General features: G+C 38.1%; 2 protein-coding genes and 1 long non-coding RNA gene across 3 annotated transcripts; 1 reads left to right on the top strand and 2 right to left on the bottom strand.

Annotated features, from left to right (window-relative positions):
- Nucleotides 1-84: 84 nt before the first annotated feature.
- Nucleotides 85-2,694, bottom strand: LOC139033373 (uncharacterized). The gene is made up of 2 exons (XR_011485954.1): nucleotides 897-2,694; nucleotides 85-320 (listed from the first exon to the last, which is right to left on the bottom strand). It is a non-coding gene; the product is annotated as an uncharacterized lncRNA (long non-coding RNA).
- A 3-nt stretch (nucleotides 2,695-2,697) lies between these two features.
- EIF2S3 (eukaryotic translation initiation factor 2 subunit gamma) lies at nucleotides 2,698-17,904 on the bottom strand. Its single transcript, XM_070462391.1, has 12 exons — nucleotides 17,799-17,904; nucleotides 17,195-17,258; nucleotides 16,107-16,234; nucleotides 15,896-16,017; nucleotides 13,467-13,561; nucleotides 12,122-12,280; nucleotides 10,727-10,861; nucleotides 9,342-9,436; nucleotides 8,783-8,927; nucleotides 7,171-7,340; nucleotides 6,646-6,818; nucleotides 2,698-3,281 (listed from the first exon to the last, which is right to left on the bottom strand). The coding sequence occupies exons 1-12, from the start codon at nucleotides 17,865-17,867 to the stop codon at nucleotides 3,218-3,220; spliced, it is 1,419 nt and encodes a 472-aa protein (XP_070318492.1). The 5' UTR covers nucleotides 17,868-17,904; the 3' UTR covers nucleotides 2,698-3,217.
- A 19,217-nt stretch (nucleotides 17,905-37,121) lies between these two features.
- Nucleotides 37,122-70,524, top strand: KLHL15 (kelch like family member 15). The gene is made up of 4 exons (XM_020903062.2): nucleotides 37,122-37,154; nucleotides 37,718-37,917; nucleotides 50,189-50,900; nucleotides 65,177-70,524. Exons 3-4 carry the CDS (start codon nucleotides 50,196-50,198, stop codon nucleotides 66,284-66,286), a joined length of 1,815 nt encoding a protein of 604 aa, XP_020758721.1. The 5' UTR covers nucleotides 37,122-37,154; nucleotides 37,718-37,917; nucleotides 50,189-50,195; the 3' UTR covers nucleotides 66,287-70,524.
- The last annotated feature ends 1,565 nt before the right edge of the window (nucleotides 70,525-72,089 follow it).

Raw genomic sequence — 72,089 nt, 5'->3', positions numbered from 1 at the left:
TTAAATTTATACCCGGCAAGTTTATACCCACTGCATTTTTTGATTTGTGTATGTGTACATGTGTGGTACAAATGAATTAGTAAATTATTGAGTAAATTAACAATTTTTTCATGTTTATTTTGAACTGTTACCTCACTGAACTCTTGTAGCAGTGCAAGTTTTTCAGTTTCTGGTTTATATTTTCTAGGTAGATAATCTTATACCTTGTAAGTAACGTTCTGTTGCTTCCATTCTCAATATTTCTATCTCATTTGCTAAGCCCCAGAAAACAATACTGAAGAATTCAAGTGGCAGCTGATATTTCTGACTTGTTCCAGACTCTGAGGATATAGAAAAATGAAACAATAATATGAATTCCAGTATATGCAATTGATGACTACTTCCCAACCCTCTGAATTTGCCCGTTATTTGGTCAAGCTCACAACCCCACATTTTACCCAAATGAAACCTTACCCCACCCAGCATTATGGGAGGATGTTACTGTGTTCCAATGTTTCATCATTAACACTGATTCTGATAGTTCTCTAAGTACCTTATAGCAAGTTAACAATTTCCTTCTCTATATTACCTACATTAAAAAAATTTTGAATTGTATCAAATGTATCTTCAAGGTATGCTTTTTTCTTTCCACCAATAAAAGATCCATGCACATACAAGAATGCATTACTCTTTCAATATAATGTTGGACTTAATTTACCAATGTTTTAGAATGGATTTTGTAACTGTGAGAATGGCCTCGGGTGGTTTGCTTTTGCTGTGTCTCAGGCCAGAGAATGACCCCTCTCCAGGTTTGGGCACCAAGGATGTAAAAATTTTGAACAATGAATCAGAACGTCTCCTTTTTTGCCTCCTTTTTGTGTCCTACATTCTGAAACTATTTAAATAACAGGAATTACCTATTCCTTGAAATCTGGCAGAATGTATATTATGAGTCTGTGGAAACTTCTGCAGAGGTAAGTTTTTAATAACCTTGCTTCTTGATTATTAGTATTTTAAGGGTATCTGCTTTGTGTCAGGTAATTTGAAAAACTTTTATATATTTCCAGAAAAGCATCCATTTTCCTCCGCCATGTTAAATTTTCCTAGAAACACAATTTCAGAAGTTTATGAGTGCAGCTATTTGCACTCCAAATCAGAAACACACAAACACACACACTATCTTTGGAGGTTACAAAGAGTGAAATAGCAGAGCAAGCTTTCTAGGTCAGCCTGGAAATTATTTGGATGACGTCAAAGCTAGTGTCCTCGTGTCCCCCATTTTCATGAGATGAACTTTACAGTTTATGAGTTTTACTGGGTTGGCCAAAAACTTCGTTTGGGTTTTCTGTACAATGTTATGGGAAAACCCGAACGAATATTTTGGCTAACCCAATACATAGCATTCTCTTAACTCTGGCTGTATTACCCCACAGACTGCAGTGGGACAAGTGTGGAAGGCAGGAGTTGTTACAGGGCTATTCTAGGTGAGAGCCACTGGTGGTTGGAGTAGGACAACAGCAGTGAAGATGGTGAGAACTGGTCAGATTGTGAAAATATTTTAACAGGAGAGACAAGAGGATTCACATACACAGTTACTTTCATCAGTAACATCGCGCTATAGGCAGATTCTCAACCAGGAGAATCACTGTATGGACTTCAGGTTCTATGAAAATATGGCCTGTTGTTTTCATATTTGTGTATTCCCATTTACAGTAATTACAGTGCTTTGCAAATTTGTTGAAAGTCATGTGCATGTCTGAAATAGTTCTGACATGAGATTAATTACAATAAACAAGTCAACTTGGGTCTTATGTTACTCCAGAACTTCAGGTAGAAGGTGCTTAGGTTAGACATAAAATCAAAGTTTGGATTAAAATTTTGCTTCATTAAACTGTGTTTCTCATGCTATAATGCAACCTTTCAAAGTCAAGCAACTATGTAATATTAATATGCTTCCTCAAAACTTATGTTAACAACCAGAGTCAGAGCTTTTAAACTTCTACATGTCAGCATGTTCAATGCCCAAAAGAGCACAAGGCTACAACTGCGGCATCAAGTCCTACATGAAATGCAAATTTAAGAAAAATAAAGAGTATTATCAGACTACCCATAGTAAGAATCTGTGTTATTTGACAAACCTACTTCTCGACTCTCTAAATTTGTTTTTCAACACAGGGGAGCTTTAAAAAAAAATAACGCCTGGGCTCCATCCAAAGCCGATTAAAACCAGAATCTCCATGGAGCACTTTTTAAAAAAAATAAAAAACTTCTCCAACAATGCTAGTATCAGCCCGTTAAGAACCACTGCTTCAACAGAATTTTATGAAAGATAAAATAAGCAAAATTAAAATGCACAGCACAGGAAAAGTATAGGAAAAGGGAGAGTAAGTTAAAACCCAAAGGGCTCACCCTTTGCTACCTCCTCGAACTACCAAAGATTACTAATATTAGGATATATATCATAATCTTATCAATTAGGCTGCTAAGATAAAACATAAAATAAAGCCTGGAAAGATCTTTGCTACTTAACTAAAATCAACTGGTGTTTACAATACTTTCCAATGGGAGAAGGCTGCAGGGTTTCAGGCGTAAAGCAATGCAGAGACAATCGCAGGGCACCAGGTGGAGTAGCTGAAAACTTCGGGCTCTAGTTTCCTGTGCTCTAGTCCAGAAAGGGAAAGGGGAGAGAAAGGTCATGTCCATGGAAACAAGCCCTCATGCCTGAAAGGATAATTTTATTTGAATCTATTTTCACTCAAAATTAAAAAAAAAATACAGCAACATAAAATATGGGGAAAGGGAAGTTGGTCTTTAAAAATTTGTCAAGTTTTTACTGCTACAACAATCCTTCAAACCTGGAGCTACTCAAAGATGAATCATGAAAAATAAGAACAAAGACTTTATTTCAAACAGGTTCAGTGGTATGTCTACTACAGCAAAGTCTGGTTGTAGCAGTTTCCTTTCAAATCTGCACTGACGTATAAATTAGACATTATTTGGGAATGATTAATTTCTGGTAAAATGTAGATTCAATCCAACATGATGCTAATTTCTACATTTATTGTAGGCTCTATTTCAGTACTAGAGGTTAAATTTTCATCACCAAAAAATGAGAATAACCTTACAGCTACTACTAAGGTAATGAGCTGTGAAATTACTTTCCCAGTATTGTTCTGAAAATATACCCCTAGGTTGTTAAGAGAAATTCCAACTTCATCCAAATCTGTTATTTAATTCTTCAGTCATCATCTACTGTTGGCTTGATTGTCACTCCTCTTCTTATTTGACCCCAACCAATTAAACTGCAAAATGAAAATAAAAGAAATCATGAATTTTATATCCGCTTCATTATCATTGCCACATAATCACATGACACAACTAGTTTTACTTGCCTATCTGCTCAAATTGAATGTTTCCAAAACCTGCTCCTCCAGAGAGAAAGCTCACACTATCTTCATAGACCCAGAGATGGGCTCTGGCCAGAAGGATTGACAGGAAAAGCAAACAAAAAGTTGCTACTATAAACATGCTCAACTTCGCAAATACACCTGCCCCTTCAGAACCACTAATGAAGAACATTCCAGTCCGCCCAAGGAACCATGCTAACATACAAACCACTTCAGTCTGATTTTTTAAAATTCTTTTTTCCTCTTTGGAAAAAAAAAAAAAATTTTTTTTTTAATGGTTCGCAGCACTTCAACAGGTCACATGGCTTTCTCATGACTTTAATTGGTAAAGGAAATTAAGAGATGACCTAGAGTAGATAATCTATAATCAGATTACTCTCAATAGCAGAGGGAGTTCTGCTCCATCTCTGTTTCAGTGTCTGCTTTAGTCAATGGCCAGGACAGATTGTTACCTAAATTGTAGGTTCTAGAACAGAACTTACCTAAGCATGGGTTAAAAACAATAAATCTAAAGAACATTTCTTTTAACAATTTTAACATACTTGCTTATTTTTAAGCAACATCTAAAATTTCATTTGGACAGAATCCTCTTATAATATTAGTAGACACACAAAGATCATTCCTTTCTTTAAAAATACACTGGGAAAAAGGAAAAAAAAAAAAAGACAAAAAATACACTGGAAATCAGTCTGTCTATAACAGCAAATAGTATAATCACATGAGAGTCAGATCAAGCAGGCATGAATCATCACAAAGCAGGATAATTTATTTAAAGGTTTAACTCTGTCTCAATTAGAAATAATTCAGATCTTCTGAACAGTACATGATTAAATCATCCTGAGGCACTGTGCCAGGGAAGCCTTAATAAGGGAGGTAGATAGTGAGGAAGAAACAAAATTAAACCAAAGGTGATTTAAGTAATTATGTGGACAATCAGGACACAAAACAGTCTAATGTAGAAGGTTTATATGAGACTAAGCAGGAGGAATTTAAAATGCATTCAAGTAGACTTCCAGAAAGGTCCGGAATCAGAAAGTAGTAGGAAGTTACTAGAAATTACTGAGTACTGCATGAAAAAATGTTCTAGGAAGATTAATTTTGACTGAATGCTTAAATAACAGTAGAAGAGGCATATTAGCAATCTTTTGCAATAACTTTTAAGTGTGAAATGATGATGGTATGGGCTACAAAGAGGTCACACAGAATAGAAAGGAAATGTAGATTTAGTAACTAACCAGGAAAAGAGAAAAGAGAAGTCAACAATATGTTTATGTTTCCAAGCTCTATCCACTCAAAGGGCCCTGAAGAAACAGCACCTTTGGAGAAGTGAGCACACCTCAGTTCAGTTCAGTCGCTCAATCGTGTCTGACTCTTTGAGACCCCATGAATCACAGCATGCCAGGCTTCCCTGTCCATCACCAACTCCCGGAGTCTACCCAAACCCATGTCCATCGAGTCGGTGATGCCATCCAGCCATCTCATCCTCTGTCGTCCCCTTCTCCTCCTGCCTCCAATCCTTCCCAGCATCAGGGTCTTTTCCAATGAGTCAACTCTTTGCATGAGGTGGCCAAAGTATTGGAGTTTCAGCTTCAACATCAGTCCTTCCAATGAACACCCAGGACTGATCTCCTCTGGATGGACTGGTTGGATCTTCTTGCAGTCCTAGCACACCTAGCACCCAAATCTTCATTTCTAACACCATTTCCCACTAAGAGGAACCAGAGCTCCCTGGAGAAATGGCCAATTCTAAACTGGAGCAGGGGAGACACACAAGGTGACTTCAGAGCAACTTGAGCCAGAAAGTAAGGAACTATTAAAAAACAAACGCAACAGAGACATACTGAAGCTTGCGCAGCTCCCAAACTGTCCGTGGGGTTGTGATCTGCTTCAGAAAGCAAAGCAGAGGGTTTGTCTTCTGGGAAGACAAAAGTCATTTTCTCTGAAAAGTCCTCTTATATAGTTAGCTTTTGCACTCTCCAGAAATAGGAGGGCAAGGATTTGATGCCACCTGAGTCTAGGTTTCAGATGAAGTAGAGAGAATACAGTGGCTATTCCCCAAAAGTCCATAGTGGGGTGTAGTTATCTCCAGAATACGTCACTGTTAATTTAGCATGGGTTTCGTGACAGTCATAGAGATGGACCCCTTAATAAAATAATAGGTTAAAAAACATGGGGAAATACCAACAGGACATAGGAGCCAATTTGTCTCCTGGACAAATTCTAGACATCAAAATAAGTAAGGACAGTAATGAATCTGTAAGGGCCTGCTGAATAAAATAGGACTCCATGAATGCATATTTTAACTAGGTAAGTAAATAATGGGGAAGAAAGAATGTCAAATGACAAATGATGAGTGACAGAGTTAGAGTTTTGGGAGATGGGAAATCACCATTTTGTAATCACTATGATCAAGCTCAATTCAGACAAAAATCATCAGTGGATGCTAAGCTAAATCCCTACCCCTGGGGGGAGGGTGGGGTGTGATAAGGAACAGACTATTTGCATAGGGTCTCCCCCAAAGAATACTAATTCACAAGTGTAAAGAGTAACTATAGGGTGGAGAAACTGGCTAATGCCTTGCCTGTATGATCAAAATTAACCTCAACAAGAAGCAATCTGATAACATGCATCTCTAGTTATAACTCCCTGAGGAGACATCACCACCTACCTGAAAATATCCTAACCAAGAATACATAACCTGAACCTAATCTTAGGAAACATCAAATAAACCCAAATTGAGGAACAATCTATAAAGCAACTAGCTTGTATTCTTCAAAATTGCCACTGACAAGTAAGACAAGAAAAGGCTGAGGAAATTCCAAATTAGAGATCAAAGAGCCATGAAAACTAAATGCAGTGCATGACCCTAGACAGGAAGGAGACAGACATTATCAAAATAAGTGATAAAACTGACTGTAGACTTTAGTATTTTAACAGTGTTAAGCTTCTTAAAGTGGTTATATAAGATAATCTTGTTTTTAAGAAATATATACCAAAGTATTAAGAGATAAAGGGGCAACCTATTTCTCAAACAGTTCAGAAAAAGGGAGGTATTAAACCTAAATTCACTGGTTTTTGCATAGCTTGTGTCTATCACAAATCAGGCCTAGAAATATAGATTTCAAAATCATCCGAATAAACAGTTGAGAATTAAAGCCATGGTACATTAACTGTTGCGTTCAAGGTAAAGTGTGTTTGTGAGTGTGTTAAGTAAACTATGTCTTTTTTATTAGACACTGACAAAGGCTAATAAACTTACCGCCAGTGTTTCTCAACTCTTCGGCTAAGTGCAATTTTTTCTCCTACTTCTGTGCACACAGGATTAGTCAAGACGATTTTGCCCAAATCAGCCTTGACTGCACTAACTCTTCCTCCTGTTGACAGGGATCCTATATTCACCATAAGCACTTCATTCTTAGACAGCTTTTGTACCTAAGGAAATCAAGTGGTGAAAAATAAACCCCCAAATCAAGAAGATGCTTTCCAAATAACTGCTTATTTTCCTATCACCTTACCAACAAAAGACATCAGCAATTTTTCATCTCTGCCAACCTGATTTCAATTAAGACTTTTAAGAAAAACATACAGATAACAGGAATTATCATGTCACTGTTATATAGGACATACTGTTTCCTGTTTTGTTTTACTTTAGACTGCCATATGCAAGTTCTCGATTTTCAGGAAGTCAAATTTATTTACCTTCTCTCTTTTCTTAATCCTGTGTTAACTAAAAAGTATGAACCTCAAGACTGGTCTTAACATCACTGGCACTTGAAGCACTTACTTTCGCTGCTTTCTTGTCTCCTTCAGTGCGAACACCTAGAAGCCGTCTAAGCAGGAAATAGGAAATTTCCAATTCTGTGAAGATCTCAGGTAAAGCTCCAACTGCACCAAGTACTTGCCCCACCATTCTGTCAGCCCGGCACAAAGTGGGGTCAATTTTTGTTCCAACTCCTGATCCAAAATAAGATATATGTGGTCCAACATTTTATTTCCGTTTACCCAAAAACCTCATTCAAACTGGTACAGCACATACCTACCTACACGTTTTAATACACGACTTATATTTTCATACTCGTTTACTGGCCACATAGATGTGACAATAGTTATCTGAAGGAAGAGAACTGTGAACTCACAAGTTAGTTGGGTATTTGAGGATGATTCTCTTGATTTAAACTGTAAGCAAAGGACAAACAGAGATAACAGCCTCAATAAAAAATGAATCTGAATATCCTTAATGAAGGCTGAAACAATACAAAATTCATGAGTAGTTTGCAGGATATTTACCTGCCATTTCTCCCCTGAAAGAATGATCAAAAAGATAGCTTAAAGATTTTAAGTAATTCCTGGGATTGATTTCAAAATATTTTAGCTGCATGTCTTTCATGGAGGAGAGAAGACATAAAGATGAGGCAAGAATGGTAAAGTACTGGGAATTCCCTGGTGGTTCAGTGGTTAGGAATTGGCACTCTCACTGCTGTAGACCTAAGTTCGATCCCTGGTTGGAGAACTAAGATTCTGCAAGCCATGTAGCATGTCCCCCCTAAAAAACAACTGCAAAGCATTGATAATCTTTGAAGTTGCGTGGTGGTAAATGACCACACATTACACTACTCTCTGTACTTTTATGTTTGAAAAGTTCCATAAGTTAAACTTTAAAAGTCCCAAGAGTTTCCTTATTTACAAAACAAACAAAAAGGATAAAATTATACACAGCAAACTCCTAATTACAAAATACAATAGAAAAATGAATTAAAGAGCCAAACATCAGAGAACAAAAAGATGAACTCCTTCACGCCATTTTCTTTAATCCAAAAGTTATTAACACCTCTGACTAATTCTCACTGTATCTTGCCTTTTTCTGGGTATCTGGTAATACACTACTGTATGAGACCAGGAAACCCATATATTATTTCAGTAACAGCAAGATAATGGAAGTTATAATCTTTAATTCCCACCTCAGTGTTTAACTATGATCTATCATGATTTAATTGACATTTGTGGGTAACTCTCCATGTGAAAATCATACGAAAACAACAAAAAAACCACACTACCCTAAAACCATGTTTAAAAAAAACTATGGTTAGGTATTTTTACATTTTAGGCCATAAAATTTACTTTGGTACTGCTAAAAAGGAGCTACTTTAAAAATTAAACCAAAATTCTTATGTTTAAAAATAATTTTCACAAGCATATGAAATCATCATATGACCTAAAATCAACAGCTTAACCACATAAACATTCCCCTACCCTGCTCGATCATTAAACATCAAATGCTGATTCATGTTGACGTTTGACAGAAAACAGCAAAATTCTGTAAAGTAATTACCCTTCAAAAAAATAAATAAATAAAGTGGCAAACAAAAACCCCGTAGGGATGAGAGGAAAAGCCTTACCAATAAGACCTCCTGGGGCAGCATATTGAAGATCATTATGCTCTGCGAAAAGCGATACAATTTTGGAAAAGATAGGTTTACACATGAGTTTTCCTTCACTGTCTTTGGAAACAATACCAGGTCTGACTTCTATCTCCTGGCCCACCTGTAAAAATATAAATTAATAATTAGAATTTGTGGGACAACACCATTTTCCTTACATAGGAAAAGTCCTAACAGGAAGACCACAAAACTGAAAGGTCAGCTTTATTTCAAAGATCACTATTTAAAAAAAAAAAAGATGTGGAAGATATCTTCAAATTCAGAACCATCCAAATGTTTTGAACAACCTATCATATAAGCCTATTGCCAATTTAAAATGTGCTTCATATTCATAGAAGCCTATAAAGTTTGAGGTCAAACACACTCAAAAGATACACTAGTAAACAAAGAAATCTACATCAAGTACTAGACACCATGAAGAAAAAAATTATTTTTCAATTTGAGTGTCTGTACTATTCTCCTACTTAGGACAAGAGAAAAAATAAAGCAAAAACACAACACTCAAAATCCAGTTTACCTTTAACACTCCTTTTAGAATACTACCACCAGCTACACCCCCCTTAAGGTCATCAACTTCACAGCCAGGTTTGTTGACATCAAAGGATCTAATAACTGAAAGAAAACAAAACAAATTAAAGTCTATTCACTTTAACTTCAGAAAAATTTATTTTTTTGTAAGTTAACTTTTCTTAAATAGTAGACACATAAAATTTACACAAGGAGACTTTGTCACAAAGTTTAAAATTATTATTCCAGCTAGGTATACTGCAATTTTAATTATGCTAGAAAAAGTAGAAATAACTTAAAAGTACATTGATAGGAGGCATATTATGGTACACCCACAGTATGGAGTATCATGCAGCTATTAAAAAAGGACTGTTAGAGGGGAGAATAGTTTGAGGGAGAATGGATACATGTGTATGTATGGCTGAGTCCCTCTGCTGTCCACCTGAAACTATTACAACATTGTTAATTGGCTATACCCCAATATAAAATTAAAAATTGGAAAAAAAAAAAAAAGAATGTTAAAAAGAGTATATGTAATGATGTAGAAGGAAAACCTTCATCTGTTGTTCAGGGAAAAAGAAAAGACTAGTTATGCATAGTATGATCCCACTTTCACATAGAAAAACTGAAACAAGAAACGTATTATGTTTATACATGATGATATGAACAAAGAGAAAGGTGCACAAACAGTACACACCAATTGTTAACTGTAACTTCAGGGCTAAGGGGTGAGGGAAGAATTGTGGACCTTTCTGGTCATGTACCTTTATATGACTTCTGCAACAAAAAGATTTAGTTTCAAAACAACCCTAGGACTATGTGACCTGCACTTCAGTCCTGAGAACAGGAACCATTAACAAGGTGTACTCATTAGAATAATCCAAGAGAACCCTGCCCACAACACACAGAAAGGGCTGGGGGGCTCCTAGGTGAAGCTTCAGAGGGTTCAAATGTCTGTTGTGAAAAGGTTTCACCATCTATGTACAAATCATGAGTTTAAATGATCAAATTATACCAATATTGATACCACAAACTTAAACAAATGAGAGAGGTGAATAACTTCATTAATGGTACAATGAAATCATTTGTCTGTAAGTCCTAATATCCTGTTTCTAACTAAAACATAATTCCATAAGGCATACTTTATTGCTCCATCTTGATCATGTAACATAACACATACCAAGCACAAAAAGGCTAAAAGTTGTGTCTGTATTCAGGATTCCCATCCAGTAATGCAATCTAACTCTGCTAATACAATCTCAGAATTAACTGACTTTAAAAAAAAGTTTTTCACGGAGACTGTAATTTATTATCACCTCTGCAGAAATCATTGGCGATTCCCTTAAAGAGGAATCAGCAATGTGGTAAAGATCAGATAAAAATTCTATTACTTACCAATAAGTCTGGGTTCTGAAGTAAAGTCTCTTGGGGGTACTGGAATTTTCTTTACTATGTACTCACAGACAACTTCAATATTGTATTTTAGCTGAGCAGAAATTGGGATAATAGGAGCGCCTTCTGCTACTGTACCTGTAAGACAAAATTTTCAAAAGATCAAAATTCTTCAGTTTTATAGAGCCTGTTCTTTATATATTATAGGAAACAGTTAAGATTATTAAAATAGATGCCTAAATATACCCACATATATATACCCACAGCAACAGGCAAAAATGGTCATTCTTTTCAGAAAAGTGTCAGTATTCTATATTTCTTTCTACTCCTGAAAATTAACACTATTGCATTCAAGGGGAAAAAACTCAAATTTTACTAATAGATATATTTAATATACCAAAATAATAAAACTGTTTAAAGGATTAAAATACTTAACACTCCTGGGAAAGACCATTTTACTAGTTGAAAGGTTTCTTCAGTTCAGTGCAGTCGCTCAGTTGTGTCCGACTCTTTGCAACCCCATGAACCACAGCACACCAGGCCTCCCTGTCCATCACCAACTCCTGGAGTCCACCCAAACCCATGTCCATTGAGTCGGTGATGCCATCCAACCATCTCATCCTCTGTTGTCCCCTTCTCCTCCTGCCCCCAATCCCTCCCAGCATCAGGGTCTTTTCAAATGAGTCAGCTCTTCGCATCAGGTGGCCAAAGTATTGGAGTTTCAGCTTCAACATCAGTCCTTCCAATGAACACCCAGGACTGATCTCCTTTAGGATGGACTGGTTGGATCTCCTTGCTAATAACATGCAACTGATCTCCCAATAAAAGTCAAAACGAAATTATAGTCTCTTGCTAATCAAAGACTAATGGCATACATAATATCTGCTCCTTATTAATTAAATGTCTAACAGTTCATGAAAGAAATGTACCAAACACAATGAGGCTTTAATCAAAATGAGACATTCTTTTTTGTTATGAGAGAACTGGATGCAGAGGAAGTCAACCTTTCTCACAAGAAAAACAAGGATAAGAGAGAATCTAACGTCAACAATAAGATGTCTTCCCTGAAATGAAAAACACCACGCCATTAAAGGAAAGGAACACTAAAGATAAATCACTATCAAGTTCCAATTCTAAAAGTAGCTACTCAGTAAAGATAGTCTAAGACTGAAATTTTTTTATGGATCTTAAAAAATATTTATTCTTGTGCCCATGCCACAAAGCTTGTGAGATCTGTTTCCCAACTGAGGGACTGAATCAGTGCCCTCGGAGTAAAAGCAGAGTCTTAACCAGTGGACTGCCAGGGAATTCCCAAGACCAAAGTTTTTTTTTTTTTAAAGCTTTTGCTTATTTTACCATCACTGAGGAAGATTTTTATTAGGTATTATAGCTTCTTACCTTGAACAAATGCAAGGATCTGTTCATACTGTTCTTTAGCCTGGCTTTCTTTTACCAAATCAATTTTATTTTGTAGAATCAAAATATGCTTCAGTTTCATGATTTCTATAGCAGCCAAGTGTTCAGATGTCTGAGGCTGAGGACAAGACTCGTTACCAGCTAGATGATAAAGAATAAAAAAGATGCATGAGAATTAGCTAGAACTATCTGTCAGAATAGGAAAATCCATAAGAGGCAGATTAGTGGTTGCCAGGGAGTGAAGGAAAGGGGGATTAGAGTGACTTCTTAATGGGCACAGGGTTTCCTTCTAGGGAGACAAAAATGTTCTGGAACTCAATAGCGCTGATGCTTGTAAACACTGTAAATGTACTTAATATCACCAAATTGTATACTTTAAATAGCTATAGTGCTAACTTTAATGCTACGTATATTATACTATTAAAAAAACCAAAACAAAACACCTACCTGACATCTAAAAAAAGGAAATGCTTGAATGCCCGGATTATTGCCAAGCATTCAACTTTTGCCCCTGCTCCACCCCTTGTGCCTGCATTCACTGGAGTCTCCTGATTATTAGATTCTCTTTCCTGGTCTTAAGCCAGAAACTTAAAAATCTACAAGTTTGGCATTTCAGGGTCTGCCCTTGGCTTTTGCTCAAGCATAAGGTATATCCCCCTGGCTCTATCCAGTTTTAGAGATGCTCTGACCTGGTCAAGCTCCTGAGAGGTGGGGAGTAATTAAGGGAAGACACTTAACACAGTCCATGAATTTCAACTACTATCAGAGGCTACTCCCTAACAAATAGAGGAAAGAAAAAATAACCATTGGTATTATCAAGAAGTAGGTATGTTTTGCTGGATACTCCAACGACCATCCTCCCTAAGTGGTGATGTTTAGGTGTGTCTTATACTCTATCCACTCAGCCTACTTTTAAAAATTATTTCTCACAGCAACAAAATCTCTTGCCAGCTCACACAAGGTGGCACAACTCCAGACTTGAAAATCACAGTTCATCTACTAGACTTCAGCACTTATTATAAATGAAATTTGCATCTAATAAAACCATTATACACCAATGTTGCAGTAAACACTTCAAAGATGCACACATACAAAAACAATCTAAAACTAAAGTAATAAATCATTTCATGGAATCTAAGGGGACAAAATGCACTACAGACTTTAGATCACTGGAAGACAAGGATGTCATACTGGGTGACATGTTAGTTCCCATTCCTGTCACCTTTAGACACAGGATGTGGTCCTTAAAGGCCTTAGTTTTCCTTTAAGTATTCCATCTTGGATTTGCTCCACAGTGATTTGTTGGAACCAATTCTGATGTATTTACCTATCAACAGAAGAGCGGCATCCATCACTGCGGCACCGTTCAGCATAGTAGCCATCAGAATATCGTGGCCAGGACAGTCAACAAAGGAAACATGCCTAACAAATTAAAAAATAACCATCAGTCCTAAGATCAATCAATACGTCAACATTCGAGTTACAGATTCCCTAAAATTAAACCCCGTTAAGTATAGAATGTCAATACGGCGTAAGAATATGCAAATAATTCTTATTTTTGTAAAGTCAAGCAGTTACAGGACTTGGTGTTTCTAGACTTTAGAAATAAGACCACCTACTGACTCAATTATACTTCAGAAACAAACAAAAATTTCATAGAAACAGAGATCAGATTTGTAATTAACAGATCTATGGTTACCAACAGTGGGGTTGGGGGAAAAAGGAATCAGATGAAAGCAGTCACCAACTTTTTTAAGATAAAGAATTACTAGGAGTATAACATACAATACAATAGATATAGTTAACACCACTATATGTCATACATGAAAGTTGTTAACAGAATAAATCCTGAGTCTTCATCACAAGGAAAGATATTTTTTCTATTTATTTAAGCTTATATCTATATGAGATAATGGATGGTCACTAAACTTACTGTGAAAATCATTTCATGATGTATGTAAGTCAAATTATTATGCTGTATACCTTAAACTTATACAGTGCTGTATGCCAATTATATCTCAATAAAACTGGAAGAAAAAAATAAAATATGAAAAGAACAAAAATTAACCATTGGCTAAGAGTAAAATCACTGCAGATCATTACAAAGCAAATGAAATTAGTCATGTATAGAAATAACTGAAGAAACACAAACTCCCAAATCCAATCAAAGAAAATATGGTATAAAGTAAATACTGGGAATGTCATTGATTTGGAAGCTAAAACTGTTAACAGAATGGGCAGTGCTATCTGAAAAAATTTGCCAAAAACTTCTCCAGCATCTTGAAAAGCTGGAAATGCCAATGAGAAGTAGAGACGGGAGCACTATCTTAACAAAACTATGCTACTCATTTGGAACCATTATTTCTAATAGTTGTATGCTCACACTCATAATCTAAAATAGGGGCAGCAAACCGCCCCACTGTCATAACCACTCATGTACATCACAACTGCTTTCTTAACACAAGAGCAGAAATAAGTAATTCAAAAGAGAATCTGTGACCTGCAAAGCTGAAAATACTTATTATTGGGCCCTCTCCAGGACAAGTTTGCTGGTAAGGGCCACAAGTAGGGTGAGGCAAGTGAGGCACTTGACACACATGCAAAATTTAAGGGAAGACCCGAAAAGCCAGTAATCAAAACAAATAATATTTAAGTACTTAAAAAAACCAAAATTCATACAAGAAAATCCAAGATGAACAAAATATGAAAAATTTACTGAAAACAGGATCAGCAACGATGCCATGCCAAAAGCAAAACAAACCAAAAATCCAGTGATAATGAAAAGAAAAAAACAGTAATTTGAGCCTCTCTTTATTTTACTTTAGGAATTCCCTGCCCGTCCAGTAGTTAGGACTCCAAGCTTTCACTGCAGGGGGCCCAGGCTTGATCCCTGATCATAAGGTATGTGGCATGCCCCCCAAAAATTTTAATTTAAAAGTAAATAACACTGTTTACTTTGATTGTTGTTGTTTAGTTGTTAACTCATGTTCTCTCTTGTGAGGTCATGGACTGTAGCCCACTAGGCTGCTTTGTTCATGGGATTTCCCAAGCAAGATTACTGGACAGGGTTGCCATTTCTTTCTCCAAGATTCTTGCCACCCAGGGACTGAACCTCCATCTCCCGCATTGCAGGTGGATTCTTTACCGCTGAGCCACTGGGAAGCCCTTATCTTCATCTTGATTACCAGGTCTGATTTTTTTCTTAAAGCATTCTCCCTCACCTCAAACTCTGAGCCTCATTCACCTCTCCCTAGCCCCAGCTCTGCCTCGCTCTACAACTTCCCTGTGGACATCCCCAAACACCATAAACATCACCAGGTGGATATCAGTATCCTCTGATAAAGAATATATAATCATATTCAGAAAATAAATGGGTTACAAGTCCTTGTATTTAAGAGAGGTGATTAAGAATGGCTTTGTTCCTTTATCTAAGACAAACCCAACACTGTTCAAAGAGAAATTTAGGAAGCCTGGAAAAAAGAATCCCTTAAATCCAATGAGCTGTGTTTCCCTCCGTTTCATTTTGCTTATGTGATACTTTTCCTTTGGAGCACTTACACGTATGTGTCTTAATGTAGTTTTAAATACTTGACTTTTCAAATTACTGTCATTATGGACCAGAAAAAATAAAGGAAAAATAAAGCCATTCAACAATTAGGTTCACTGTGTAACATCTCAATTAAATATCTCAAAAAGTACAAACCACACAACAACAAAATATGAAATGTTAAGTGTTTTTAGCACAAAAAAGGTCACCTGACTAATTTGAAGTTCCCTTTGGTCCCTGGAATGTCTGTAGGAAACTCATCGGGTGTGCTACTTCCACAGGATCTATAACATTCTGGCCGAGGACAACTTGGGTCGTCAAGTTTATAAATCTAAAAGTTTCAATGAGAAAAGACTTGGATTTGTTATCTGCACATTCAACAATTAAAGTGAGTTTTTCATTTCACTGTACACAGCTCACCTTAGCATTAGCATAGCCAAGTTTGATTGTAATATTTCTTTCCAGTTCATTTTTGAAACGGACAGTGTGGACTCCAGAAATAGCTTTTACAACTGTAGATTTCCCATGAGCTACGTGACCAATTGTACCTACAAAGTACAAAAAATTAATTCAAGTGCATTCAGTTACACCACACATTTTTTCAATTTTAGAGGAGAAAACCCAAAGCCATAACTCACTATGAACATTGATTTTTCCTCCTATGTATCCCTGATTACATAAATTTATTATGATGCAGGACTGAAGAGAACTTTCCGTGTGACTGACAACCTTGTTTTAAACCATACTGGGCATAATAAAAGCCATCCATCTTTAATCACAGAAAACAGTGCCTTCATTTAAAATAAACACTTGTAAAAAATAAATAAATAAAATAAAATAAACACTTGTAAAAAAGTGCATGAAACTTTGTATATCAAGAAACTTTTCAGCATTTTCAGAGCGAAGTAAGTATGAAGAACCCTGACACGCAAAAAAGGAATCCATGGAAACAAGAGAAAAACTCAGGCATGATTATAGTAATGCTATTAAGGCTAGCACGTATCATACAATTTTTAAGAGTCTCAAGGTAGAGCCTTACTTTTAAGGAGGTTTATACTGTTTTTGTACAGACTCTCAAATACTCCAAATTTACACTCAGTCAACATAACTTCTCCAAAGTTCCAGGTGCCAATTAAGGGAAAAAAAAAACCACCCTAATTATAGCTTATGCACATCTCAAACAAAACTTTCACAAACTCTGCTCTTGCAACAACCCTGTGTGGCAAGTACAATCACATTTCCCCTCTGCTTTACTAGATGACTACACATCACCTTATGCTATTAAAAGTTTTCTTTAAGTCTTTACCTTTTCTTCTCACCGAGTCTATAAGCTAGACAAAGGCAACAGGGGCCTCCCACCAAAAATCTAGCAGATGCATTGCTCCTAAGAGCTCAACATCTATTTCTCGAATATCTGCATCTTCATGTAATTCAGGTACTTACACAAAGGGAAAGAGCAAAACTATTTGCTGGAAATTAATGAAATCTTCAAGTTATTCTTATCTTACCTATATTAATTGTGGCTTGTCTGCTGATAACTTCATGTGAAAGTGGCGTCAACTTGGAAACATCCTGCAATCAAATATTTCTATATTAAATCATTGTACATAAGATGAATAAAAATTTTGGCTTTACATTGTTACCTACAGCTCGCTACCATTTGAATAGCCCTCTTCTACTTTTAAAGCGCTTTTCCTGTACAATCTTGCATTCTGGAAAGCACTAAAAGTCCTTCATCCTTACACACTGATTATGGGAGATGTGGAGGCTCGGGGTTCCCCAACCTTGAGAGCATTAGAACTAAGGAATGTATAGATACTCCTTTCCCAAAACTTCCAAAGTGAAGAGCCTTAATGACACTTAACACTGTAAGTTCCTAGCCGAATCATTCGGGAGTTTGGGGGCCCCACGACCGCACAGCTCCATGGCCAGCTCCCTAATTGACAGAAGCGCGTGGGGAAGCGCGAGCGCGGCTTAGGGCGCCGGGCTCCAGGTCTCTCTCCTAACTCATGCTCCCGACCGCCCGGCACCGCCTCGTTTCACAGCCTCGCGGGAGGCCCGGTCATCCCTACTCCTGAGCGCATTCCGCATACTTCCAGAGCCATGCCTTACCAAAGTAGCAAGATCTTGCCGAGAAAGGTGCGGCTGCCCTAAAGTCACACCAGCCTCGCCCCCCGCCATCTTGCCCGGAGAGGAAGGAAGTCGGCCGCGTACCTGCCTGAGCGCGCGCAGGACCCCTGGTGCAGGGCGGAGCAGCGGAGGCGGGAGGGCTGGCTAGGGCCCAGGCCTGGGAGAAGAGGATGGCCGCAGCAGCGGAGGCTTCACTGCTTGGACTTGTCTCCTAATTAATTTGTATAGTGCCCGCCGGCAGGCTGACCAAAAAACACAAGGCCAAGTTTCGGGATCTACTCGCGGCAGACCTGTTGGATATTTCTGCAGGCAACGGTGCGAGCAGCCCCAACAAAGGCCCCCGACGAGGCGGGCGATGCCACCGAGGCGCGCGCTGACGAGGGTGAACCCACTTCCGGTTTCCCTAGGGATGGCCGAAAGAGTTTCCCGGAACCTGGGATTCTCATCTGGGGTGTGAGGATAGACTGTTGGAATGTCCTTCTTTACCGATTTCCATAATTTAATAAGACGAGATCAGCCCCGGGTCCGTCTCGCCTGTGACGGGGTTCGTGGCCGCGTACCGAGCTGGCGGGCGGTGAGGAGGGCGCCCTCAAGCGGATGTTTTGCGACCCAGGGATGGCAAAAGCAAAGTCTCTAACTTGTTCTCACAGAGAGGTTTCTAGAGCCTGGGAGGTGGTCCATGGTGGCGCTAATGGAGTTAGCACAGGATAGAAGCTAGGTGTCGTGAGAGCGCCCAAAGGTGTTTTTTGTTTTTTTTTAGCCGATCCGAATCTCTATTTTCTTTACTCTTTCTCCTTTCTAAATATTCATTGTTCTTTTCCTGCAGCTAATGAAAACTGAAGGTCTTCAAATGTCATGTTTGCGAATACAGATTGTATTCAGCGGAAATTGGGAGTCATTAATGTGTTTTTTTAATCCCAAAAACATAACAGTCTGTACACACATTTTTTGGAAATCTTAAATGTAAGAAAATATAATTAAAAATCACTCTAAAATCAAAAGTAAAATTATTCTTTGGGGATTTGTTTTAAAAAAAAAAAAAACAGTGAAAAGCAAAGTGTAGTGAAGGTACTAAAGCTACTTAAAATCTCTTAATGTACTTGAAATTTTTTTCTGTTAAAAGCTGTTGCTGTTTTATGTGACTTCCTGATTTTCAGTAAAATGTGCATATAATAACAATAAACTATTCTGTGTGAAAAAAAAAGATCATGTTTTCACTGGACCTATTACCAATAAATCAGTATTTTAAAATTTAAAGATTTTTGAGACTTTCTTAACCCCTTTTTCAATAAGGTTCATTTCTGCTTAAGCATTTTTTACACTGTAAATTTTCTATCATGTACAGGTCTTCATTTCTAGCCAGAAAAATAATGTAAGGAGAAATGAGTACATATTTAGGTTATCTGTGGTCATTGACTATGTAAGCAAGATTAAAATGAATAATGTTTTCTATTAGAGAAAGACAAATACCACATGATACCACTTACATATGGAATCTAAAATATGACTCAAATGAACTTAACCTATGAAACTGAATCACAGACATAGAGAACAGACTTCTGGTTGTCAAAAGGGTGTGGGGGAGGGATGGTTTGGGAGTTTGGGATTAAATGTACACTATTATATAGAGAGTGGATTAAACAACAAGGTCCTTGTGTGTAGCACAGGAAACTATGTTCAATATCTTATGGTAAACCATGATGAAAAAGAATATGAAAAAAGTGGCTCAGTTTTAGGGTCCAGTTGCAATGCAAGAGACCCAGGTTCGATCCCTGGGTGGGGAAGATCCCTTGGAGAAGGAAATGGTAACCCACTCCAGTATTCTTGCCTGGGAAATCCCATGAACAAAACGGAACCTGGCAGGCTACAGTCCATGGGGTCACAAGAGTTAGACACACCTGAGCGATTAAACCTACCTGCTGCTGCTGCTGCTAAGTCACTTCAGTCGTGTCCAACTCTGTGCGACCCCATAGACAGCAGCCCACCAGGCTCCGCCGTCCCTGGGATTCTCCAGGCAAACCTACCTACATATATATATATATATATATATATATATATATATATATAACTGAATCACTTTGCTATACAGCTGAAATTAACACATTGTAAATCAACTATACTTCAATAAAATCTATATATTTTTCTTTTTAAATTTATTTTTAATTGAAGGGTAATTGCTTTACAATATTGTTGGCTTCTGTCATACATCAACGTGAATCAGTCAAAGGTATACATGTCCCTCCCTTTTTGAACCTCCCTCCCACCTCCCACCCCATCCCACCCTTCTAGGTTGTCATATTTTTTTTTCTATCACACAAATTTTGGGCACAACAGTTTACCTAAAATAGGAAGTTACATTTCAATAAATGTATTCATCGGTTGATGGTGGAAACTGTACCATATATTGTATTTGGGTGGAGGCATTTGGTTACTAAATTTATACTAGGAACCAAATGCCTCCAACAAAATATAACTTCTAAATTTATAAGTTCCTAAATTTAGAATTTTTATCTTATATTCTAAATAGTTATACTGTACCAGCCAATTCAGAAAACCCACTGAGGTAATAAAGATGTGGAATTAGTGGTGGTTACACAATTACATATATACTAAAGAACAGTGAATTGTACTGTTTAAAAGGATGAATCTTATGGCATGTGAATTATTTTTCAATAAAATATAAAACTTGTTGGTAATAATATATAATATGCTTCACTATCAGAAACTTTTATTGGAAGTATAAATGTCACTGAAAATAATGCTATTAATAATAATAGTATTAATATTGGCTCCAACCTGGGGAATTCTCTGGCAGTTAAATGGTTAGGATCTGGCGCTTTCACTGCCAGGGCTCGAGTTCAGTCCCTGTTCAGGGAACTAAGATCCCACAAGCTGTGAGGAATGACCAAAGAAAAAAAAAAAAAAAGGTATACAATTCAGTGACATTTTAGTAAATTTACAGTTGTACAGACAATTCCATGGACAGAGGAGCCTGGTGGGTGACATGTAGCCCATCGGATTGCATAGAGTTGGACACCACAGAGCGACTAACACACAAAGAATTGTGCAACTATCACGCCAATCCAGATTTTGAACATTTCCATCACCCCAAAGAGATCCCTCATGTCAATCCCCTTTGCAGTCAATCCCCATACCCATTTCTGGCCCCAGGCAATCACGAGTAGTCTATCTCTCTATACTGATTTGCCTTTTTTGGACATTTTATATAAATGGCATCATACAATATGTGGTCTTTTTTCACTCAGCATAAGGATCTTGAGGTTCATCTACGCTGTAGCATCTATCAATAGTAGTTCATTCCTTTCTGTTGCTCAATATAATTCCATTTCATGGACAGATCTCTAGATTTTTTCCCACTTTTTGGGTGTTGTGAATAATATTTCCACAAACATTTTTGCACAAGTTTTTTATGAAAATATTTTTATTTATCTTGGTATATATCTACTTGTGCAATTGCTGAGTCCTATGGTACACCTATGTTAAACATTCTGAGGAACAGCCAAATTTTTCCAAAATGGCTGAACCATTTTACAGTCCCACCACCAATATACGAGGTTCCAGTTTCTCCTTGCCAATGCCTGATATCGTCTCTTCTTTTTATTATAGACATTCTTGTAGATGTGGTTTTAATGTGCATTTCTCTAATGAATATATTGAGCATCCTCTCATGTACTTAATAACCACTCAAATATCTTCTTTGGTAAAGTATCTATTTAAACCCACTTTAAAATTGGGTTATTTGTCTTACTGAGTTGTAAGAGTTCTTTATATATTCTGGATACAAATCCTCATCAAATGCGTGATTTGCAAATGTTTTCTCCCAGTTTGTAGCTTGTCTTTTTGTTTTCTTAACAGTATCTTTGAAGAAAAAAAATTTCTACCTTTGATGAAATCCAATTTCTTTCTTTTATGAATCTTGCTTTGGGTGTCAAATTTAATAACCCTTTGCCTAACCCAAAGTGATGAATACTTACTCCTATGTTTTCTTCTTAAAGGTCTATGGTTTCAGTTATTACCTTCCAGATATATGATCTATTTTGAGTTAATTTTTGTGTATATTGTGAGGTAAGAGTTTAACTCCATATTTTTGCATGTAGATAGCCAATTGTACCAGCACTATATACTGAAAAGACAATCCTTTCCCTATGGAATTGTCTTGGCATGTTTGTCAAAAATAAATTTGACCATAAAAATGCTTATTTCTGGACTCTCAGTTCTGTTCCATTGATGTACATGTCTATTCTTAATGTCAGTACTACAATGTCTTGACTTCTGTAGTCATACAGTACATTTTTAACTAGGTTCTTTTTCACAACTGGTTTGGCTCTCCTGGAGCCTTTGAATTTCCATGTAAATTTCAGGATCAGCTGGTCAGTTTCTGCAATAAAGTTTGCTGGGTTTTTGATAGGGATTGTTTTATTTTGGGGGTGGATTATCTCCTTTTATTCCTTTGGAAACTCTCGTCTTCCTAAATACCCCCCAAACTCTTAGCGTATATTTCCTAGTAATAATTACTGTGTACTAGGCATGGTGCTGAGTGGTTTGCAGTCATTTCTGCATTTGTTCCTTACAATTACCCTTGGAAATTTTCTATATCCTTAGAAAGGTGAAAAAAATTTTTTGATGTGTACAATGACATTTATTTTTCCACAAACATTTTCTGGCCTCTATGGCAGCATGGACAGTAGTAAGCAAGCAGGTTCTGGAATCAGAACAGTTCAAATTTTAACTTCTTCATTTTCCATCTATGTAAATTTAAATCAGGTACTAGCTACTCTGGGCTTCCCACATGGTGCAGGTGGTAAAGAATCCACCTGCCAATGTAAGAGGTGGAGTTCGACCCCTGGGTCGGGAAGATCCCCTGGAGAAGGAAGTGGCAACCCACTCCAGTCTTCTTGCCTGGGAAATCCCATGGACGGAGGAGCCTGGTGGGCTACAGCCCATGGGGTTGCAAAAGCCAAACACGACTGCGCACATGGACCAGGCACTAGCTACTCTGTCAGCAACTTAATCTGTAACAAAGGGCTAGAAATAGTATTGACCTCAAAAAGGAGTAAATGAGTAAATACATCAAACATTTGACAAAAGTAAGCAAGTAATACTTAGTAGGTGTTAAGAAGTCATGTATACCAGATTTTATTCATGACCTTCTTTGTCAGGAACCCTGGAGTAACTGACTAGAGCAAGGGTTAAAGGAAATGAAATCGCAGTATGAACTGAGCATAGTCTTACTAGTGATCAATATCTTTCCTCTAAATATTTGCTTGTTTATCTTCACTTCCATCTTTGTGCTATCATATAGAAAGGTACAAGTGATATGTACTGCTATATTTAAAATAGATAATCAACAAGGATCTATTGTATAGCATAGGGAACTCTGCCCAGCATTCTGTAATAACCTAGATGGGAAAAGAATTTGAAATACATACATGTCTATGTATAACCAATCACTTTTCTGTACACCTAAAACTAACACAAGATTGTTAATCAACTATACTCCAATATAAAATAAAAAAATTTTTAATTAATTGCCCTAAGGCATTAAGCAAAGCAGTGTGGGATCTAGGATTTGAATCCACGCAGTCAGACTCAGAACCCACATGTTGAAGCATCATGCTGCAAGTCTCCTGCATGGCTGTCTGGTGAAGCTGACCCAAATGCCACAAGCACATGTTGTTTGCTTTTATAAGGAGAATACTTCTGATAGGGATGGCTATGTGTGTGTGTGTTCAGTTGAGTCTGACCCTGTGATCCCATGGACTGTGTAGCCTGTCAGGCTTCTTCGTCTATGGAATTCTCCAGGCAAGAATACTGGAGTGGGTTGCCATTTCTTACTTCAGGGGATTGTTTTAAATCTGTGGGTAAGTTTGAAGAGAACCACCATCCTGTTGACCTTGAGACTTCCATTCCCAGAGGGCCATCTAGCCCCACCTAAATGGCCCTCCCCGGTCACACTTCCAGGACAGTGGGACTCTCAGCCTTCCTCTCAGCCAGGCCTAGGTCCTGGCTATTCACCAGCTTCCACTCCAGCTATCCCCGCCCCAAGCAGAAGAGGCCAAACTAACTTACTCAAGTCCCTACGTGCCCTGTATGGACAAAGATATTTTGTCCTGAGACAGCTATGCAATCGCTGTTGGTTTTTTTTTTTTCAAAGAACTTAGAACCAATAAATAACCTCAGAGCAGAGATTCAATCTCGTCTCTATCCTTAACCACAGTCCCCAAACCCTAAAGCTGTGCTTCTGGCAACAGTCATTACTGGAGACTTTTCTTCACTTCTTTCATCAAGCAAACACCATATAGCAGCTTTTCATTGCTCCCACTCACTAAACTCGGCTGCTCACACTTCGGACGTGAATGTGTGTGTGTGTGCACATCTGCTGAAATGCAGGACTGGTGAATATGCGGCTTGTATCCTGAGGCTTCTGAAGTATACTGCTACTTCTCACTGATTCATAAAGAAGATAAAAAAGATTAACTTTAAGAAAAGGGTTCGTTCTTTTTAACATTTTCATTTACAAAGAGGCATTATCTGTACTGTGTTTCAAAGTAAATACATTTCATTAAAATGATGACACTAATTTTATCTTTGCTTGATAGTGGATGTTTAACAAGTTACAGTACTTTTCTAGCTAGACTAGCATATCACACTCTTTGTTTTACTCATCTCCCTGGCTACTCTCTACCTTTGTCTGGATAACTCCTGGTGCTCCAGACCCCAGACCTTGCTCTATTTCCCCTCAGTCCCTTGGTAATCTCCCAAACACGTCATGAATATTTGGCTTCCATGCTGAGGCTTCTGAAACAGTGTTATTTTTCACTGGTTTGTAAGGAACACAAAAGTGATTAATTTTTTGAAAAGTTTATTATTTTTCATGTTTTCATTTTCAAGAGGGCCTTGTCAACACTATTTCAAGGTAAATATGTTCAGTTAAAATGGACCTAGAGATTGTCATAATGAGTGAAGTAAGTCAGACAGAAAAAGACAAATATCATGAGATATTGCTTATATGTGGAATGGTACAAATGAACTTATTTACAAAACAGAAATAGAGTCACAAATGTGGAAAACAAGCTTACAGTTCCCAAGGGGGTTTGAAGGAGGAGACAGGGATAAACTGGGAGATTGGGGTTGATATACACACACGACTATATATAAAATAGATAACTAAAAGAACCTACTGTATAGCACAGGGAACTCTACTCAATACTCTGTAATGACCTGTATGGGAAAAGAATCTAAAAAAGAGTGAATATATGTATAACTGATTCACTTTGCTGTACAGCAGAAATGAACACAACATTGTAAATCAACTACTGCAACAAAAATTAATTTAAAAGTGGTGACATTCACTGTACTTGATGGTGGATGTTTAGCAATTTATGGTACCTGTCTCTACAGCTCGCAGTGTACCACACTTTAGTCTCCAAAGACCAGATCCCAAAGTTCTCCTGGATAGCTCCCGACCCTTGGCATGCCCCAGGTTCTACTCCTTGCACGTTCTCCTTTCTCCCCCATTCCCTTCAAACCTGCTCTTTCTTGAAGTCTTCCAGATGTCAGGAAATGAAAATTCCACCCTTCTTTGCAACCGCTTTTTCATTTGTTCCTACATCCAGGAAATTCTGTTGGCTCTACCTTCAAGAACATTTACAGAGCCTGGCCAGTTCTCATGTCTCCACTGTGGCTCACACTTCACTCCATTGTTAGAATACTCTCCTTACCCATCTCCTTCCTTCCACACTTGTTTGCCTAATTCTTTTTTTAACTGACCACTTTGTGTGTGTGTGTGTGTTATCTTCCAGTGTTTTTTTCCCCCTTTCCATTTTATTGAGATGTAACTGACTTACAGCACTATATAAGTATACAGGATAATGACTTGACTTACATATATTGTGAAATGATTCCCACAGTAAGTCTAATTTAACATCCATCACCTCATACAGATATAAGGGGGAAAAAAGAAAAAAATACTTTTATCCTTGTGATGAGAACTTTTAGAATCTATTCTTTAAGTAACTTTCAAATATACCATACAACAGTGTTAACTATAGTTGTCACATTGAATATTACATTACACCTAAGTTCTATTTTTCACACAACAGCTTGAGTATTAATCATATTATTCCTCTTCTCAAAACCTTCCAGTGGTTTGTAATTTCTCAAAAGGCCAAAGACCAAAGACTTTATAATGACCAAAAAGGCTTTACACAGCCTGGTCCCTTATCTCCTTCAAGTCAAGGCTAAAATGACTATCCAATCATCCTAGTTAAAAAGGAAACACCTCTCCTCCTTGACACCCCTCATCTCTTTATCCTGCTCTGTTATTTCCTGTATGGTCACATTCTAAGAGATCGTATAATTATAATTTGCTTATTTGTTTATTGCCTGACTTATGTAGTCTATAAGAGGTAAGCATTTTCACGCATGTGTCACTGATAGAACTGCAGTGCTTAGAACAGGACTTTGTATATAGTAGGCACTCATACACAGAAGAACTGTACAAAAAGGTCTTAATGACCCAGATAACCACAATGGTGTGGTCACTCACCTAGAGCCAGACATTCTGGAGTGTGAAGTCAAGTGGGCCTTAGGAAGCATTACTACGAACAAAGCTAGTGGAGGTGATGGAATTCCAGCTGAGCTATTTCAAATCCTAAAAGATGATGCTGTGAAAGTGCTGCACTCAATATGCCAGCAAATTTGGAAAACTCAGCAGTGGCCACAGGACTGGAAAAGGTCAGTTTTTATTCCAATCCCAAAGAAAGGCAATGCCAAAGAATGTTCAAACTACCATACAATTGTACTCATTTCACATGCTAGCAAGGTAATGTCTCAAAATCCTTCAAGCTAGGCTTCAACAGTACATGAACTGAGAACTTCCAGATGTACAAGCTGGATTTAGAAAAGGCAGAGGAACCAGAGATCAAATTGCCAACATCTGCTGGATCATAGAAAAAGCAAGGGAATTAAAAAAAATCTACTTCTGCTTCATTGACTATACTAAAGCCTTTGACTGTGTGGATCACAACAAACTGGGAAAAACTTCTTAAAGAGATGGGAATACCAGACCATCTTACCTGTCTCCTGAGAAATCTGTATGCAGGACAAGAAGCAACAGTTAGAACCGGACATGGAACAATGGACTGGTTCAAAATTGGGAAAGAAGTACATCAAGGCTGTATTTTGTCACCCTGCTTATTTAATTTATATATATATATATATATAAATCACATATTATATATTATATCATGTGAAATGCTGGGCTGGATGACTCACAAGCTGGAATCAAGATTGGCAGGAGAAATATCAACAACCTCAGATATGCAGATGATACCACTTTAATGGCAGAAAGCAAAAAGGAACTAAAGAGCCTCTTGAGGGTGAAAGAGGAGAGTGAAAAAGCTGGTTTAAAACTCAACATTAAAAAAATGAAGATCATGGCATCCAGTCCCATCACTTCATGGCAAATAGAAGGGGGAAAAGTGGAAGCAGTGACAGATTTTATTTTCTTGGGCTCCAAAACCACTGTGGACAGTGACTGCAGCCACAAAATTAAAAGATGCTTCTCCTTGGAAGAAAAGCTATAACAAACTTAGACAGTGTATTAAAAAGCAGAGACATCACTTTGCCAACAAAGGTCGTATAGTCAAAGCTATGGTTTTTTCTAGCAGTCATGTACAGATGTTCAAGTTGGACCATAAACAAGGCTGAGTGCTGAAGAATTGATACTTTTGAATTGTGATCTTGAATAAGAGTCCCTTGGACTAGCAAGGAGATCAAACCAGTCAACCTTAAAGGAAATCAACCCTGACTATTTGTTGGAAGGACTGATGCTGAAGCTGAAGCTCCACTACTTTTGCACACGAGATGTGAAGAGCTGACTCACTGGAAGATCCTGATGCTGGGAAAGATTGAGGCCGAGAGGAGAAGTGGGTGACAGAGGATAAGACGGTTGGAAAGAAAGTCAAGTCATTCAGTTGTGTCCGACTCTGTGACTCCATGGACTGTAGCCTGCCAGACTCCTCTGTCCGTGGAATTTTCTAGGCAAGAATACTGGAGTGGGCTGCCACTTCCTTCTCCAGGGGATCTTCCTGACCCAGGGATTGAACTCAGATCTCCTGCACTGCAGGCAGCCTCTTTACCATCTGAGCCACCAGGGAGATGGTTAGATGGCATCACTAACTCAATGGACATGTCTGAGGAAACTCCAGGAGACAGTGAAGGACACAGAAGCCTGGCGAGCTGCAGTCCATGAGGTCATAAAGAGGCGGATGCAACCTAGAGACCGAACAACAAAGGCACTCATAAATATTTATGGCACGAATAAGTAAATGAGTATAGTAGATTATAAGTGAACAACTTATTTAATTAACTAGCAGTAAAAAATGCAACAGTGTGAAGATCATTTAATATGTTAATTAGTATAATAACATAATGGTCTTCCCAGGTGGCTCAGTTGGTAAAGAATCTGCCTGCCAATACAGGAGACACAAGAGACATGGGTTTGATCCCTGGGTCAGGAAGATCCCCTGGAGAAGGAAATGGCAACCCACTCCAGCACTCTTGCCTGGAAAATTCCATGGACAGAGGATCCTGGTGGGCTACAGTCCATGGGGTCGCAAAGAGTTGGACAGGACTGAGTAACTGAGGACACATAATAACATAATACAGTGCAAAGAGCATGAGCTAAGAGGTGACATAGGAGGGGAGAAGCCCTGACTGCCAAGGTCTACACATGCCAGCCTTCCTGAGTTTTGTTTCATTTCCCTCTCCCCTTCATGTCCTACTGTGACTCTACTAAATTTTTGGCAGTTCTCTAAATAAAGGTACCTGGCTGACTCTTTCAGGCCTGGAAGGCACTGCCCTATGGGTGTCCTTTACCCATTTCCTTTTCCCCTTTCCTCCTTCCCTTTGGACGGTACTTAGCAATCACTGCCTCTGAGTAGCCTTGCTTGACCCGCTGAACCCTAGACTGCATCTTCTCATGTGTGATTGCACACACAGCACCCCATGCTGTCTAAACCTGTCACCATGTGTTGCTGCTGCTGCTCCTGCTGCTAAGTCGCTTCAGTCGTGTCCGACTCTGTGCGACCCCATAGACGGCAGCCCACCAGGCTCCGCCGTCCCTGGGATTCTCCAGTTGAGAACACTGGAGTGGGTTGCCATTTCCTTCTCCAGCGCATGAAAGTGAAAAGTGAAAGTGAAGTCGCTCAGTCGTGTCCGACTCCTAGCGACCCCATGGACTGCAGCCTACCAGGCTCCTCTGTCCATGGGACTTTCCAGGCAAGAGTACTGGAGTGGGGTGCCATTGCCTTCTCCGCACCATGTGTTAGGGACTCTGAAACCAAACCTGAATAGTTTTGAACCCCTTTTAGCTGACCACAGGTGCAAAGCAGTTCCTCTAACAACTGCCAGCAGAGAATTGTTTGCTAGGGCTTTAAGGATGGAAGTGAAATATGAAGACGCATTGGGTTTCTGGAAGGATCAGAGTGTTGAGTCTTCTTGACTATAAAGATATACATTATCACTTCATTTTCCTTTCGGTGGTGCGGTGCCTCCCCATGTTGGCGAAATGACACACGTGTAAATATTTTGGACACAGTCTCATGAGGGGAGGGCCCTTGGAAGGGCCTTTGCTTCTTTTCGCATCCACAACCCTTCTGGATTTCGTATTTTTCTGGCTGGGCCCAGGGGATGGGTCTGGGGGCTCATGAGATTTGGGAAGAGAGATGGGAGAAACTACTGATATGTTTAGCAATGGGTTCACACCAAATAGTCCAGACCTGACTTTGAGATAATCAAAGTGAACATCCCTGTGCAAGGATTTCTAGAACCTCTGACCTGTTTTTAAAGAGACTGAAGTTTCTTTGTGAAGGCTTTAGGCTTTTGCTTTCCTAGGGAAGTGCAGGGAAAATTAAGTTTGTGTGTCATGCACTGAGGAAACCAGAATTGAAAGAGACACGTGTACCCCAGTGTTCATCGCAGCACTGTTTATAACAGCCAGGACATGGAAGCAACCTACATGTCCATAGGTAGACGAATGCATAAGGAAGCTGTGGTACATAGACACCATGGAATATCACTCAGCCATTAAAAAGAATACATTTGAACCAGTTCTAAGAAGGTAGATGAAACTGGAGGCTATTATACAGAGAAAGTAAGCCAGAAAGAAAAACACCAATACAGTATACTAACGCATGTATATGGAATTTAGAAAGATGGTAGCGATAACCCTGTATGTGAGACAGCAAGAGAGACACAGATGTATTGAACAGTCTTTTGGACTCTGTGGGAGAGGGCGAGGGCGGGATGATATGGGAGAATGGCATTGAAACATGTAAATTATCATATGTGAAACGAATCGCCAGTCCAGGTTTGATGCATGATACAGGATGCTCGGGGCTGGTGCACTGGGATGACCCAGAGGGATGGGATGGGGAGGGAGGTGGGAGGGGGGTTCAGGATGGGGAACACATGTACACCCATGGTGGAGTCAAGTCAATGTATGGCAAAACCAATACAATGTTGTAAAGTAAAATAAATAAATTAATTAATTAAAAAAAAAAGTTTGTGTGTCATGAAGTGCAAGGAGAGATTTGGAGAAATGTGGAGAGGTGGTGACAGACCAGAAGGCCAGAAGTAATAGGAGAGAAGGTAAGGAGAGCCATTCCAAGTGACAGCTGACCAGTGATAACCGAGATGGGGAAACATTAACCAGAGTCCTCCAACGTTCATGAAAACACAAATTTCCTATTAGTCACACAACATAAAGACTCAAGTTATTCTATTTGGCTGTTAAAACAACAAACTGTCAAGGCTGGAAAATCTGGGGATCCTCAGATTGCCCGTTAAAGGCTCCATCTGGGTTAGGGCCTCCCAGGGGTACCTAGTGGCAAAGAATCCACCTGCCAATGCAGGAGATAGAAGAGAGGCGGGTTTAATCCCTGGGTTGGGACGATCTCCTGGAGGAGGGCATGGCAACCCACTCCAGTATTCTTGCCTGGAGAATCCCATGGACAGAGGAGCCTGTGGGCTACAGTCCATAGGATCGCAAAGAGCTGGACACAACTGAGCAACTTAGCACTCATCTGGGACAGTGACCAGGAAATAATGCTCAGGGCAAGAGCCACCAACCTGTTGAATGGGTCAGTGTACAGGTCTTGGTGTGGGCCCACAGAAGATGTTTGTGTGGATTTGGGGGATACTGGTGAGCCCTGCAGGACTGAGATAGACTGGATCTCACAAGTTACCTCTTCAGGGGAACCCCCGAAGAGCTATGGAGTGCTTGGCAAAAGTTTTCAAGAGGAAAGAAAACGCATGTGCAGCTTTATTAGGTTTTCCTGAGGGTGTAACTCTGATTCCCTGAGACTGGGGTAGAGGTTAGTTATATGAAAAGTGATTACCAAGATATTTACTGCAGACTCTAGATTTCTGAAAAGCCTCAATTTATTTAAATAAAAAGAGAGACAGAGAGAGACAGGGAGGGACTTCCCTGGTGGTCCAGTGGCTAAAACTCTGAGCTCCCAATGCAGGGGGCCTAGGTTTGATTCCTGGTCAGGTAGAATGGCAAACCACTTCAGCATTCTTGCCTTGAGAACCCCATGAACAGTACGAAAAGGCAAAAAGATATGACACTGAAAGATGAACTCCCCAGGTCAGTAGGTGCCCAATATGCTACTAGAGAAGAGCAGAGAAATAGCTCCAAAAGGAACGAAGAGGCTGAGCCAAAGCGGAAACAACGCCCAGTTGTGGATGTGTCTGGTGGTGAAAGTAAAGTCTGATGCTGTAAAGAACAATATTGCACAGGAACCTGGAATGTTAGATCCATGAATCAAGGTAAATTGGAAGTGGTCAAACAGGAGATGGTGAGAGTGAACATTGACATTTTAGGAATCAGTGAACTAAAATGGACAGGAATGGGCAAATTTAATTCAGATGACCATTATATCTACTACTGTGGGCAAGAATCCCTTAGAAGAAATGGAGTAGCCCTCATAGTCAACAAGAGTCTGAAATGCAGTACTTGGGTGCAATCTCAAAAATGACAGAATGATCTGTTTGTTTCCAAGGCAAACCATTCAATATCACAGTAATCCAAGTCTATGCCCCAACCACTAATGCCAAAGAAGCTGAAGTTGAACAGTTCTATGAAGACCTACAAGACCTTCTAGAACTAACACCAAAAAAAAAGATGTCCTTTTCATCATAGGGGACTGGAATGCAAAAGTAGGAAGTCAAGAGATACCTGGAGTAACAGGCAAGTTTGGCCTTGGAGTACAAAATGAAGCAGGGCAAAGGCTAACAGAGTTTTGCCAAGAGAACACACTGGTCATAGCAAACACTCTCTTCCAACAACACAAGAGATGACTCTACACATGGACATCACCAGATGGTCAATACCAAAATCAGATTGATTATATTCTTTGCAGCCGAAGATGGAGAAGCTCTATACAGTCAGCAAAAACAAGATCAGGAGCTGACTGCAGCTCAGATCATGAACTCCTTACTGCCAAATTCAGACTGAAATTGAAGAAAGTAGGGAAAACCACTAGACCATTCAGGTATGACCTAAATCAAATCCCTTACAGTGAAAGTGACAAATAGATTCAAGGGATTAGATCTGATAGACAGAGTGCCTGAAGAACTATGGACAGAGGTTTGTAACACTGTACAGGAGGCAGTGATCAAAACCATCCCCAAGAAAAAGAAATGCAAAATGGTTGTCTGAGGAGGCCTTACAAATAGCTGAGAAAAGAAGAGAGAATGAAAGGCAAAGGAGAAAAGGAAAGATATACCCATTTGAATGCAGAGTTCCAAAGAATAGCAAGGAGAGACTGAAGAAAGCCTTCCTCAGTGATCAATGCAAAGAAATAGAGGAAAACAATAGAATGGGAAAGACTAGAGATCTCTTCAAGAAAATTAGAGACACCAAGGGACATTTCATGCAAAGATGGGCACAATAAAGGATAGAAACGGTAAGGACCTAACAGAAGCAGAAGATATTAAGAAGAGGTGGCAAGAATACACAGAAGAACTATACAAAAAGATCTTAATGACCTGAATAACCACAGTGGTGTGATCAATCACCTAGAGCCAAACACCTTGGACTGCGAAGTCAAGTGGGCCTTAGGAAGCATCACTATGAACAAAGCTAGTGGAAGTGATAGAATTCCAGCTGAGCTATTTCAAATCCTAAAAGATGATGCTGTGAAAGTGCTGCACTCAATATGTCAGCAAATTTGGAAAACTCAGCAGTGGCCACAGGACTGGAAAAAGGTCAGTTTTTATTCCAATCCCAAAGAAAGGCAATGCCAAACAACATCCATACTACCATACAATTGTACTCATTTCACATACTAGCAAGGTAATGCTCAAAATCCTTCAAGCTAGGCTTCAACAGTATGTGAACTGAGAAATTCCAGATGTACAAGCTGGATTTAGAAAAGCAAAGGAACCAGAGATCAAATTGTCAACATCTGTTGGATCATAGAAAAAGCAAGAGGATTTCAGAAAAACATCTACTTCTGCTTCATTGACTATGATAAAGCCTTCAATTATGTGGATCACAACAAACTATGAAACATTCTTAAAGAGATAGAATACCAGACCATTTTACCTGTCTCCTGAGAAACCTGTATGCAGGTCAAGAAGTAACAGTCAGAACCGGACATGGAACAACAGACTGGTTCCAAATTGGGAAAGGAGTACCTCAAGGCTGTATACTGTCACCCTGCTTATTTAACTTATATGCAGAGTACATCATGAGAAATGCTGGGCTGGATGAAGCTCAAGCTGGAATCAAGATTGCCAGGAGAAATATTAATAACCTCAGAGATATGCAGATGACACCACCCTTATGGCAGAAAGTGAAGAGGAACTAAAGAGCCTCTTGATGAAGGTGAAAGAGGAGAGTGAAAAAGCTGGCTTAAAACTCAACATTAAAAAAACTAAGATCATGGCATCCAGTCCCATCACTTCATGGCAAATAGATGGGGAAACAATGGAAACAGTGACAGATTTTATTTTTGTGGGCTCCAAAATCACTGTGGATGGTGACTGCAGCCATGAAATTAAAAGACACTTGCTCCTTGGAAGGAAATCTATGACAAACCTAGACAGCATATTAAAAAGCAGAGACATCACTTTGCCAGTAAAGGTCCATATAGTCAAAGCTATGGTTTTTCCAGTAGTCATGTATGGATGTGATAGCTGGACCATAAAGAAGGCTGAGCACTGAAAAATTGATGCTTTCAAACTGTGGTTAGAGAAGACTCTTTAAGAGTCCCTTTGATCAAACCAGTCAATCATAAAGGAAATCAGTCCTGAACATTCATTGGAAGGACTGATGCTGACGTTGAAACTCCAATACTTGGGCCACCTGATGTGAAGAGCCGACTCATTAGAAAAGACCCTGATGCTGGGAAAGATTGAGGGCAAGAGGAGAAGGGGGTGACAGAGGACAAGATGGTTGGATGGCATCACTAACTCAATGGACATGAGTTTGAGCAAACTCCAGGAGATGGTGAAGGACAGGGAAACCTGGAGTGCTGCAGTCCATGGGGTTGCAAAGAGTCAGACACAACTGAGTAACAACAACAGGGAACTAGATCTCACATGTGGTGACTAAGAGTTCACATGCTGCAGCTAAAGATCCCTCAAGCCGCAACTAAGAGCCGGCACAGCCAGATAAGAAAAATTAAAAGACCCTTTAAAAAATGACGGAGAGGAGGGGTTATAGTGGGTATACAGTATCCTAAATCCTCAGAATCCCTGGCTGGGAACTTCCTTCCAACTTCCCTACCACTCCCAGTCCCAAGCCTCTAGCATGCTTCGGGACTGCTAGGTACCTGGTTTGAGGACTGTATTCTTACAAAGTAAGCCAGTCAGCTAGGAAAAGCAGCTTTCACTTCCCCCATGGGGCTGTATCAGTGTGAAAGATGCCCTCAAGGCATTCAGGAGCTCCTATTACTTTCCAGTGAGAAAAAGAACTGAAGACAGGAATTACCTGGAGGAGTTAATTTAAAAGATGTGGTTTTACTTTGGTTGGTCTCTTAGAAGCGGAATGCTTCTTATTATACCAAGACCTTTCCATAAAACACTCACTTTTTAAAATGTATTATGCTTTTTAAAAAAAATTTTGTTTAAAAACACATTTAAAAAAAAAACCACATTTTAAAAAGTGGTAGTGAGGGAGGCATCTGTGAGTGAAGATAACTTTTTTTTCCCCCAGGGGTGGGCTCTACATAGTAAATATAAAGATTGGTGGAAAGACATGACTCAGTTTCAGAAACTATACACATACACATTTTGGACTTGATGAAATTTCACAAATGAAACCATGAAATATCATAATAAGGACTGTACTGATGGGGCTTCCCTGCTGATCCAGTGGTTAAGAATCTGCCTTGCATGGGGTGGAGAGGGAGGTGGGAGGGGGTCCGGGATGGGGAATGCATGTAAATCCATGGCTAATTCATTTCAATGTATGACAAAAACCACTGCAATGTTGTAAAGTAATTAGCCTCCAACAAATAAAAATAAATGGAAGAAAAAAAAAAAAAAAAAAAAGAATCTGCCTTGCAGTGCAAGAGATACAGGTTCGGTCCCTGGTCCCTGAAGATCCCACATACCTCAGAGCAACTAAGCCCATGCCACAACTACTGAGCCTGTGCTCTAGAGGCGAGCGCATCAGCTACTGAAGCCCCTGCGCCCTAGGGCAGGTGCTCCACAAGAGAGGCCATTGCAATGAAAAGCCTGTATATGCAAGGAAGAGTAGCCCCCGCTTGCGGAAACTAGAGAAAGCCCACGCAACAAATAAGACCCAGCACAGCCAAAAAATAAATAAATAAATCTTTAAAAAAAAAAAAAGGAGTGTGTGGAAGACAACAGCTCATGATCTCACCCGCTGCAGTTATATGTACACCTGCTACTCAGAATACAGATACATTTCAGTTCCCGCTTGAATAAGGAACAGAAGTCTCTCTCCGACAGGAGTCCGTAATCCATAGTTAAAAATGTATGTCTGTTAGCTAATGTGCAAAAATCAAAATCCGGCGCTTTTGGATGTGCAAAATTGAATCTATGCCGTTTTAAAGTTATTTTATGACTTACAGTTTTTAAAAACTGGTTTTATACTTTAAATTGGAAAAGGGACGCGTATTTCCCTATTTTCAAAAGATGAGAGTGATTCTCTTATTTTTTTCCCACGAAGTAAACTACTTCAGCAAAATGGTACACCGTGTGCTATTCTGGCCTCTTGGGAAACATGACATATTCAAGTTTGCTAGAAAGAGATTAATGATCGCTTTCAGCCATACATCTCACTGTGACTTCTTCGGGATATTTATTGGTCTGAAGAGAAAATGGCGGCGGGGGGTGGGGGTAAGAGAAATTTGTTTAGGATCAGAAATGGGCAATGGATGACTTAAGGTTAACTGTAGAACCACTGGCTTCCAACTGTGTTTTTCTGTCATCTACACTTTTCCCACATAAGAGATTTCACAACAATAAATTTACAAAACAGTCCCGTAATGCAGTTTTAAATTATTAAATCAAGAGAAGGCGGTATGTAAAAAGCATGAGCTACACCTCTAGAGCCAATTTGTCAGAAACGAACAACAACCTTAAAATCACTGCTCTCTGAATGTTCGTTCTTGCCATCTATTTTGACGCAAATAGAAACAGAACAGCATTTTTAGATCCGGCATTTCTGTGTGGTGCAGACATGCCGGCTTCTATGAATTTTCTCACCTCTGGGAAATGTACTTCTGAACCGTGTAACTGTTGTGCAACTAGCCAAGTGGATCTATGACGCAACAGTCCGCTGCAAGTTGCCTTGAAAACAATGATGTCATTTGGCGCAGACGTAGTCACGTTTATAACACAGGTAGACACCGCAAAGCACCCTCCATATCATCCCTGACTCCCCCACCCCCACCGGGTGCAAGATGCAAAAAGGCATTTTCCGGGTTTCCTAACCCTCAACTTGTGGACGGTGGACGCACCACAGTGGCTGGAGCCCACCGCTCGTGCAAGTGAAGTGAGACCGCGGCGAGGTTAGTGGGACACTGCAGAGAGTTCGCAGCCCCGACGGCGAAGCCGCACGGGAAGCCGCGTTGGGCCGGGCCCACGGCCTCAGCGCCGAGGGCTTTATTCCCTCAGTGAGGTCCGCTGGCGTGGCGGGTAGGACGTGGGGCCCCGCGGGCGTGGGACAGCCCTGCCCCCATCCCGCTCCCACACCCGCTCCCGCTCCCGCGGCGCCGGAAGTGACGCGCACTGGCTGAAAGATGGCGGCACTGGCGCTCGACCAGGGGGAAGGTAAACACCCTCCAGGCCGCTGCCCGCGCGCGGGCCCCCTCGAGGCGCCGGCGGGGGCCGAGGGTGCCTCCCGGGCCCGCGTTCCAACTGTCGGCTCCCCACCCTTCCACCGCCCTACCCGCGTGGCAGGCTTCCGCGTTGTACGACGGCGCAAGGGGCCCCCTGCCGGCGGGACCCGCCTCCCTGGGCGGGCCCCGGGCGGCTCCCGCGGCCCACAGGGGGCGCGCGGCCCGGAGCGGCCCCTGGCTCGTGGCCCCGCAAGCTCCGCCCTTTTCCCGCCCCTTTCCCGCCTTCCTCCACCCCCGGCGTGGGTGATCCTGAGGCTCCGCGCGCTCTGGGGCAGAAGCCCGGAGACGCCGTCATCGACGACTTGACCGCCGGTGGTTCTGCTAACCGCGGCCCCCCAACCCCTCTCTCCGCCCGAGGCCCCGCGTCGGCCCTCCCGCCGAACCCCGCCAGGCGCTGCGAAGCCCCTGGCCTTGGCAAGGCCGGCCCCGGCCCCGACGCCGCTCCGCCTCGCCCGACTGTCTCGAATCTCTCCTCAGTGCTGTCTTCTTTCCCAGGACTGGTTTCGTGGGGGCCGCAGGCGCGCAGTCTCGCCCCCCGCCAGAGCGCCCCGGCTCGGCCCTGGAGCGGCTTCTTGTAGACGTTCGAGGAGCCTGCCGAGTGCCGTCCCGGCGCCCGACCGCCCACCGTCCGGCCCGTTGGCCCGCTTCTTCCTGATGCAGACTGCCGTCCACTAGAGGCTGGACAGACCCCCGAGGTGCGTAGCCGCCCCTGGCCCTCCGGCCTGCGGGAGCCCGGGCTTCGTCCGCGGCTCCGCGCTAGGCTCGGATTCGGTAGCCCCTCTGCACTGACCCCAGTCGCACATTTGGTTGACGCCGGGATCTAATTTGTCTTTGAGTTTACTTAGATTGTTTGAAATCTTATTTTTTTTTCCCAAGGAGAAAAAAAAAAAAGGAAGAAGCATAATTCAGCCATTTTTTGCAGCACACAGCTGCAGGTACCATGATTATTTTCTCCCTATCCTGCTCCTTCCCTTTAAAAATGCTATTTTTGCCTGAAATAGAACTATGCGAAATGCGAGGCATAAAACGCGGAATCAGAAGGTCTGGGTTCGACTAGGTGACTCTGAGAAAATCGCTTACCGAACCTCGGTTTCTTATCTATGAAATCGAGTCGGTAATAGCCACATCACAGGGTAGTGAGGACTGTATGAGGTCATATATGTGAAAATAATCCGTAGCTGTAAAGTGTTGTAAAAATGCAAGGCAATTTTTAAAGTAACCTTTGCCAGAGTGGTGAATGTTGTAGTGGCTAACTGTTGCTGCCTCTTTTTTCCTATATTATAAGTATAAGCGATAAGGACGGAAATTAGTAAAGCACTGCTCTGAATCGATTAGATATAGTCACGTTGCTTGGCCTTCTTCCTCCGAAATGCTAACTGCTTATTTAAATAACGGTATTCTTTAATTCAAATTTAACGTTTCTGAGGTGCTTTGCTTTTCATTTTTCTAGGCCGCTTATGCCCTTTTGCTTACTCGGAATATTAAACACCTTGCATTTGTTGAGTCTTTTCTATTTTTCGAATTTACATTTTTCTTTTCAAGATTAATATCTTGATAAAATTGTCATTTGGAAAATGCTGTTAAGATATATACCTTAATTTTTATTGCTTATTTTTCATATCTAGGAAACAAGATGCCTGAATATCTACTAATTTGAAAATTGTTTTTGGAAGAGCTTATACATGCATTCGGGTTTCTGTAACTAATAGATCTAGAAATGTATAGAAAAATCTCAGCTTTTTGACACTTAATGTAGTGTTTATGTAATTTAATTCTCTTTTTATTCATCACCACACTTAGTTGGTGCTTAGAATCAGTTTTTCTATGGTGAGGGATGTTAATTTGCACTTTTTATTGCTGATTAGCTTGGGGGGGATAATGAAATACATAAGCCATAAATACTTGTGGGTTGAAAATCGGAATTTTTTATCAAAATTTATAATATATATGTGTAACAGTATGGGATCATTCTTATTTGACACATTAAAAATATATGGTCTGGTTTTTTAAAATGGGTCATAAAAAGTGAAAGAGAAGCTTTTTAAAATATATAGTTAGTTTTAGTTAATAAATGGGTTTTCTGAGTTTTTTTCCTGAAATGTTTTATTAAATTTATATTCCATACCGATTGTCTTTCTGAATATGCTTTTGTTTTTTTAAAAAAGGCAGAATAATATAAGGCGGCAGGATTAAATTAGCAAAAGGAAGAGCCTACTTTAATGTGCTAGCTTTTATACGTTGGACTTACTGTTTGTCCTGAAGATAAAATTTTGACAAATCATTGCTTTATTGGGAATTTCAAAGTTTGGCCATCTCTTTGCCTTGATCTGGGTTACCTGGGGCTAAAATTTTGGAACCAGGACTGGTGTGGCTTCATAGTTGTCCAGAAGAACCCCAAACTTGGTTTAATAATCAGTGCGTAAAACTGGTATTGTACAGTATAAAGGTGAACAGTAAAATTCATGATAATAATGTAAATTTCTGATTTATCTTTGCTTAGAATGCATTAAACAGCAAATTAAAAGAACACCATGATATGTTGAGAGAGACCTCAGAAGAAAGGAGAAAGCTTTATACTTTAGTACTTTTTTAAAAACTACTTTAGTACCTTTAATGACACTTTTTTCCAGCTTTTGTACAAGGGGTCCTGCATTTTCATTTTGCCTTGGGCTCCCCAAATTATGTAGCAAGTCAGTTGTCAAATTTGCCTTTTCCTATTTTAAATGTTTTGAGAGTGAAAAACGTAAACTGTGAGGAGAATGAATCTGTAGCTTAGGAGGGGTTGGATTAATTTATTAGAATATGTTCCCTTTGAATTGGAATGCTGTAGTCCGTGTGGGCTTCCCTGATAGCTCAGTTGATAAAGAATTCGCCTGCAATGCAGGAGACCCCAGTTCGATTCCTGGGTCAGGAAGATCCGCTGGAGAAGGGATAGGCTACCCCGTTCCAGTGTTCTTGGGCTTCCATTGTGGCTCAGCTGGTAAAGAATCCTTCTGCAATGCGGAAGACTTGGGTACAATTCCTGGGTTTGGAAAATCCCCTGGAGAAGGGAAAGGCTACCCACTCCAGTATTCTGGCCTGGAGAATTCAGTCCATGGGGTCGCAGAGAGTCGGATGCAAGTGATCGACTTTCAGTTTCAGCCCGTGTGGACTTCCCGCCCCCCCTAATTTTTAAAAAATTTTGGTCATGCCACACTGCATGTGGGATCTTAGTTCTCAGACCAGGGATCGAACCTGCACCCCCTGCATTGGAAGCGCGGAGTCTTAACCACTGGGCCTCCAGGGAAGTCCTGATGTAGTGTTTTTTGTTGTTGTTGTTTTTTACTGAAGCGACATGAAAGGCAGTTATTGGTGAAAGATTGCAGGATAGTGGTTAAACTCCAAGGCTTTGAAGTCAGACTGGCCCCATCTTATTAGGTATCATAGCCTCGGGCAAGTTACTTAACCCCCATGAGTTTTGATTTTTCTCATCTCTAAATCAGGGATGGTTACAGAACATGGAGGGTTGTGAGAGTTAAACTTATCTATTCATTCTACAAGTATTTATTAAGCACTTCTTATGTGCCAAGCAGCGTTCCTAGAAAGGTTCTGGGAATACAACAGTGAATACAAAACAAAGAAAAGAAATAACAGAAAAATAAACTGAATAAGAAATATAGCCTGTATCTCATTTAGTATACTGTGTAGAAAAACAGAAAAGGAAAGGGAAGATTTTCTGTTGCATAGGGTGGGTGGGTGGTTTTCTCTTTTAAAGAGGGGTTGCAGGGAGATGCCTCACCAAGATAAAACACTGGAGTAAAGACTTAAAGGGAGCCATATATGTTGGGATTAGTGATCCAGTCAGAGGGAACGCCAATTTTAGGGGCTTTAAGGTGGGTGTGTGACTGGTTTTCAAGCAGCAGCAAAGAGGCTGGTGTGTCTGGGGCAGGAATTAGGAGATAATTATTATTTATTACTGCTGTTCCAGGAGTCACTGGAGAAACTCTGATAGTTCATCTTGGCCATGTGTGTGTGTGTATACACATATACACACACATACATACATACTGCTGCTGGTCTGAAAGTGGGAGGCCTTTTCAGAATTAAAAATTTTAACTTTGGAATAAAGAAACTAGAAAAGGCAAGATATTTCCGCAGACTTTCTGTTTTTAATATAAGCCCTTTAAAATTCATCTGGCTGAATCATTGAAGCAGATAGAAACGAATAGAAGATTTATTCTTTGTCTCTGATAAGATCATTGAATTTAGTTAATGATTCTGCATCACTTTAAAAGATTTACAGGAAATCCGTATCATAACATCAAGACCTTCTAGAAGGTTCAGTTTAGTTGTTTACTTCTTGTGTAAAACTAGGATGTTAACATTATAATATTGATGATTTCATGTTAGAAAGTAACTTAGAAGATTTGGGGTTTTATTCCCCAGTAGAGGCTTTTCCTAGAATTCTCACTGGATCCAATCTCTAAAGGCTAGGGAAGCTGTTTTCCATGACATCACTCTTGGACTTCTTTTACTTGTGAGGAATAAGCAGAGGAGCATTAAATTAAAATCTTCTGATGAAAAAATAGCATTGAAACAGGAGTGGTTTTTTTTTCTCATAAGGGTTCTTTTTATTATAGGATAACTAGATGCTAAACATACCTGAAAAATGAAGTAATTTAGATAAAAGATGCCAGCTTGGAGGCTGGAGGACCCAGAGCCTCCCTAAAAGCTTAGTTAAATGGTCACTGGCCGTTTGGTACTGAGTTACAAAATCATTTTGATGGACAAGAAAGAATTTCCAGCACTAAACAAATGTGTTAACTTACACAGCCTTTTCTCTAATATTAGACTTAATTGTTTCTCAATTTGAGCAGTATATCTCAGGGTAAAAGGGCTGCAAATAGAGCTGATAAAGTTGGTCTGTTTTTGAATTTTTCTTTCTTTTTAGATTAAGTTGGTCACTTTGAGGTTGTTGAATAAAAGATTTTTACTTTATAGATTAAAGAAATTGTGAGGAATTTTATGACTCAGAAATTAATTCTATTTTTATCTGTAGTAAGCTTTGCATTTTCTTTTTAGTATGCAAGTATGGCATTTTCTACATAGGGTTTAACACTGGTAGGCTAACAGTTTGAGGATGAAGGTAATATGAAATAATTTCAAATTTTCACTGAAGATATGTATATCAACCTCTGAGAATCTAGCTTTGGTATTGAATAAATTAGGGATTTGTATGAATTTTCAAGCAGCTGTGGGGATAGTGTGAAAGCATTAAATTATTGCTTATGGCATAAACATGAAGGTTAGTTAATTTTGAAACATCTCTACTTGCCTAGAATTTTGCCTTCCAATCAGAATGACAGCCTTCTAGCTGAAAAGGAAGCATTTAATTTCTTTGCCTTTTATTTCCTGTCTAGTTTTACCCCCACCAGACTTGCTTTACTCGTCACTAGAGAGTTTGAACTGTTAGAAATTTCTGTGGTATAAATAGCAGTAATGGTCTTTCAGAGCAGAGGTAGGAAGAGGTTGCTTTGTGTGTGTATGTGGTCATTTATCTCTTGTACAGTCAGTGGTACTTAATTTTTTGGTCTTAGAACGTCATTATATTCTTAAAATTTATTGGAATCTCAAAGAGCTTTTGTTTATGTGAGTTGTATCTATTTATACTGAGCATTTTAGAAATTAAAACTGGGAAGTTTAAAAAAATACTTAAAATGAATTTAAAATCCCGTTACTTGTTAATTCTAAATTTTTTTTTTCTGGCTTCACCAGGGCTTGTGGGATCTTAGTTCCTGAGGCCCGCCCCCCGCCCCCCGCATTGGGAGCTCAGAGTGTTAACCACTAGACCACCAGGGAAGTTCCTAAATAGCATTTTTTTTTAAATGAAAAATAACTACTTTCCCAAACAACAAAAAACTTAGAAGAATGGCATAGTTTTACATTTTTGCAAGTCTCTTTAATGTCTGGCTTAATAAAAGAAAATGGCTTCTTATCGGCTTCTACATTCTTATCACATGTAGTCTCTGGAAAACACTGAGAGAATGAAAGTAAACAAGAAAAGTCACTTTTAAAATTATTATGAAAATTGTTTTGATCTCACAAAGTCCTGTTCGGGGACTGAAGCCCTTGGACCACACTTTGAGAAATACTATACCACTCATTCTCATGCATAGAGAATGTGAGGCTTTCTTTTTTCTTTAGTCAGTGCCAAGTTTATGGAATAGGACAAACTCCAGTGTTTCTTTCCTGATAGTATAAGTACGCCTTGTCATTTAGTTTTAGTTGGTTCCCCTTTTGAAAAAAACGTACTGTTTGAAATTCTGAAGGCCAAATGTAGAATACAGAAGTGTAGAAGGCAGCCAAGGGTATGCAGGTTTATAAACCCATGCTTTCTCTTAATCTGACTTAGCTGTTTTCAAGAGTGAGGATATGTGATTTTTGTACATTGAGCATTTTGTTTGTTAGTAAATAACTTTTCTCAAAGCCCCTTAACAGATTTTTTTCTCCAAACCTCACTGATTTTGTAGAAGTATTTGATTTTGTTTACTTTTACAGTGATTCTTACAATTATTAATTTATTCCTTACATTGCTATAATTATATAAATTTTGTGTGTTTTCCTTTTTGTATTCTTCTTACACTTTTTCTTGTTATTTGTTTATATGTTTTTTGTGTGTGTTATTTTTGTTTTATTTTAATTTAAGCCTTTTTTTTCTTTTCTTTGTAGCTTCCAGGGTATGGATTGTGAACAAGGTGGTTTTGTTTCACATGTTCATTTGTAAGTTTGGTTGTTTGATGCCTTAAACATTTATGTTAATGATCCGTGCTGTCTGATAGAATGTAATGCAAGCCACATATGTAATTTAAAATTTTCTTATAGCCACAGTTTTAAAAAGTAGAAAACAGGTGAGATTAATTGTAATGTTTTATTTAACTCAGTATATCCAAAATATTATTCCAACATGTAATCACTATTAAAAATTTCTATAATGAGATAGTTTCCCTTTTTTTCCATACTAAGTCTTCAAAATCTGGTGTTCATTTTACACTTAAAGCACATCTCAATTTGATCTAACCATATTTCCAATGTTCAAAAACCCCATAGGTAGTGGCTTTCATATTGAACAGCACAGATACAAAGAGTAGTTACTCTTGTTGGGGCAGAAAAGCTAGAAAATTGTGCTCGTGTGAAGAGAAAAAATGGAAAACAATGCCATTGCAAACAAGGTCCAGTGTTTTGACTACTAATACATTTCCTGATCTCTTATAAACTTGCACTGTGGTAAACCTTTGGGTAGTATGGGGTCTATAGAGGGGAGTTTGAAGGGTGTTAAGTTCCTGTGGTTGTGTGGGTGATAAGGACATTAGGTAAGAGTTAGACAGGGAAGGCAGCATTGATTGACCTCTGGTGGGGTGCTTCCCTCTGGGCTGGACATTTAACTTACCTTAATTTATTTGATCATCACCCCAACTCAGTAATAATAGATGATGATTGTTCCTAATATATGGATGGAAACTGAGGTCAGGAAGTTAGATTTCTCCCAGACACACTGATGGTAAGTACTAGTAAGTACTCTGATTTCAAAGATTTTGCTCTTTTCTAGCCACGCTACTTTGTATGTTTTGCAAATCAGGTTCGAGCCTTAACTCTGTTTCAAACTAGTTGTATGACCTTGAAGAAAAATATCACCTGTGGATATGAGTATCTTCATCTATCAAGTCAGGGTTGGCTTGAGTCCTGAGAGACTACTAAGAAAATAAGCTGGGTTTGAAGTGTTGTTGCTAAGGAGAAGGGTTTCACCGCATTAACTGGACTGTTAAAGGGTCAGGGTTATTTTATTCGTTCCAGTAACAGTAAGAGAAGGGGCGTAATAATAGGCCCTGAGGCTATGGTATACTTAAGGATCATATGCTGTTCTACATTGTCATGTATTAACTCGTTTATTTCTCACAGCAGCCTTTGAGATAGGCTCTATTAATATTAGTATCCCCTTTTTACAGATGAGGACATTAAAACCCAGAGAGGCTAAGTAGCTTGCCCCAAGGTCTCAGAGCTAATAAGAGGTACAACCAGGAGTCAAACACAGGCATCTGACTCCAGGCCTGTACTCGCTACTGTTTAGAGACTGTATCATGTTGGGCAGTTAATCACTGAGTATTGATATACATGCTTCCCATAAAAGTGTAAGATACTGCTCCTTCCCTAAAGCTGTTGCACTGATAGATGCACAAAGCTTTTTCATGTAGAAAGAGTGACTGCAAATTTCCAAACTAGTACAAACTAGTAGAAGAACTTTAGATCAGATAAACTTCAGAAATGCATTGCCAAGACCTAAAACATAGCTATAGTTTATTTACTTTGCATATCTTTATAAGTGCTTTACACATCTGTAAAATCATACAAAAGTAAATGAAAGTTTTATGACTAAAAATCTTTAGAAATCATCATGTTTAATGCTTTTGTAGATGTGGAGATAAGGCCAAGAAAGTTTGAGTAACTTATTCAAAGTATAGCTATTTCTATTCTAAAACTGTCTTAGTGGGAACCTTGGTTATACGTAGGAAAAACCCACCTGAGGTAGTAAAGGCGAGTGGGGGGATTTATGCTGAGCATGTAAGGATTTCTCTCAGCACCCCCTGGCAGGAATGGAGCGGGGCCTAGGAACTGGGAAAATGAAGTCGTTCAGGAGCGCTCCCTTTCTTCTGTCTTGGCTTTCCTCTTTTTTCTCAGTTGACTGCCATTCTCTGATACTCAGCCCACATGACAGACAAAAGTTGGTGCCCACAACTGAGCAGAAGCTGCTCTTTGACATGTTCTAGTTCCAGTCATACACAGTGCACTTCTGTTTCTTTTTCTTTCTCTCCTCTTTCTAGATTCTCAACACAGGAGCATTCATCTTAATTCATATTTCCCAGCCCCATTTGACCATATGTAGTGACATACTAGCCATGGTTAGTGTGTCCATGAGAGCCTGTCTGCTCGGGATCCCCCTTTGTGGGCTGGGTGCCTAGAGGACAGCAGGTGCTGTCCTTACATCTAAAGACCTAAAGGATCTTTTGCCTCACAGCTTACCAGTTCCCTCCCACCTCCTTTGTGCTATGATGTTTGCACCATATTAAGTATCTGGAAGCTAAATTACTTTTTTTTTTTGAGAAAGCATAGTGTCTCCTTTAGATGGAATCTTTGTCACAAAGGTGAATATTAGCTGTTTTTAACTGTTGAATAGAGAGGGTTACTTTGACAAGAAGTGAAATACATAGTATTTTAGGCACTGTCAAAATAACAGATAATGACACAAAGCAGTTTCATCTCAAGTATGTGAATGCTGGTGTTCAGCCTTCCATTATTAAATCTACATTAAATGTGACCAATAAATCTTGATGAGTCAGAGTGATAGTTGGTGTCCTTAGTGATCCTGAGAAAGATAGTGAAATACTGAAATTTTCATCCAGTTTAATTTGTTATATTTTTTATTCAAATTATTTTGAAAACTGCTAATTAGTGTGATGTTGATAGCACTCTACTAACCGGAATGTTTGATTATTCAGATACCACGGTGGGTGATGTTCCTTTTGTTCACAGAATGCATTTGTGTATATGTGCTTTATATCACTTGGAAAATTCTAAGTTCTTTAAAGTTGCCTTTAAAAGTAATTCAAGAAATAAAATCTGATAACTTGCTTTAATCTTGAATGTGTTAGTAAAGTAGTTCTGCCAAGCATTGATTACAGTGTATAAAATATTTTATATCGATTTTCCAAATTATAGACAGCTCTCTTGTTTTCTCCCTTTCCAAAATGAAAGTATATAGCTTTTGGATTAATGAATTACTAATAAAAATAAATTTTGATGTAAAGTATCTTGTGCATACTTTACTGTCTTAAGTAAGTTAACATAAGTGAGCATGTAGTATAATTCAATATTGTAAAGTAATTAGCCTCCAACTAATAAAAATAAATGAAAAAAAGCTTTATTTTATTCATTTTCAGTATTGAATACTACTTCATTTTTTGAAACTAATAAAACTTATAACTAACTGTCCAAAAAAGGTAAGTTAGGGACAAAAGGGGAGAAAGAGGCACCTAGAATCCTCTTGATAAGGAGGGAATACAAAAGAAAGAACTGATTTGGGAGAGGAGAGAATTAGGATTCTGTCTAGACATGATTTTGAGATGCACCTAAAGATATCTAACAGGAGATGTGCTATGTAGTACTAGTGTAAGGATAGCATTGGGACAGTGATGGTCAAGGCATTGGTAAAGGTAAATGTTAGTAGAAACCATAGGTTTAGATGAGATCGTTGAGGGAAATACAGTGTTCAGATGAAAAGATAAAAGGTGCAAGAATAGAATCCTGGGGAACACCCATGTTTAAGGGATAGCTCAAGAAAAGTAAATCCAGGAAGGAGATTCAGAAATAAGCACCCCAAAATAGGAAGAGAACTAGGAAAATAGTGGCCTGAAGCTGAGAGAGTGATGAACCAAGGGAGTAAGTAAGTCATGCTGCAGAAGGATCCTGAGAAACAAGGGACTACGATGTAACCACTGGATTTGACTCAGGATTTTGTAGATTTTTTAAAATGAGCTTTTTGAAAGCAGTAATATACTTTTATTGAAGATAGATTAGCAAACACAGATCAGCCAAAAGAAAAAAAAAAAAGACTTGCCGGATAGTCTCCTGTCCCAAGATAACTTTTTTTTTAGCGTTTTAGTTTATTATCCTTTTAGACTTTTTTCTTATTTATTAACAAAGGGTTTTTATTTTCTTGGAGATAACCCCAGACTGGGATAACTACTGAATAAATTGGTTAATATGTCAGGGAGTGTAAAGTGATTAGCCTCCAACTAATAAAAATAATTGGGAAAAAATAGAGTGTCAAACAAAGTAGTCAAATCGAGTGATAGCTTGCTCAAAGAGTGGAGAGACAGTGCCTGTTAGTACGTCTGTGGAAGTGCCGTTTTTACTCTCGGCAGCTGAGGGCTCTGCCAAACCCAGGGTGCAGAGGGGATTCCTGAATGGCACACACCTTTATATCTAATAGTGTCTGGCACATGGAGGTGCTCTTTTAGTTAACAAAGGGGAAGGCATCTGTGATAAGAGTGGTGAGGCTGGCAGCGATGGTCTACCTGAAGAAGAGAGTGGAGCAGGTGCCAGCAGTGACTGTGGTTCCAGCTGCTTCGCTGGAGGGCTCGTGGCCACCCAAACACCCAGCCAGGGTAAGGAAAGAGGTTGGGAGTCGGGGTCTGATACCGGAAGATCTAAGCTGGAGAAGGACAGGTAAAGTTTGGAGGTGACAGACCAAATGAAAGGGGAGGAGAATATTAAGCCAGAGAGTGGGAAGTTGACAGTTAAGATTTCAGGTGTGGATCAGTTCCTGACTGTGGTGAGGCCCAGCAGATTTGAGCATAAGATTTTAAAATGGAGTAAGAAGGGAGGTGACAAGAGTTTAGGTGATCAGGGAACTTCACCTCTCGGTTTTTGGGTGAGCGATCTTAGGTGAACATTGAAGAGGTGAGGAAAATGACTCTTAGCCAAGTACCACAGTCATCAGCGAATGTGGAGGGAAGAGAGAGGATATGTGTATGTGATAAATAACAGGGAGCAATAGAAGGTGGATTTTAACTAAGAGAAAAGCCATATTTTAGAAAAAGGACAGTAGAAAGCCAAGAGAAGGCTCAGGAGGTAGGTTGTAAGCTATAGAAGAGCATTTTGTTCTAAGAACATAGACAAGGGTGTTTTGTTTTGAAATCAGACTGCAGAGAAAACTTTCTGTGGCCAGCATGACGCTGTAGGGGAGTTTGTTTACGTTGAAGCCAGGTTCCACAGGGCACAGTGGAAAGGGTTGGGAGGGAATTCGTGGATGAGGATGTGTCACTGGGGAGGAAGCTCAGAGGTATGTGAGGATGAGAGTTGAGAGGACAGATAGTTGGCCTGGGGGGGTTGTGTGAAAAGAAGAAAATTACTTAGCTTCATAAAACGTCTGATAGACTGAATTATTCTGCTTAAGAGATCTAATTATAATTCCACTATTTTGGCTTTGTTTCTCTGATATGCAAAAATGCAGTTTAATTTCCTTTAAAATTGTATATTTATGTTTGAAATATATAAGCAATATAAGCTCACTGTTTTTTAAAATAAGGTTAATGAGGTAAGTAAGTATACTCAAAATTTCCTGAAATCCCACTACCCCAGGGCCATAATTTTGGTATATATTCCTCCAGACTTTTTCTCATCTAAGCATATATATATGTGTGTGTGTGTGTGTATTTAATATTTGAAAATACACTGAACATACTGTAGTTACCTGCCTTTTTTTCACATAACAATACATAGTAAATGTTATTTGTCAGAATTAGGTATATTGCTGCCATCATTTTTAGTTATTACAGTAATCCATTATAGGACTACACCATACTTGTTTCTGTTGTTGGGCTTTTGAATACTTTCCAGTTTTTTAAATCATAAATGAGGCTAGAAAGAAAAACCTTTGTGTGTACAAGTTGGCATATGTATCTGATTATTTCCTTTGGGTAAGTTTCAAGGTCAGGAGTTTTCAAGGTCAACAGTATACTTTTTGGTTTAATTTCTTTTTTGTTTCTCTTTCTCATGATTTAGCATTTGGCTGAGAAATCCTTTTTGGTTGATGATTTGGGGACATGTTTAAATATATTTGGTAAACAGTGTAAAGTCACTGTGATAGGCATATATTTGTAAGTTAATAATTTACTGTTGTTGAATAGATATTTAATAGATTTTTTTCACCAGGTGGGGAAGCCAAAAATATTAACCTGCAAATCTTTAAGTTGTCTTCTCCCAAAGGGTTTGTATATGTGAGACTTAATGCAGTCGAATTGAGATAATTTTATTTTATCTTTTATTTTTTTTGTGAGATAGTTTTAAAAATTGTTTAAGTTCTAAGTTAATAATGTCTTTAGAATGCATGGAAATGATTAACACAGTTTTCTTTGATTACTTTTTTCCCAGGTGATCCATGGCAGGGGACATGGAAGGATTCTGTTCCTCCATCCATGACACCAGTGTCTCTGCTGGCTTCAGAGCACTGTATGAGGAGGGATTGCTTCTTGATGTCACTCTGGTTATTGAAGACCATCAGTTCCAGGCCCATAAAGCACTCTTGGCCACCCAGAGTGATTACTTCAGAATTATGTTTACTGCAGACATGAGGGAGCGAGATCAGAACAAAATTCACTTAAAAGGTCTAACTGCTACAGGCTTCAGCCACGTCCTTCAGTTTATGTACTATGGAACTATAGAACTGAGTATGAGTACAGTTCACGAGATTCTTCAGGCTGCCATGTATGTTCAACTTATAGAGGTGGTGAAGTTCTGCTGCTCTTTCCTGTTAGCGAAAATCTGCTTAGAAAATTGTGCAGAAATTATGAGACTCCTAGATGATTTCGGTGTAAACATCGAAGGAGTCAGGGAGAAGTTGGATACCTTTCTGCTAGACAACTTTGTGCCACTCATGTCCAGGCCTGACTTCCTGTCTTACCTGAGCTTTGAGAAGCTCATGTCTTACTTGGATAATGATCATCTGAGCAGATTCCCAGAGATAGAGCTGTACGAGGCTGTGCAGTCTTGGCTGCGGCATGATAGAAGACGCTGGAGACATACTGATACCATCATTCAGAACATTAGATTTTGTCTGATGACCCCATCCAGTGTTTTTGAAAAGGTTGGTGCATTTGAAAGAAATAGACAAGACTCATCATTTAGTTAATAAGGCAGTATGTCTTTAGAGATAAGATTCCCAGGCTTGGTTTGAGCCAAAAAGGGAATGAATCGTTTTTAAGACTAGTTACGCATAAGAACTCTAATTTGTTGTAGCTTGTGTATTTAGGTTTTTTAAAAACACATTTTGTGGGTAAAAGATGGACCAGGTAGGTGGTAGAGTAGTTTCACTTAGAAAGTACTTTTAAAGTTGAAGTATAATTATTTAATCTAAAAGATTGTAAGTTTGCTTTAGCTTCTCATTCTTTTCACAGAGTAATTAAATCTGAACTGGGTCAGTCTAGCTCTCTTTTTAAAAATTAATTTAAGTGATACATGCTGAAATTAGAGTCGAGAGAAGTTTTATAGTTCTGAGTGTTAAACATTAAAACAACCTCTTATTCCTCTAAAATATAGTAAGGAAGAACATAAAATAGATCTTGAAAAGCAGTAGGCCCTGGTGGTGATTTTCTTCCCTTCTCTTACCTAGTTCTGCATCCCCCTCTTTGTCCATTCCCCACCCCACCCCCCGCCCCACACTGTGAATACTAACTACATTTAACCATGAAAACATATATTTGTCCAAAACCATTTTTGGCATTTCAAAGCAAATAAGACTATAAGTCTTCTATCTACATTGATCAAACATTCATGTGTACCTTTTCCCATGTAATAGTTCTGCTATCTTAAAATTGTCTTTCTTCAAAACAGTCTTGGCCTTTTTGCATGTAAGCATTTTTCATTTTTTACCAGTCTTAGTTGTGATCCTTTCTTGCCCAAAGGAGAAGAAAGCATTTTTGGTAATTGCTTAACTTAATTGGTTTCTAATCACATGGTTACCTCTGGGGCTCTGTTTACCTCTTGCATCTTTTCTTTCTAGAAAGCATACTTAAATCTTTGGTTGACACCCTTCATGTTAGGTAGTTCCTCAGTTTTAGTTACCAGACCTGGTGATAAAAATACAATATTTGCAGAGAAGGGTTGTTTACACAATTTGAAAAATAAGCAAATTTGTGCCATCAAATAACACTCAGCAGCCTGGGATGTGTTTTTGTTTCCTCTCTGAAATGGTGTGAAATATCATTAACTTACACTTTCAATAGATAACTCAGTTTTGTGGGATTTTATCTTTATTCTCAGAATGTACTGATACGGCAGACATAATTGAGATGAAAGAATACACTTCTTAATTACTTTTTGTTCAGTGATAATCAGCCCCATGTCAGCAGTGCAGATCATTTTTCTCTGCTGTTTTGATTTTTTTTCCTTATTGTTCTTATTGCCTTCTTTTCCTGGGGAATCCTGTTTTGTCTTTATGTGTTAGATGCAGATGCTTTCCCACTACTAAAGCAAACAACCTCGCCCTCTCCAACTTCAGTTTAGATGTAGATGCTCGTGAAATAGAAAATAAAATAAAATTTTCCCTCTTGTAAGACATTATGATAGATAATTGATAGCAGTAAATGATTTTTTAGTGCTGAGTTGCAAGAGTGAGGTAATTCTACACAACCATAATACCATTATTGAAATTAACAGTCTTAATATCATGTAATATCCCAGTTTATTTTCTGATATTCTCTCTCCAAGATGTCTTTTTTAAGCTGTTTTTTGAAGATTTAATCAAGGTTCATATAGCACATTAATTACGATGTCTCTCTTTTAATCTGGAATGGTCCCTTCTTGTTTATGATGAGGATACTCAAACATACAAAAAGTTGAAAGAATAGTATAATGAATAGCTATGTAACTATCACCTAGATTCAAGAACTGTTAACATTTTACCATATTTTCTCTATATAGATTTTCCTTTGCTGAACCTTGGAGAATAAGTAGAAAATACAACATCTTGTCTCTTAATGCTCATTAACTCTTCTAAGAATAAGGATGTTTTCCTACTATTAACAATAAGACCCTAGTATGAACTAACAGCTAGTTAATATTCAAAGTTGTCCCCAAATGCCCTAGAATCTAGTCATGGTTTATGCATTGCTTTTAGTTATCATGTCTTTTTAATCTTTTTTTTTTTTTGAGCATTGATGATTTTCTTTTTTTTTTTTCATTTATTTTTATTAGTTGGAGGCTAATTACTTTACAATATTGTAGTGGTTTTTGTCATACATTGACATGAATCAGCCATGGAGTTACATGTATTCCCCATCCCGATCCCCCCTCCCACCTCCCTCTCTACCCGATCCCTCTGGGTCTTCCTAGTGCACCAGGCACGAGCAATTGTCTCATGCATCCAACCTGGGCTGGTGATTTTTAATCTTTCTTAATCTAAAACAGATGCCCACTTTTTTTTTTTTTTTTTTGAGAAAAATCAGATTAGCAATTATCTTAGTGTGTCCCCACATTCTGAATTTATCAGATTTCCTTATGTTGGTGTTAACTTAGTTGCTCTCTTCCTTATATTTCCTATTAACACATCTAACATCCTGTATTTTCAGGAACAGTTACAGGAAAATATTGTTGTAATGCCAGAGAAAGTCTTGGAAAACCACTTGGCAGCTCTGATCAAACTTAGAGTTTACCATTCTTTTTTGTATTAGGAGGCTAAGTAGCCCCAAATCTTCAAGGACTTGATTCACACTATTCTATGTTAGGTTTCTTTTACATTCATAAAGTTCCCCTCCCTTTAAAAAATTTGGAACTCTTCCATTCAATTTATAGAAACTAAAACTAGCTAAAGTGTCAAAATTAAAAGATTATTCTTTCTTAAAAAAAGTTGTATATTTATAACTCTAGAACTGCTTTGTTCAGTACAGTCACTGCTTGTGGCTTTTTGAATACTTGAAATGTGACACATACGATTTGAGATTTCAAAGATTAAAAGATGACAAAAAGGATATAAATTACCTAATTACTAACTTTTATATTTTGGATATATTGGGTTAAACAGAATATATTATTAAGGTCAATTTTACCTTTTTACTTAAAATATGGCTGATAGAAAGTATAAAATTATATCTCTGACTCACATTTGTGACTCAGATTATCTTTCTGTTGCACTGAGCTGCTCTAGAAGTTCAAGGAGTTAAGTTGTGCTTTAGAAACTCTAAAGGTGCATACATTAAACAGTCTTTCTCACATATTTAACCCCTCTCCTGGAGTTTTAGCCTTTAGAAATGTTCTGTTAGGTTTAGTGTTCAATTAACAGATAACTTACCTTAGCTAATTATTCTGTGGAGTGGCTGATGCAGATAGCTTGAGAATAGCATCTCTTTGTCTGAATCCTTTCCCTGGCCTCAGGACAATTCAAAAGTGATTGAACAGAACTTGGTGAAGGAATCTTGAGAGATTTTAATTCTTCTTTTGGTAGTAACGATCAGATCTTAGCAGTGGCTTGATCAGATCTGAGCAGTGGCTTTGTAAGGGGTCATTCTGCCTCTCCCCAAGGAAGAGCCCCCACTGATTCCAGGTACCTGGATCATGCCCTCTGAATCTGCCGAAGTCTTTAGATTTATTCTTTTCCCCTAGTCCTCTACTAGAATTTCTCCCCAGCTGAAAACAAACTGTCTTAAACTTCTGTACTGAATACTCTGGGATAGGATCTTCACCCAAGAGACCAAGACTCCCAGATTTCCACACCAAGTTCCATCTAGGCAGTGATTCTCCTCATCTGAACACCTAACACATACATGCCAGGCCACGCACTGAGTGCTCTACACATAGGCAAAGTCAATAGGTTCTCTCTGTTTTGTAGCTAGGAAAACAGGCTCAGAATGGCCTGGGAGTCTTATCCAAGAGTAGGCGCTCTTTCCAGACTGGACCCAGGTCTGCTTGCTTCTCAGTTGGAGCTGCCAGAGTTGGGAGAGGAGAGGATTCTGTGGTGCAGGAAGCACGCAGTTAACTCTGTGGCCCTGCTTGGGTGGCATAGAAGTTGGTACAGAGTTGTCAAAATCCTATCATGTTTGCATGAAGGAAACATAGCCTAACAATTTTAATGGCACTGAAAAAAAGTATAAGATATGGGAATAAGATATGAAAGCACAATTCTGGAGTTTTTACTGTATAATCATGGAAAGCTGAAGATAAATTTAAGGATCTTGTCCTTTTGATATAGTTGTTTAGGAGTTTTTATGATTTATTTTATCTATAGTGGGTTCCCAGTTTTAATACTAGACATCAATTTCAGTTTTTACATAATGCAAATATCTGTAGCATATATTTTTGCTAACTCTAACGGTCTTTGCATCTGTTGAGAGATTAGGCCTGACATTTGTCATTCTGAATTTCAGTGATGTGCAGATTTAAATAGTTTTAAACTTTGTTCTCTTTGGTCTTTTAGTTTTTAAAAAACAATTATTAGTTTATCAAAAACATTTTATGAAATGAATGTATATTTGGCAAAAGACACATATACTTTTTTGTACAGAAAAGATCTTTTTAGCAAATTTGTTAGATTAGTCATTAAAATACCCATATGTTGATTTATCTTCCATATCATAAATATGCATAAAGTAAGATTTAGCATACCAATGATGTCCTTAGAAATTGTATTAATAATAATCATAATCTTAAAATTTTTCAGAAGAAAATATTTTTGAAGGAATCAGGTTATATAGATGAATTCTGCTTTATTTCAAATGTTTTATAAAGTAGTTTATGATATTCAGATACTCTAATGTGCTTTTTCCCTCTGATCTGTTAAATGTAATTCACCATATCCCCCCAAATTGAGTTTATATAAACTTTTGAAGAGCAAAACTAATGTTTTAATGAGAAAAGATGTTAATTCTCCTTTGCTGAGAATATATTTGGGTTTAACAAATCATATCTACATTTGATAAAATTTGTTGTTATAAGGATATTTAGAGCCTTAAGATAATTTTGATAGTCCATTAAAAGATAAATTCATTACTAGTGAATATTAATCCTAGGATCAGAGTGAAATTTTATGCTTAGAAAGGCTAACACTTTTTTTTTAAATGTCTTTTAGTTAAGGAGCAGAATGTGTGACTTTAAAAGCTACACTATAAAATGTGGATAAGGTATCCTGGACTCATCTTGAAACTGATAAAATTTAAGTATTACAAGTTTACCTTACTAAGACCCTTTTAGTACCTTCCTAAGAACATGGTAGCTCGCAGAACTGGTCTTCACAAAGCACTGATAATCTTCCAAATATTTCTCTATCAGCGTAGTTGGTTTATATAGCATTAGCAATGGACTGTGACACATAAGGAAACTTATTAATGTGTCATGCTTGGGTGGTGTGATATTCTGGTTAATTGAGGCACAACACATTTGATAGATGATATAGATTAATTCTACTTTATTCCATTTGCTTTTAGCAAGGACACATCTGTAAAAAGTGTAGGTGGTATGCACCCTTCAGAATTCTTTCATTTAGGCACTGTAAAATGTTTTGACTAATCTCTCACTTGACCAATCCAAAATTTCTGTCCAGAAACCAAACCAATAACTCTAGTGTTACCACAGTTTGCCCCAAAATTCAAAAAAAGTTATTACTTCTAGTGAGTTAAGCTACAATCAGACAAATCTAGAGGAAAAATAAATTTCCCTCTAACCCTCACAGTTTTAAGAAACAAGCAGTGCTGTATTTGACAGTAAACATATTTTAAAAAGATAATAACCTGGATTTCAAATGTGAACTTTGATTAGAATTTCTAATAAGCTTGTGTTGTTTTTGAAAAAGTTTAAAATCCCCTTCATAAATTAACAGGACTTATATAGCTATAAACTTGAAATTACTTAACAATCAACTCACTTGCCCCTTGGAGTAAAAGCACAAGATTAGCAGGTTTTTGTTTGAAACTAGGTCAATGGGTTAAGCATACTTTCTCAGTTAATTTAAAATCTTTTTCTACATGTTTCCTTTTTGCTGACCTCTCCCTTCCAGCCCCTTGGACTGGGATGATTGTAATTAATACATGTACAGTTCTTTAAAACTCACCTAGGGTATTTTTCTCAAGTCTTCTGCACTTTGTGTATAGATAGGAATGTTCTTATTTTCCACCTTTGATTTGCATTTACTCCAGGTTCAGGTTCCTGGAGAGTGCTGGTAGTCTAGGTGTTGACTGGTGTTCATCCCGTGAAAGAGACTATCTTAAGCTGACAGGAACCTACTAAAATTGGAGTTAAAAAATTCAACCTTACGTGCTGATTTTCCTTTTAAATAAAAGGGGGATGAAAACAAAAGCACAGAATTGGAAATTAACTGTAGTAAAAGGAAGGGAAGACATGTAATGGGGATATCATGTTTACCTGTAAAAGGAGAAAATTTTTTTAATGAATGGGGAAAATTAAGGGAAAAAAACCATGATAAACAGAAATCTAAAAGGATCAGAGAAGTCAGAAAGTGGAGAAAAAGTTAGGAGCAGGAAAGGAAACACAGGGGCTTATTAAGATTTTAGGCTTTAAAGTTTTAATTCTCAAATGTAATACTTACCCAGAAAATGTTCTGTGTCATAGGTAAGCCTTGCTCATTCAGAGGTTAGTTTTAGGATTAAACTTTGGACTTTGCTTCTGCTCTTCCATATTTATAAATAAGATATTTACGTAGTTGAGTGTATTTCCATAAATAGGAGAAAAGTGTGTAAAAAAGTTTCGAATTCTAGAAGTTAGTTGTATTCTCTATATATTAATATAAGCAAATGATAAGATGTTCTTAAGTCTTTCAAAATTTTCTACCTTTAGGCTTGTGTACTCGTAATTTCTAGTGGTGCTGTATTACTATTGCATCAAAATGGGAAGGAAATTAAACTTTCTAAGCACATTTATTTATTTATTTATTTGGCCGCACAGTGGGGCTTGTGGGATCTTAGTTCCCTGACTAGGGATTGATGCTAGGCCCTTGGCGGCGAAAGCTCCAAGTCCTCACAACTGGACCACCAGGGAGTTCCTTAAGCACATTTATTTATAATTAATTTTTTTTGGAGTATAGTTGATTTACAGTGTTATATTAGTTTCTGCTGTATAGCAAAATGAATCAGTTATACATATATATATCCACTCTTTTTAGATTCTTTTCCCATATAGGTCATTATAGAGTATTGAGTAGAGTTCCCTGTGCTATAGTGTGTAGATGTCAATCCCAATGTCCCAGTTTATTGCCCATCTATCCTCTTGGTAACCATAATTTGTTTTCTACATGTCAAAAACGTTTATTTTTGAGTTAAACATTTTTCACTGTCTAGAAAAGTTGAGCAGATAAGAGGACTCACCAGATTGTGCTGAAACTCTTATTAGAATATTGTCCTCAGGGAGTCCTCTCCCTTGCTCCCGTTTGCCCTGGTCGCTTGCCTTCTGAAGCTCTGTCAATATTTTAGACTCTGCTTGGAGAAGACAGGATGGGTAAATCCTTTTTTAAAATTTGCCTTTACCATTTGGCATTTGACTGCAATTATAGTATTACTAAGAGGATTTGTGCTTAGCAGGAACTGATATTTTTAAAATAGCCTTATCCCTGGTCATTATTCAGTTTTTCAGGACAAAGGGATTAATTAAAGGCCTTTTGCAGCTAGCTTTTTTGTGATGATTTTGTTTCACATAAATCAGGATCAACCTCAGTTCTGAGCATGATTTTATAAGTAGACTTCTGATATCAGGATAGATGCTTTTGCAGTATAACATATAAAGATTTCCACATTTTACTGAATATAAAAATCAATATCAAATGTAGCTGTGGTTCCCAAAGACATAATTTGTTTTCCCACTAAAGTTCCATGACAGTCACTGCTTTATTTCTGGGTATTTGAGAATACTGGATCATGTAGGAAGGATGATAAAACTGACAGCTAGGACTCAATCTTCCTTCCACATGACACCTTATACTCATCATTCCAAAAATTAGGTTAGTAGTTTTGAATGTGGGAAGGGCCGGAGAGATGTCTGTTCATGCAGCGTACTCCTTTTTATAATGGGAAAATACCTAAAACTGGAGGCTTGTCCATGGTCACACAGTGGCCTGTGCAGTGTCAAGTCTTAGACCTGGGATCTTGAGTTCAGAGGTTATTCTAACCCTCAGTCCCCACCCCTTCTACCTCCTCACAACTGGATAAACTAATAAAAGACATTTTGTTTTGATTTAGTATAAGTGTATTGGGCATTTAAAAAATCCTTTCGGAAGGTGAAACAGCTGATAATACCTTAGTTGGCTGAAAATGTAAAATAATTTTTTAGAGTGTACCCCTTTTTAGTAGATAATTTTTAAATTGTAGATTTTTAATTTAAAAAATAGTAAGCTCTATGGAAATGCCTGTTTTAATTGTATTGCCTGTTTCAATTTTAATTCTTTCAAAATTAAGAATAATATAAACAAATTACCTTTAAAAGTTAAAAATTTAATAAGTGGATTATACAACATTTTGACAGTGTGGGGAGAATCATGGAATTTTTACCCAGTGGTAATGGCTAGCTAATAATTCTTTGACTTAATAAATATATTTCTAGGAACCACATTTAAAATTATTAATTTCTCACATTTTCTCAATGTGCATGCACACAATTACAGTAAACTAAAAGATTATTAGAGGAGGAAATGGCCAATTTAAAATTTTTAGATCACTGTTTTTAAGAGATAATAAATACTTTCACTTCAAAATGCTTTTCATAACACAATTTTTAAAGTATCAAAGCACGAAAAGTGATAATATATTCTTTCCAAGTTTCAAAATAATACAGCTTTTTAAATCCTAGAAAGGATAAGGAAAGTAGTTCAGAACATGAAAGAAGTGTCGTCCTTCCCATATTCTTTCTTTTGAGAGCCACTGATACATACAGATAGGTAAACTGTTTCATGAGGAGCCAATGATGAGAGAAATGCTTTCTCTGTGAAAAGGTGAGCCACACATTTCTTTTTGAATAGTCCCCTTCATTAATGCATTTTGAGTGATTGCATTCACGGAGAAGGTTTCGGCCCTACGCTTTCTGTTCTAAAGCAGAGTATCTGTAATTACTTTGTCTAGGATTATCAGTGAGGCATTAATTTCCTGTTTCTGCCATGAAAGGAGAAGCTAGTTATATTTATGGATTTTGTGTGGTTTTAGAGTAAAATTGCAGCGATACGTAGCCCAGAGAAAAGGGCAAGGTAGATCTAGAACTTCTAGCCTTGGCAGAGAGAAGTGTGAGCTAAACTTGTTCGGTTAGAAGATCTCTTACGGTATAACAGCTATCTCAAAAGGCACAACTTCCAGTGTGGTGGACTTAGAGGCAGAGCAAATCGGGTAAAGGTGTAACTTTGACTGGGACTTCAACATAGTGCTCAAGTGGTGCTTGTAAACCCATTGGAACCCAGATATCAAAGGAGCACAATAGAATGAATAGGGAAAGAACAAAGGGGCCAGAAGAGTGGGTATAAACAAAGAAAGACTCAGAAATAGACTGTAGGAATCCATTAAGCTGGTCCCGTTCGATGTGATCTGCAAGAACCTGGGGTTGGAAGGTGGAATGCCATTACAGGCCATGGTGCCTAGTCCTCATGAGACACTGGATAGGTGGTCACACCTGAAGTTCCTTCAGTGGCAGTATGGTTAGACTCAGAGGTACTGCTCTTGACTTTGGGAACATGCACCTGTACCCTTTTTACTAGAGCCCCTGTGAAAAGCAAAGTCCCTCACGAGCTCATTAGTAAGTATATGTTGTACACATATTAAGTACATTTTCCTCCTGCATAGATTACTGACTGTGAGTCCATTTTTATTTTTTGAGATTATGTATACAGCTCTGCAGGTTTTGTCATTTGACATTTTAAATGTCTGTGTTACTGCATATGGATTAATCTCATTCTTTTCGATTGCATATGTTATATACCAGAGTTTGTTTAATCAGTTTCATATTGATATGTGAGTTATGCCCAGTTTTTGTGCTCTTACAAATAATAATGCAGTGAACATCCATTAAGTTGTCAGTCCTGGTTACAAAGCTTTTCCTTATTTTGGCCTAAAATCTTTCTTTTAGCGTCTACTTACTGGTCTTGAAAACAGGTGCCATTTTTCTCCTGCATCTTCTCTTGAATTGAAACATTCCTAGTCTGACCACTCTTCCTATGATTTGGATCCCTTTGCTGTCTTCTGGACATGATCCACTTTGTCATCTAAAGTACAGTGGTAATAAATAAATAAATAAAGGAAAGCGGTGGAATTGAGCACTGTCTTAGTTGTGGTTTCACCTGAGCAGATAGGGTAGGGTTGTCTGTTCTTTTAATTTGGTCCACAATTTTATTAGTTCTGAAGACTCATATCACATTTTTGGTTCGTAGTGAGGGTAGAGTGAGTTAAAAGCTTTACGTTTGAAGTTTGTGGATCCCTGGAGCATTTGATAAAAGCTATGGACTTCCCACCTCCCACCCTAAATGCATTAACACAGTCATTGTTGGAACTTCAGGTGTTTCATGGGTCCCTAGTGTTTCTGTTTTCTTTATGATTAGGCTTTGTTGATTACTTTGCCAAAGTCATAAGTTCTCTCATTCTCTATCAGTGTTGTTACAGCATCAAAAATTAAACTAGAAATGGTCAGTCTTGGCATTACTTGGTGAGTCTGTGTTGCCTCCTGGTTTGTAGTGCTTTCTTAGATGCAAGTGCTAATAGTTTTTCACAGTTCAGGATCAGCCTCTAGCTAACTGGTCTGTAGTTCGGAGATCTGTCTGGTTTCTAGTCCTCTCCTATTTTTCATGATTCCACACAGATTACAGAAAGCAATTAAGCAGCCTTATCTGCAAAGCCTCCTAGGATCCCAGGACGTGACTTGCGAGATCAAATGACTTGAACTCAGTGAGAATATCTAGCTGGTTTTTCTTTTTTTCTCAGCCATCTTGGATTTAAGTTTCTTCTTAGTCATTATGTTTGATCTTCAGATTGAAAATAATATTCTTAGCCGAGAATGGAAATAAGATAGGAGGCTGTTTCTCTTTATCTTTGTAAATATTACATTAACTATGTCACCCAGGGAGGAATTCACTTTTTTCTCTCTCTCTCTTTTTTTTTTTTTTACTTTAGCCTCTAAAATGCCATTTATTCACAATCTGGCACTTTGTAAAGTCACAATTCATCTTTAGGCTTTAGCTTTGTTCACAATATTCTTAAAGCTCCATTTCATTGTTCATAATACTTGGTTTATATGCCTGTTTTTTTTTTTTTTTTACCATCTGTTGTAAATGGTTTTTTAACATCTGAATTCCAGAAAGCTCTCTGTGCAGCACATCAGATTTTTTAGATGCTTTCCCCTTTTCTTCCCCTCATCAGTGTGTTTTGCAGTTATGCAGTCAGCATTATACTTTTGAGAGCCTCCAAGCTTTCTCAAGCTTCCTTACACAGTTTCTGATCTTGGAATTGATCCTAATTTTCCTTTGAAAATCTTGAAATCTGACTATGCAATATGGGCAGCATTCCCCTTCCTTTTCTTTCTTGATCTCCAGACAATACGGCTGCTTCCATTAAAGCTTCCTCCTACTTGCATGTCACCAGTCATGCTTTCCTGGTGAAGATTAGGTACAAAGTATCAGTTTTTCTAATTTCTCGTCCAGTTTCTGGAAGACTGAATTTTTACACAAACCAAAAGCACATCATCAGATGCACTAATGTAAACTAAGTGATACTTAAACAGATGTCCCCTGGTCAGTAATAATAGCTAATAGCAGCTGTAATGTTTTCTACACAGCCACATGACAGGCACCATACTAAGTACTTTCCACATAGCATTATCCTGCCCATCTCCTACCTTAGGGTTATGAGGTTTAGGTGATATTGTTGTCCCAATAATACAGATGAGGAAATAGGCTTAAGAATGTTGAGTCACTTGGCCAAAATCACACAGCTTGTGAGCGGGAAAGTCAGAAATTTCCTAAGTCAAATTCTTAATCACTGTACTGGGCTGTTTGATGCGGTTCTTAATTACTATGCTGATTCTATTACTTTAAAACTTGTGTAACTGTCAGTCTGCTGGTTGTGCACAGTAGGCACTTAAATATTTAATTTGAGATTTATGTTTCTTGTTGATTTCCAGGATATTACCTTTTAGCTCTTAGAAATCAATAAGAAAAAGATGAGAAAAATAGGTGAGGCACACTATTAGTTCATAGAAGAAACAAATGGAAAATGAAGATTTGAAAAGATGTCTCTTTCAGACATTTATGATGGTTTTAGGAGACCCATTGTTTGACGAGATTCTGTAAATGTGACTCATGAAAAAGAATGCAAAAATCTGGAATACCAGAAATAATCACTATTAACACAAGCAAACATATACAAAATTTTATTTAATTGGGATACCAGAGTACTATTGCCTTTTAGAAAATATATTGTGATCACTCCATGGTAACAAATAGTCTGTTTTAACTGTTTATATGTGAAGTAAAAGTAGTAGAGGATAAGACCTCAGATCTTAATCATTTTTCTCTTTACTGAAATTGTTTACCATTATTATTTACTATCTTTTCTCTTAGAGGGACCATTAGACTAATTCATTGAAACATGTTAAGTGGTTTTTTTTTTATTAATAAGTGTGTCATTTAAAGAGTTTTCTAAAGAGTGATGGAAGCAGTGTTATAATATACTAGAAATTGAGCCTTGGAATAAGACTGTCCTGGTTGAAGGTTCAGCTCCCAGCTCTACTAGTTTTAGTCATGTAAATAATTTGGGCAAGTCACTTAACATTCTAAGCATCAGTTTTCTCACTAGGAGAATGGTTACCACTCTCTCAGAGGAGGAATAATTTAACTTGATATGCACACATAAAGCACCTGTTTCTGCAGTAATGTTAGTTTTCTCTGTTTTACAAAGACATGGAGTTCTCGATCTTTTTTGTGCCATTTACCCCTGGACTAGTCTGGCAAGACCCATGGAAGGACCCTTCCCCCTCAGAATAGTGATTTTAAGTACATAAAATAAAATGCTTAGGATTACAAAGGAAGCCAACTATATTGAAATACAGTTATCAAAATACTCAAGTAAACATCTGTAGTGCTTTCTGTTTCAGATATGTTTTTTTGGACTATGATGGGAAGTGAATGAGAAAGATAGAAGGGAAGAGAAAGGAGAGATGCAAAGAGGGAAAGCAAGTTCATAAATACATATGCCTGGTTTTGACTCTCTCCCAAGCTGTCATCCCAGATTTCCAACAGGCTCCTAGACATTTCCGCCTCAGCATCCTACTAGCAATTCACATTCATCACCAGTGAAGTTGAATGCCTCTCCCAAACCAGCTTCCTTGTTTCCCTTATCAGTACCACTCTCCCTATCACCTACTTCTAAATCCTCAAATCACATTTGAGTCCTGTTTCTTCATCTTATCTCTACTTCAAATCAGCCACGAACTTCTGTCAATTTTTTCTCCACAGTGTCTAATTCTACCATCCAAATACTAACCCTCTTACTTCATCCTTGTCATTATGATACAGGCTCTTTCTGCTTGGTTTCCAACTTCCTACCTCTTTCACAAAATATCCCCTGAATGTTTTGGACCAGTTTGAAAGTTCTATAGCACTCACAGATGTGCTATACAGCTTCATACTTAACTGTCAATTGCCTCATTTGCTTAAAACTGGTAAATGTGTATTTTTTTTATTTCCCCAAATATATTCTAAGTTCTTTGAGTGAATGAACCACATTTTCTGCTTTTTAAAAAAAATCTCCCCACAGTAGTTAGCATAATACTTAAAATTGTCATAAGATCTTAGCAATCATAATTAGGTAGTTCCAACTCCAAAAACAAAGGAAAAAGTTTGACCTTTTGTTGTCAACTGAACTATTACTGTAGGAGTTGATGATACTAGACCAAAATTTTATGTCTAAAACCAACTGAGAATTTTTTTGTGTCTTTAAATTTTTACCAACTCACTACAAACAAACTCACACCAAACAACTTAATTCCTTAGATTATTCAGTCATGGTTGTTCTTACAGTGTTCCTTATGGTTAAGAAAACCATGGCCAAGGTTTCCTCTGCTGTGAAACCTCTGCTTGTCCTTCTATAGACACCACTTTGTAGCCTAGGGCCTGACATAGACTAATAACATTTTGTTAGAGGAATTTAGCTTGTGCCTAGAGAATAACTTGTTTACTTGAAAAAGATTGGGAATGTGCATTAATTACTACAAATACAAATTACAAAAACAAATATGAGAGATTTGTTAAAAATAAAAAGAAAGCATATGATCTTAACAGGAAGTCAGTTTTAGGAAAGTAGCTTAAAATCATAAGCTAATCTTAGTGGGCTTTGATATTTTGCCATTGATGTTCTTCTCTTTTTTTTTGGTGTTAAATTCTTTTACTTGTATTCTTAGGTTAAGACATCAGAATTTTACAGATACTCTCGACAGCTGCGCTATGAAGTTGAGCAAGCATTGAATTACTTTCAGAACATTCACCAGCAGCCTCTGTTGGATATGAAATCAAGCCGCATCCGCTCTGCCAAACCCCAAACTACAGTATTCCGAGGCATGATTGGACATAGCATGGTTAACAGTAAAATACTTCTCTTAAAGAAACCAAGAGTCTGGTGGGAACTAGAGGGCCCACAAGTACCTCTGCGTCCGGACTGCCTTGCTATCGTCAATAACTTCGTGTTCTTGTTGGGCGGGGAAGAGCTGGGCCCAGATGGCGAATTCCATGCTTCTTCCAAAGTGTTTAGATATGACCCAAGACAAAACTCTTGGCTCCGAATGGCAGACATGTCTGTGCCACGTTCAGAATTCGCAGTTGGTGTTATTGGGAAGTTTATTTACGCTGTAGCAGGCAGAACCAGAGATGAGACTTTCTATTCAACTGAGAGATATGACATCACCAATGATAAATGGGAATTTGTGGATCCTTATCCAGTTAACAAATATGGACATGAGGGGACAGTGCTTAATAACAAGTTGTTTATCACTGGTGGAATCACCTCATCTTCCACCTCCAAGCAAGTATGCGTGTTTGACCCCAGTAAAGAAGGGACCATAGAACAGCGGACCAGGAGAACACAAGTAGTTACCAACTGTTGGGAGAATAAGAGCAAAATGAATTATGCCAGATGCTTTCACAAGATGATTTCATACAACGGCAAGCTTTATGTCTTCGGTGGTGTCTGTGTGATCTTGAGAGCCTCTTTTGAGTCTCAGGGATGCCCTTCCACAGAAGTGTACAACCCAGAGACTGATCAGTGGACCATCTTGGCATCCATGCCAATTGGTAGAAGTGGCCATGGTGTGACTGTGCTGGACAGACAAATAATGGTTCTTGGAGGCCTTTGCTACAACGGTCATTACAGCGATTCTATTCTCACCTTTGATCCGGATGAAAACAAGTGGAAGGAAGATGAGTACCCGCGGATGCCCTGCAAGCTGGATGGTTTACAAGTATGCAACCTGCATTTTCCAGAATATATTCTGGATGAGGTCAGACGTTGCAACTGATGACATCTTTCTCCCTTCAGAAAAGCCAAACAAAATCCATTTGCGACAAAGTAGTTAATTAAAAAACATAAGAAAAACCTCACCAGTTTTACTATCAAAGCCATTGGTCTAATATCGTAAAAATGTTTTCATTCTGTGCTAGCATCCTTTTTTTTTCTTTTTAGTGGCCTCAAACTCATGCAATAAGTCAGTTGTAAGCGCTAGCTCTTGAAACTACTTCCAGAAGCAGTTTAATAGAACAATTCACTTATCTGGGAAGTTGATGTTATGCTTTAAACATTTCTTTCAAATGTCAGTGTAGGAGTCATGCATCTTCTAAGAGAAGACCTGATAAGTGTCACTGGATGTAATTTCAGTTCCTATCTCTAGCTGAAATCTTTTTGAACATTTATTTCAGTGTATTTTAGTCTGTTAGACTTTTTGATTTTATTATTTAAGTTTAAAACTCTTGACCTTTTTGCATGGCTTTTTGCTGAAAACGCAAAAGTATAAATTTTCTACAAGATTAACTTTTTTATATTCAGAACACTATTTCTAAGCTGCCTTCTCTTATCTGCATTGTGTTAGTGAAAGCATATCCATACTTGCTTACATCTTATGAATATATAAGGCACATCCCCTTTTATGCGTGGTTAGGATTCTATATTTTTAAGCTAGTGCACTTGCACACACGGTTTGCCATACGTGTTGTATTTTAGATGTAACGTCTTTTCATGTATTAACATTTTTAGAAAGATAATAACTGGAGTCCTCGTTTCGTATCAGAGTAGCCTATCTTCAGTCCATACTGATTCAGTAATATTCAAACTCCTTATATTCCTGAAACGTATGGTTTTATGAAAGTTAACATTTTATGTTTTACTTTCAAAAGAAAACATTAGTGTTCCTTATCGATGTATGTCTTCTTTTTGAAAATGTTTTTCTTTGCAGTCTGTTTAATGTTACCCTGTTTTTAGTGAGAATTGGAGTGGTATGTGACAAGGCCTGGCCCTGCAGCGTGCAAGCACTTTTAAAGAGAACTTAGGTAATACCAGACTCCTAAATAAAGGCCCCTTCAAAGTAAGTGCAACTCCCATTCTTTGCATTCAATAAGGCTGCTGCATCTGTTATTGAATGGAAAGTAGCAACTTGTGGAAAATTTGAGCTCAGTTTTGACTTAGAGGTAAGGAATAGAATTAATTAATTAATCTCAACTGGTCATATCTTCTTGTTTATTTAGTACAAAATATTTAGCAGCACTGGGGATTTAAGCCCTCAGCTTTTATTTACTGAAAGCTATTAGCATGAAGGATAGTAACCTCCAAGTTCAGAGTGGATCAAGAATAACTGTTCAAAATCATGGATCAAGAATAACTGTTCAGAATCATGGATCAAGAATAACTGTTCAAAATCATGGATCAAGATAACTGTTCAAAAAGTGTTTTAGGATTAGCCGCACCTTTCAACTCAAAGGAAAAACATATAGTTGTCAAAATTAAGCAAGAATAACCAGGGAGTGGATCATTCAAATTGATGTCATTTTATCCTGAGTAGAGTCTATATCTGATACTACGCTGGCAAAACTTGCCAGATCTTAGATGTTGGTGCAATATTGCAATGCCTTCTATACGGCTGTTGTAAAAAGTTTTGAGTTTCACTTTTTTTTTTTCTTTCTTTCTTTCTTTTTTTTTTTTTTTTTTTTTTTTGCTGCTGCCACCACTGAACATAAAATGGAAGCGCGAAATCATGGAAATGTGAAGATTTGTTTCATTTTTGTGATTAAAATAGACAACTGAAAAAACCTGATTTTAAAACTCCACGGCTTGAGGCATTTGAGTTTAAGAAACAGTCAGGTACAGAAGTAGTTTTTTTTTTTTTTAAAGCAAAACATTGGGATTGGTTTTAGAAATCAGGTTAATATTCTTCGTGTATGAGACAGATTTTTATTAAGTGGTCCTGTCATTTAGTTTTTAAAAATTAAATTTGATACCTTGTTTCCCATGGTTATATGGGTAAAAGTCTTTTTATACATCTGAAAAATCATTTTTAATCATTGTACTTTTGAAAACTAGGAATTAGGTGAGCCATTTGATTCTGTTTCTCATGAATTAGTTGGTGTAGTGATTTATATGTGTGCTATCTTGCTTTAAAGGAAATAACAATAATGTCTTCATTATTTTCCTCATTGTTGTCTTTTGCTGAAAAAGACTGAGACAGGGTACCCCTATCAGGCTTTTACACTCCCATGGTGGTTCTCTTTAATTGCTTAGATATGACTCGTAGCCCTAGTTAAAGTAAGATGGAATAAACAATTGAATATTCTTGGTCTTCATTGTAAAAGCACAAGGCCAAGATGAAAGTTCATGTTTTGGAAAATTTGTGAAATCTTAACTTGAACTAATTCTGGGTTCAGCTTCACACGTGAGTCATGTCTGACCTGATGTTAGCTGTAATCAGTTTTGAGCTTTAAGAATAGTTGTTATTGCTTGGGTTCTGAATGTATGAGAAAACTCTTCTGTTTATTTGTAGTGCTGACTTAGGTTATTTTAAATCCATGATTAACGTACATTCCCTTTTAAAATTATGGTTTAATTGCTGAAAGATTTATTTTTGTTAGACTATGGAAAATTTTTTCATAGAATTTTTTTCGAGTTTATTTTTTGTGTGCTTCATTTGGAACCATTTTTGTTTATATACATTGTATGTGCTCAAAGTAGTTTTTTTTTAAATTCAGTAAGAGATTTAAAACTACAGTGTAACACGCTGTGATCTTTGTGTGTTAATTTTCATTTTACATTTTAAATGCCAGACTTTACAAAAATAGCTGATCTTTATTAATTGCATCTTAATTAGAAACATTTGTTCTCTTCCATGTCTTTGACCTTCTAAGTTTTTATTTTAGTCTGCTTAACGAAAATCCTTGCACTACACCCTTTTCATAAAATTCAAGATTCTCACATTGAAGGTTTTGTATTGGAAGAAATACTACTGGTTTTTAAAAAGCAAGGCTTAATTAATAGAATTATTAGCATTTCTTGAGACAGCTTTCTGTGTCCTCATTACTCTGTGTGAGTGTTACTATAATTTGTGAAATATTGACTGAGCCCTTCACTTATCTTTTCTGAAGCAGCACCTTTGGACACCTCATTCTGGGAAGCCTGCTCAAGTTATAGTAAAGGACACACACATTTGTGTGGGGAGAAGTGATAAAAAATGGAGAGTTGTGTCTTAATTACATGAAACTAAGCTTTAAAATATTTTATAACAAATTATTTGAGCTGCATAATCTAAACATGTCAAACGTTCAGTGGGACTATTTTTATATATGTATATGTGGTTGTAGGTCATAACATTTCAGTTTATAATATAAATTGTTATTTCAGTTTATAAGCTATCTCTCAGAAAAGACTAGCTCTTTTGAGAATACATAATTTAAAGTTTTAGAGTGAAGTAAAACACAACATAGATAATAGTGTAAATTAGATATAAATGAGGGCTATATGGCAGTAAAACTGCTAGTGCCATTTTTCCTCTTTGTCTATTACACATTTTTTATTTTATTTTTTTTGTACTCTGAACATTTTTAGGGATCATACATTCTATCAGATTAGAGTTGGTTTGGGAATAAGTATCTTCTAAAAAGAGATTTATCTTAAAAATGAAATTCCTGAAAAATTAGTTTATCAAGAGTTTATAAAGTCAAATATTCCATAGACATAGACTGGAATAGGTAAACTCATGAAAGTCATATCCTTTCAGTATACCAGTATAACTTCAATATTAAATGAGTAACATTGAGAGAATGCCATCAGCTTTGTTCCCCCTTAATATTGGATTTTCGTTTTACATCTTTGGGAACAACTACATTAAGAACCTTATTAATCAGTATATCAGTAAGGATTAGGTGTTTGCTTTCGGAAAGAATGTTCCAGTGAGGTGATCAGAGAGGTTATTTTCTACCTAACTTGTTTATGCCCTATACCTCTTGGGCATACTTTGTCTATAGAAGAAATATTTTGACCTTTAGGTACATTTTGGGCCAGTAGTCAAGTAATCCTAGGACTGATTTAAAAATCTTAGACTAATTTAAGGTTTGCCTTTTATACCTATTTTGAAAGCCTTTACATTTCTGTCAGGTAATTTTTCCCATGCCGTGAATATAAAACATGTTTATGCTATCCATTCTGTTTTTAAATTGAAAAAAATGTTAAAAGTGTTTATGAAGAAAAGTTTAAATAAAATATTTTCAATCTTTAAAATATACTTCATCTCTTATTATTTACTATCTTGATATAATCTATCACTTTCAAAGTCACTCATGACTTGATTAACAGTATACATTTTATTTTCCTTCAACCTGCCAGGGAAGTGCCACAAAAATGTAATTTCTACTGATGCTTTCAGCCACAGATTGAAATGAGAGCATTTGAGTGAAATTATTTACACTTACATGCAATGGAAATTTTATAATGAAGCCAAGTAATTAAAGTTCCATGAGCAGAGTTTTGCAGAATGGAAATAGAGAGCTAATAGCATTTATAAGCCCTCAAGCTTTAGTTTGGTGATTTTTTTATTTTCTTTAGCATTTATGCTTCATTGTTCTTAAAGGCATTTCTGAAATTAGGGAACCCAGCAGAAATGAATCTGCTACAACACAAGCACTTGGGTATTTTTAGGCACATATGTGCCTTCTTTAAAACGGACTCCGGAGAACGACAGGATTCCCTGGATCTTGGCCTCAAGCCACCTTTCTAGCCTCTTTTCTTATCACTTCCTGCACTCCTTTCTGTTGTGATCTTTGTATGTTAATTTCCAGCTTCAAATCACTTGCCTTCTTTTCCCTTTCCTGCTTGCAAAATCCATTTATTTTGCAAAGCCCAACTCTAATGCTCTTCTCTCCTACTGAAACCTGTGTTACTTCCATTGAATTAATTGCCTCTTCTGTACTCAACACATTTATAGCTCTTATTTCATTTTGCATACTAGTTGGGTATAATTCCTTCCACAATTAGATCATAATCTCCTTGGATGAAGGGACTGTCTTTTATTCCTTTTTGTACCCTCATATCTAGCGTGATACTTTTTGTACATAATAGGCACTGAGCTAAATGTTTATCGCAGCATGTGACTAATTCTACCTGAGCTATAGAAAGATGCTGTAGACATTCAGAAGAGGGAGACAATATAGTTCCCCAAGGTTTTTGTCTGTGCTTTTTTCTCAAGTCTACTGCCTGTCCAGTTTCACCCACAGCTATGGCTTCACCTACCACTTTTATTCTAATATCTTGTAAATCTGTATTTCTCAACCGAGAAATATCTCCAACTATCTCATGAACATGTCTTACATGCTTTATAGGAATCTCAAACTGAACAAGTGCAAACCTGAATGCATTATCTCCCTCCCTGCAAACTTGCCCCTTGTCCTGTATTTTCTGTATTATTATGTAGCTCTATCACTGCCTGAGATCGTTCCAAGTCAGAAACCTGGAATTGTTTACCCTTGCCTCTCTCCCACTTCTCCCCAACATCTTAGTTCATCTACTGTTATCACTGCCCTCACCTCTCTGTCCATACTGTCCTCTTGGAGCTTTCTCTCCAATCTTCTACCTCCACAACCCATTTTCTACTTTGCTGCCAGAGGGAGCTTTCAGAAGGTTAATCTGGTCCTGAGATTCAGCAGCATTTAATAATCTCCCTTCACCATGGGAAGAAGATCCAGACTCCCTAGCATGCCCTTCGGACCTGTTCAGTCTCTCTTGTGCCCAATTCTCCAGCTATGCACGATGCTGGGAGTTCCCTGAATATGTCATGTTTTCTCCAGCCT

This window comes from Odocoileus virginianus, unplaced genomic scaffold (assembly GCF_023699985.2).
Source record: "Odocoileus virginianus isolate 20LAN1187 ecotype Illinois unplaced genomic scaffold, Ovbor_1.2 Unplaced_Scaffold_4, whole genome shotgun sequence".
Lineage (NCBI taxonomy): Eukaryota > Metazoa > Chordata > Mammalia > Artiodactyla > Cervidae > Odocoileus > Odocoileus virginianus.
The sequence above is the reverse complement of the archived record's forward strand: the minus strand, read 5'-3'. Positions and strand labels throughout refer to the sequence as shown.

Bases quoted from the DNA above. Each gene is read 5' to 3' on its own strand.
- KLHL15 (XM_020903062.2), top strand. From the start codon at position 50,196: ATGGCAGGGGACATGGAAGGATTCTGTTCCTCCATCCATGACACCAGT. The intron at 50,901-65,176 runs GTTGGTGCATTT...TTGTATTCTTAG, and splicing joins CATCCAGTGTTTTTGAAAAG to GTTAAGACATCAGAATTTTA.
- EIF2S3 (XM_070462391.1), bottom strand. From the start codon at position 17,867: ATGGCGGGGGGCGAGGCTGGTGTGACTTTAGGGCAGCCGCACCTTTCT. The intron at 17,259-17,798 runs GTAAGGCATGGC...ATTTGATTGCAG, and splicing joins GGCAAGATCTTGCTACTTTG to GATGTTTCCAAGTTGACGCC. The intron at 16,018-16,106 runs GTGAGCTGTGTA...TGAAACTTTTAG, and splicing joins TTGGCTATGCTAATGCTAAG to ATTTATAAACTTGACGACCC.